Here is a 59,419-nt window from a genome sequence, read left to right as displayed (position 1 = left end):
TGAAATTCAACCTGAGATGTGTTGGATGAAGCTCAAGTTGGGCCTGAGCTAGTAAATTTGGGCTTAATCTCAGTTTGGCCAAGCCTAAGCCTACTGTTTAAGATTCGCCAAAACATGAACATGCACCCTAAAGATATACAAGGATACAAGGGTTACGACTCTTTTTTTATCAAAAGAAGAAGTTTTGACATTGAAGAGTCTCTAAGGCTATGTTTGGTTTGAAGAAAAAAATAGGGAGAAGAAGGGAAAGGCAAAGAAACATTTACAAACTTTGTATAGGTTTTCATACTTTTCCCTTCCTTTCCCTACCTTTTCCCTTAAACCAAATATAGTCTAATTAAATACACACACACATGAATGACCCATTTTACATGAACCCGTCTTGGCATAGCACAACATTATAGCTTGTGGGCATGGTCCTGCCCATTTTGGAACTAGAACCACTTTGGCAACTAATTTTTTAGTCAACAGGTCGACTGTTCAGTCAGAACAGATTACTCATTGCAATCTAAAAAATAAAATAATAATTATAATAATAAACGAAAAAGGCCAAAAATCATTATCTAGGTCAAATGGGTCAATAGTTTGACCATCTAGGTCAACAAGTCGTTGACCAAGTCAATGACTTTTGGCAAATGACTGGTTTAGGAGTGAAATGGAACACGTTGCTTAGGTGGATTTCAAGCTGAATGGTCCAACTATTTCAAGGAAGTTGGGAATTGTCCAAAATAGGCCATTGTGTACGGCAATGTCTTAAAAATTAACCCAGAAATGGAATCATTTTTGCCTCAAGTTTCTGGGTTAATTGTTCAACTGTCCTATCCAAATGGATCAGCTTGTGACATATTAAATATTCAAAATTAAAATCTAATTAAAAATAAAATTGATTTGTAAATTGTTGCCTTGGTTGAACAAGTTAGGATATTAGTCTGAGTTACGATAGGTCTATATCCAGGGAGAGATATAGAACTTATCAAGATAAGAGAGAGGAAAATAGTTAGAGATTAAGTAGAGTGAAGTTTGGTTTCACATATGGATCATGCGATCTCATAACTGGAGTTTGGTTTCATCATTTGCTGTGTGCAAGATCATCAAACAGACCTGTACTCATAGGACCACAATGTTAGCTTGTTGAGTCCAAAACACCTATACTTGGGGACTGTTTGGCAAGTCTTTTTTGAAAGATATTTTTTTAGTTTTGACAATTAAAATACGGTGTGAACTTTTGCATTAAGATCTTAACAATTCGAATACCATTTGGTTAAGGTGCACCTTTCCACATAAAAATGAATTGAAAAAAAGTGAAACTCCATCTGGAACTTCTCGAAAATAATCTAAAATGGGCTTCCCATGTCTTTTTGAGGCTACGGCTTTCAACAACTATATCTTTTCCGAACCAAACAGGAAAAAGACCAAAAATGCAAACTACCAGGCTCCTAAAAAGCCAAAAGACATGAGACGTGCCAAATGGGGCCTGGTCATTAGATCCATTTTTTATTCATGACTTAGACTGCAAAAGTCCTCAGTTAATTAATGAATAGATGCTTTAATTTCTGAAAACAGAGTAAAGGTGTTAATGGACCAGGTTTGGGTTGGACTGTCTGAATCAAGACCAATAAAACATTGACCGGTCCAAACTTAAGGCCCATAGTATTAATTTATTGGATTGGATTAGACCTGGTCCATTAATTTGTAATGAATTTATATTGGCAGTCAAGTATCTGATTAATTGACATAAGATGAGAGTATTATTGAGTGTGCCAATGAAACAAGGTTTGGGTTCGACCCAATCTAAATTAACACCAATTTGAAGTCCAGACATTCAATTAGACCAGCCCAATATGGTAGAACCATTTATAAAGGACTCATACCGGATCGGATTGGATTGGACCAATATCCGGTGCATTGGCAGCCCTATTGGAGAGGGAGAAAATGAGATTGATTACTTTGTGAAAATGTCAAGCAAATTCATCAAAATATTAGCAGAGAAAAACCATACATAAGGAAATATACAAAAATAAACAGCTTCCGATTGATAATAAAAAATGAAAACTATTGTCAAAAAAAAAAACAAAATCATCAAATATCAACAGGCCTTCCTTTACATAAAGGAATTTGAGACCAACCAAGACAACATCATCCCTCTTCTCTGACGAGGCAAATCAAGATGAAACAAAAGAGATTCTGATTATTCCGTTCACCTGCATTTGGGTCATCTTCTCAATATTCTCAACTCAATGGCCAAGGCGAGAAGAACTAAAAACAGAAGTACTCTTTTCCACCCCGGAAGATGTGAACATGAATTTCAATTTTAGCCACAAGCTCAAAGACACAGACATCACCTTCCTTTATCGTGCTATCACGTACAAACTTTCGCCACCCTGAACCAAAAAAATGCCTTTTCGAATGTTGAACCAATTCCACAATCCAAGCTCCATTTGAAGTCCGAAGAATGATTCCATTTTCGTCGTGAGGTAAATGCTCCCTAGCAAAGCAACCAGCAATTGGCTGCATGCATAACTGGTATCCAGTTAGTACATACAAATTCATTGGGAGAAGATAAGCAAGAAAAGAGTTAATAATGAAGCAAAAAAGATTAACAAATGTATTATATATCTCACTCAATTATAAACTGAGGCTGCATTATATATATCCCCCAACACCTCCGTATATAACAAATGTATTATCTCACTTTATGGATAAACAAAAATAAATCAGTAAATTGCATTATTACAAACTATTGTATATAGCATCATGGTTTTGAAAACCGAATCGGACCAGATGGTTGGACCAATTGATCTAGAAATCGGTCAAACAACCAGTTCCATTCCACCTTAAAACCATTTTTGGGCCAAAAACCAATGATTTAGCTAGTGACCCGTTGACCTGATTAGTCGAACCATCAACCCATGGACTCGGACAATGGTTTTAACCGTTTTTTAATTTTAATTAATTTTTAAGTTAGAACAGACCATCTGTTCAAACCGGACAGTCGGACCATTCCACATGAGAACCTGTCACCAAAACAGCTGTGCTTGGTCTGGTTTTTAAAACCTTGCATAGCACTCCAAGGAGGTGCTCTAGTTACCAAAGTTTTGTGAAAGGGAAAGGAAGAAAATTAGGGTCCAAAACGCCCACTGAGATGTGACCCCAACTTTTTTGAATGGAAGCAATGATTTGAGATTGTTAATTTTTTGTCATTGGGATGGTTGTGTATTTTTCAAATGCTACTTAACAGCTGATTAAGTGGTAGATATTGAATTGACAAGTTTTGAAAGTTATACTCAGTGAGGCCCGAAGTACAAGTTACTAACCGCGAATTTTCCCTGTAATTAATTAAATTTCAACGGTATGGGTGGACCTATCCTTATCCAAGCTTCAAGAACTGTTCAACCTAATCCTTTGGAATTTGAGATGCCACTGATAGTACTGGTATTGCCCCATCAAGACTCCTTTGTGAATTGATGATTACTTGGTGAAGGTAGATGGATAAACCAGGTATTTACTATGAACCCTTCATCAAGATAATACATAACTAACCAAATAGAAGTATATATAGATGATTAAACAAGTTAAAAGAAGCTACAAAGATTACACAGCAAACTCACCAGACTATCTTTCTTGCATACATAGGTTGATTTCATAAATTTCGCAAAATAAGGAAATCCAGAGGTAAAAGACTTGAGTGCCTTGAAAAGTTCTTTTCGTTCTTTTTCAGTGGTGAACCTCCTTGAAAAACAGCATTGACGATGTAAAGTCCCCATCTCCTTCCATTTTTTGCCCTTCATCATCTCCCTTCCAAGTTTTGAAGGTTTGCTTTGTTTCTCAGATTCGTCTGTGCATGTCACCGCAAACCATGGTTTAAACACTCAATAGAATGACCCATACTCTTATGATAAACACATGAAAACACCTCTAAGATTGTAATTAATTAAGATAAATTGATCACCGTAGAACTATCAGCTATTAGTATGCAGAAATCCATGAAAACAAGCATTAATACCTGGTTCATCTTCACAAGCATTTGTCTGAGATAAATACATAATACGAGTAGAATTTCTCGGTGCTCTACCACCTTCCTTTCTCTTGCCGGACAAGGGAGCGGATTCCTTTCTTTCACTTGTTGGATTTGCATCTTTTCTTCCACAGAACCTCTTATCAAAAGCGTTTTCATCGTCGCTTTTACTCTCGAAATTTACTTGAGCGACTTGAGGAGGGTCATCGTCCACTCTCTTTCTCTTCAGCGCAGCAGCTTCAAAGGGACTCGGTGAAGAGGCACCCAGGACAACTGTTTTCTTCTCTTCACCTGTCTTCTTCTTCTCCTCGTGTTCTGCAAAGGAGTTGTTGTCTTTGCCGAGGTTGGATTTGACATCAAATGCAACTTCTTTCTCGCATGCACTTCGATCAAATACTTGCACAGAGAAATGGAGATTACCATCGTATCTGAAAACAAGGAAGTCTCCAACTTGGATCAAGTGGTCTTTCAGAAAAGCTTTCCAACCATCTTCGAGAAACAGACCATCTGGATTGCTGATCAAGTTTGCGTGCCACGAATTTCCACTAGGACCTTTTAACCAAACAGCTCCTGATGCTTGACCCTTCATGTGTTTCAGAAAGGCCAATGGGATTTTCTGCAGTGGAAAGAACTGGTTCATCAGGCTATCATCAATAAAGCAGCAACAAAAACATTGATGCCATTTCCATTTCAAGAGATTCTTAGCAAACAAAATAGAAGATGAAACAAAACCCAAAAAATTACCAGACGTTCAGAGTTGAGCTCGGGTAAGAAAACCTTAAAAAAGCAAGGTCGTCTCCCTCTCTCTGAACATACCCTGACACTTTCCGCCATTCCTGAGCTTCTATCTGTTTTTCTTAAGTTGGGTTAATGTTGTAGAAACCCATTTATATCTTGTTTGTTATTGAAACTTGAAAGAGATGTCGGTCAAGTACAAAATCCAAGTGAGAGATTTGGGATGAAAAAACCCATCAACTTATTGCTCCTTTGGTGAATACTTGAGATCTTCCTTTTCCGTTTTTTCTGTTGTTTTTGGCGGGAATCCGAATCTACTCCTCTTAAAGCGCGCCTCACACCAACCTTACAGAATGTCGTTGTCGCACATCGAGAACATCTCCTGTATCTTACTTATTATTCATGGGAGATGTTCCCGATACACGTAGGGATGTGGCTATGACGTCGGTGTGAGACCCGAGAGCTGTGATAGAAGGTAAAGGTAAGGAGCAGATCCAGACAGAGAGAGTCGAGCGCTGAAATAGAAGGTAAACAATTTCGGAAGTTTGTTAATATCGATTGCTATTAAAGACTTGAAACTTGCGATCAGTTCAGTGTACTCGCCTTATTATAAGGAAAACAATCATACCACTGATCTTATCTCAGATTTTAGTGCCCTAGGTTTTTGTGCAGAGCAGCGTGCGATGGGACCTAAAACCTGTGTTTTACTAACCCTTCTGGTTCTGCCAAAATACAAATTGTTGGATTGGAATCTGGAGTTAAGGAGACTAAACAGGAATAGGCTTTTCTTATGATCTATCGTTTGTTCATTGATATTTATTCGTAGAGGCCTGCAACCTTTTCATTTATCAAAAAAAGACAAAAAAGGTTATGGGGATAAGCTTAAAATTTATGTAACTAATTGTGCGTGCAGGTAATTTGTTGGGAATTGTGAATAAGCATTTGGAGAATTAGAAAAGGTTGAAGGACTTGTTTTGTATCTTCTGATGATGATGTGGAAAGTGGGAAGTGGAAATGCCTTTCAGACAATCTCATGGGCGAAGGAGTTCCACTGGAAGTTTAATGCCCTTATGGAGCAAAGTTCATTGTTTTTGAAAATCATTTGAACCTTAAATGTGAAAGAGTATGAATGGGTGAATTGACCTAACCAAAATTAGGGTAGGCTCTCATTTTTATATTGAATGAATAATATTTACAATTATGGAAATCTACTATTTAATTAACAGGAAACGAGGAAAGATATCTCATAAAATATATATGAAAATTGATCCTATCATGTCAATAGCCCTCTCCTTTCTTCAAACCCCCCTTTCTAATTTTCTGTTTTTTTTTTTTTTTAATTTTTTTTAGTTTTACATAATTATCCATTAAACCAATAAGGAAATTACATATGCTTAACTATTTCTAACAACCATAAAGCTTTTTTAATGTTTAGCTAAGAGGCACCACTTTCCCCCCACATCCTCCTAAATTGTCTCTAATTCCTATTTATCTCCTAAATTATCTCTAACTCCTATTTATCTCTTTAATTATCTTTAATTTAGTAGAGAGATTCTCTCCTAAACTATCTCTGATTCCTATTTATCCTCTCCCCACTTTTTATCTATATGTATCTAAAGAAAGTTTCAATTAAAAAAATTCAGAACTATTTAAATGTTATAACGAAATTATATACTAAATTTAAAATATTTATTCAAAACACAAAAAAAAATTAACAGATTTAATAATATTCATATTATTAATAATTCAATATTTTTACAAAATTCATCATGAAATTATATAGTAACAATATAAATTATAATTTTATGAATTACTCAATTTAAATGTTATTCAAATAATAAAAATTTAACATTAAAAAATAAAATATTATTTAAATATTTCAATAACTAAAAATCTTAAAAAACAATAAAAATAGCTAAATAATATAAAAAATATTTAATACTACGTAATAACATTAAAATAAATAAAATTTAAATAATCAATATTTTTAAATATTTTACATATTATTTAAATATTTAATTAACAAAATATTTAACATGAAAAAATTTTAACTAGTTAAAATAACGAAATTATGTAATAAATTTAAAAAACAATTCTTAAAAGTAGAAAAATAATTATAAAAGAATTCATAATATTCATATTAATAATAATTTAATATTTTACAAAATTAATAACAAATTATGTAATAATAGTACGATTATAATTTTATGGATTATTAAATTCAATAAATAATTAATATTTTAATAATTTAAATAAAAATATTATTTCAATAACAAAATAATATTGTAAATAACTAATTTCACTTATATCAAATAATAATTATAGAAAATAACTATCAACAAAATTATATTTATTAGTAAAAATTTTACAATAATAGTGTATATTTATATATACTATAATTAATATTTATTTTATTTTCAGTAATTATTTATTGTTTTTTATAAATATGCTTTCAATAATTATTTATAAATGTATTTTTATTTTTGTTATTTAATAGAAAATTATTAATAATTATTGGAGATTAAACAACTATTATTTAACTTTTGAAGTTTAATTTATTGTATTTTTGTTATAAATTTATTTATAGTAATCATATATTTTTTTATAATTTATAAATTAATACTTATTAGAGATTAAACTATTATTTAAGATTACACTATTTATTGACTAATTTAGTATACTTTCAGTATTTATTATATTTTTGTAATATTGTATTTTTATTATATATCTATTATATTTTCATTATAAACTTATTTTCAATGATTGTGTACGTTTCCTATAAATTTTCAATATAATTATTGGAGATTAAACTATTGTTATTTATTAGAGATTAGACTATAAATTTAGTTAAAATTAGGAGTGTTCAATGATTTGTTCAATTTAGTTGCAGGCTGTTTTGCCAACCAAATCGATGTGGTCAAGTCTGCAGTTTGTCACTCGAAATCGATTGACCATTAGCGAAAACCCACCAACTTGGGTTGTATCGATTTAGGTTATATTCGGTTTAGTTTGTTTGTTCAAAAGATTTAAACTTAAAATTTAACTCTAAATTTCATAAATTACAATGATATTATTAAAAAATAAATTACAAAAATTAAATCTACGATATAAAATATTTTAGACTAAAAAATATAAGATTTTTTCTACTTTTCCGTATTAAAAAAATTAAATTTAAAATATAAAATATTAATATATATTTATTAAACCAAAGTCGATATGAAATACTAGAAAACTGACCAACTTGGGTTGAGTTTGATCGAATTTTTTATTAAAAAGTTAAAATATAAAACAATTATATACTCTCTTATGTATTTCTATTGTTTAACTTTCGCTTAACAAAGCACGTGTCCTCATCACCATGCCTCTCCTTGCTCCATTATCCCCACTTGCATTCTCTTTGACTTTCTCTCCTCTCCCCTTTCCACCACTCCCACTAAGCCATGTCACCCAACTACCCAAAACTATTCTTATAATCTCTCTCCTAAGGTATCTCATTTAAACCAATAGAAAAGTATCATGTTGCCCCACTCCCTAATCAATTCATAAGATGCATCCTCCCAATCTATATCAACTCTCTCTCATTTAAAATATTCATATTAGTCTGGTTAGTAAATTTCCAAAAATATAAAACAATTATATACCCACCCATATTCAATGAGTATTAAATAGTGTTATTACCAAAAGTTAATAAATATGGTTAGTAAATTACCAAAAATTAAATATTCTTATTAGTCTGGTTAGTAAATTTCCAAAAATTAATAAATTTTGTTATTAGTTTAACTCACTAACAACATTTTATAGAAATAGAAAACTCTTTAACTAATCTATAAATTTGAGAATTATATTTAACAATTATAAAAAAGTATAAAATTTTAGTTATTGTTATTATTATAATTAATAACCAAATACAAATGGGGGAACAAAATATTATAATGTTAGAAAATGAAATTATTAATTATTTTATATTGAAAAATAAAAATTTTCAATAAATCCCCATAGTTATACAAATGTAATAAATTTTTCAATAATTTTCATAAAACTACATTTTCATAATATAACATTTTTTTTAAATTAAAAGATATAAAATATTTGCAAGTTTATTTAAAACACATTAAATAATTATTGAAAATTATTAGAATATTTTAGAAATTTTAGGAAATTTTATTACTTTTGATAGATTTTGGAAAACCATTGAAAAATTATGTAATTTTCATTGCAAATTATTGAAAATTATTAAAGTTAAATGACTATGGGAAATGGAAAACTATAATTTGAACAAATAATTACACAAATTATTAAGATAAATTAATATAATATTGGAAAAATGAAATTATTGGTTAGTTTATATTAGAAATTATGAGATAAATTAGTATAATTCTGTAAGTAAACCATTTAAAAAGAAAACAATTTTTTTAATAAAACTTTAAATAAATTTGAATAAATTTTCTAAATTACGCAAGTATAATAAAATTTCCAAATTTTTCATAAAATTACATTTTTTAATATTAAAGATAATTTAGTGTACTTTTAGAAATTTACCACGTGGTTAATACTCAATATATCCTTTTGATCATTTCTATCATCAAATTGAATATTGGGTTGACAGGGATAGTGTTTTCAAAACTTGATCAAACCAGATGGTTAGACCAAAAAAATTGGGAACCGGACACCGTTTCACCTCAAAATTGCTTTTTGTCCAAAAACCGTTTATTTGGTTAGTAAACCGCTGACCTGGGTGGTCGAACTGTTAACTAGACAACAGTTTTTGTCCTTTCTTTGGTTTTCTAATTTTTTATTTTTTTTGTCAAAGTGGGTCATCCGTTCAGACTAAACAGTATGACCGTTTGACCTCAAAACAGTTCTCTATCCAGTCCAATTTTAAAAACCTTGGACGGGGAGTGAGTGCCTTGCCTTGAGATTGGCTTGGTGTGCGGCATGGCCTGACCCATGGATCAGTCCGACCCACGACACAACACAGGCCCGTGCAGGCTTGAGCCGTGGGCCATGCTGAACCAACCCACGACACGACACAGGCTCTAGAGTAACAACTGATGAAGAAGATGAGAGGTGGCTGAAAATGTGAGTAGTGGGTAGTAGGCATAGCAAAAAACCTTCACCAAACTATATTATGGCTTTGTCTTGTAAAAAATTTCCCATGGAAACTTCATATCAAGAGAGGTAGAAGGCAATCTGTTAGCAAGAAGCATGTACAGTAGTATGAAAAGCCTCCCACCAAGTATAGGAATCAAGCATTGAAGAAGTAACTAATAAAGTGAGACCGGTTTCTATAATTTGTCTATGAGGATGTTCTATATAACCATTTTTCTCATGATTATGAAGACAATAGAACCTATGATGAATACTATTACTTTCAAGAAAGGATGTGAATGTGTGATACTCTCCTTCACCATCAGATCGGAATGATTTAATTTTGCAGTTAAAGGCATTTTCAACCAAGGTTCAAAGTATCAATACATATTGAGCTGTATAAACTGATACGTATCATATCAGGAGCTTCCTAATACACCCCTACAAAGAATGTATATACTCAGTTGATAAGATATATATATCAAGTCAAACTGTTTAACCTCTAGCATTAAACAAGAAGGTAAGGCTTCTTACTGCATGATGTCTTCTTGATAGTTTTATCATCTTTTATATGAAGAATTTGGAGTTTCATCAATGAATGAGTCTTAATAATTTGGAGGGAGATCATTTTATACGAAAGCGCGTGCTAGAGAGAAAGAGATGGAGCATTTACTAGATTGTTGGTGTGGTGTTAAAATAAGAGGAAAAGTACAAAAAATAAAAAATAAAAATAAAAAACAGTCAAAACTGTTCGAACAGTTAACTGCCCTGGGCAGCGGTTTGTTAAAAACAAAAAACGGTCAAAACTGTTCGAACAGTAAACCACTTGGGTCAACGGTTTGTTGATCAAAATCAACGATTTTGGACAAATTTCCAGTTTTAGGGAAAACCAAAAGTAGTCACTTAACCAGTTCCCGATTTTTCTAGTCCAACTGTCCGATCCGGTCTAATTTTGAAATATATATATTTCCCCTTGGAAAGAAATCACAGATAGCAACAGATAGTCAAATGGAGAAAATGCCATTCCCATTATCAAACTCAATTAAACATCCTTGATCTCAAATGCATTTAACTTTTTCTCCCAATTTTCAAATCTTCCCATCCCAAATCCGTCATGATCCATCTCATCACCCAATTATATGATGTCCCTCTTAAGCAAAAATGCTGTGGTAGGCCAATGGTGAAAATGCCTATAACGGAACATATGAGTTGTGTCATTGGTGCCATGAATTTCAATTTCAATTTGCTTTGAAGAGAAAATTACAAAGGCCCTGTTTGCTTTTTGGTAAGCTACTTTCCTAGGTATTTGCATTTATCCGGGTAAGTGTTTTTCAGAAAAGACTTACCCGGATAAGTGCATTTATCCATGTCCTTTTATTTCCCATTCAAATAAGGCAATGACCATTTTAGCTATAAAAATTTATTATTAAAAGGGACATTTTTGGCTCATTCAAGTGTTGACAACTTCGCCCCTAGGTGGGAAAGTTATTTATCCACCTAGAAGATGGGCATCACTTACACGAAAATAAATTTTTCCTAATCCTCACATAATTTTAAAAAAACCAAATTTCCCCCTCTCAAAATCCAAAAAACCCCCATAGAGGGAATTATAGGTATATTGTAAGAAAAGGTTTGTGAATTGTAACATGTACCACTGTTATATGGTAGATTTCTTCTCCTCTAACACTTGTGGATGTAAGATACAAAGCCAAACCACGTAAATCTCTTTGTGTTCTTTAAATTCTTCGTTTCTTCTTATTTTCTTCCAGTTTTTTTCCATTTTCCATATGTTTCTTTTGAATTTGGATTGCACTTTATGAATTTATTCATATGTTTCTAGTTATTTTGCTTGAATCCTCTTACTTTTGGGCATTGCATTCCTATGAATGTATCTCCGTAATATAGGGTTGTGATCTAGAGTCACATGTGCATGCAATTCCACTATTACATCTCGGTATCACAATTGGAACTCGCACTTAAAGTGGGATTCATAGCTGGGAATCGTGCCCATAGTCAGTTTTGTACAATAGGGAAGGGTTTAAATCTTCTCTCAACTCTTTTAATCATGTTTATTATTTCTTACAAAAAAATATTATAAAATTGTTGATGCTCAGAATGGGCCGAGGACAACATAGTAAATTCGCTTTGCCTCCTGGATGAGCTAGCTAGAAGGATCTGAGAGCTTTTGAGGGCGAGGACTGGCTAAGTCCGAGGTGCGCTATGGCCGAGGACCAGTGAGGTCCAAGGGGTGCCGAGGTTGATGACTAGTGGGGTCCGAGGTGTGTCGTGGCCAAGGACCAATGGAATGTCAAGGCCGAGGTCTAGTGGAATCCGAGGGGTGCCGAGGCCAAGGCCGAGGGGTGCCGAGGCCAAGGCCGAGGGCCTACGAAGAAAGGGGACATTAGAGGCCTTGGGTGGGGACCCGAGGCGGGGACTCCGACGATTGAGTTAGTAGGGTGGAACAAAAAGGGCAGACGAGATCCAAAGAGTTCAGACGAGGTCGCCCAAAAGCTAGAGAACTAGAACTGGGAATGCAAGTTTTGGATCCTTTACCTTGGGGGGAATGTCGCCCTATTTATACTTGAGGTCGCCTGATGGTGGATGCTGCAGATGGTCAGGATGCGATCTTAGCCTTAGGCGAGCGACCATCCGAGCATCGCCGCATGTGCTCGTGCCATTAGTCCTGCGTTGGACACTGACCTATGCCATGTACGATGCGTTGACCGGCTTCGAGCTCGGCCACATGTCAATGCACCAAAGCCTTGCCTAAAGTGCCTACATCATTTGCCCCCCACTCTCGAGGCCGTGGCGGAGGTCTTAGTTGAGGACCTCGGCTTCGGCTGAAGAGAGTGACATTCTTGCTAGGAGGTGATGAGTGGCCTTCCATGGTGAGGACCTTGGCTGAAGCCGAGCTGGAGAGAGCAATCTTTGGACGAGGAAGTGTTGGTCCCAATTTCACAGTTGTTGAGGATAGCCCAGCTTCAGAGCGTGGAGTCGTCTACTACGGCCAAGACCTCATTAGAGGCGGTCGAGCCTCCGTAGATGTCGTCCTCAACTTCGATGGGCTTCTACTAGCTATTGTGTTGCTTCTGCTCCTTCAAGAGTTTATGGAGGGCCGAGAAGCACGGAGGCGTTGGCCTCGGCTTCTAAGAGCTCGGTACCAAGTTTTCCGCGGATACGAGATGCGTGTGCCCCCCAGTTGTGAGCTTTAGATGAATTGAGGAGGCCATTAGCGGGCCAGGCGTTGGACACCACTATGTGAGATGTAGGCGACGAGCGGGTGTGTCGTGGATGCACACGAGATAGGTCTTGACATTGAAGATTTGGACCATGCCGAAGTGGGCATCGGGTCACAGCTATACGCGAGACGGTGGTGGTGTTCTGAGCTAAAGGACCACCAAGGTGTGGCTGTTGAGGGGCCGAGGTGTAACCACTGAGGTGTGACCGTCAAGATGTAACCACTGAGGTGTGACCGTCAAGGTGTAACTGCCAAGGTGTGACTGTCGAGGTGCAACCGCCAAGGTGTAACCGTCGAGGTACAACCGCTGAGGTACGATTGTCAGGGTGTGACCGTCGAGGTGCAACCATCGAGGTTGTCGAGGTGTGACTGTCGGGGTGTAACCGCCGAGATAACCGCCGGGGTGAGACCGTCGCCGTGTGACCGTCAAGGTAACCACCGAGGTGTGACAATCAAGGTGTGACCGTTGGGGTAACCACCGAGGTGTGACCGTCGGGATAACCGCCAATATGTGACCGTTAGGGTGTAACGCCGAGGTGTGACCGTTAGGGTGTAACCACCAAAGTGTGACTATCAGGGTGAGGATGCTATGAGTCGGGGCAAGGTCACTGACGACGAGGGGCTACCGATGTGAATTTACCCCGAGCCGAGGAGGTGAGGTGTGGTCGACGTCCAATGTGACGAAGCGAGGTGAGCCTAGAGGGTCACCAATGGGTGGCCGAGAAAGATAAGCCCGAAGTCTTAGTTGCTTTCGTCAACAGTTGAAGTGTGTGCTTCTTCTGTGTGGACATCGATACCCCCTTCCGAGAGGTCACAATTTCTAACGATTCCATCGCTCAATAACCCATATGCTCATGCCCCCAGGTGGGTAAGGCTGAGGCTGGGCTTCACGGTTGTAAATATGGGGCCCTCTCCCTTGGCAAGAAGTTCAAGGAGAAGCAGACCATAGCTCTCCTCGCTACTCTTCCTATGGGGGTAGGGCGTTTAAACCCGTGCACGGCCAAAGCTACAGCGAGCTCGGTCGGCACCGCGGACTACCCTGGTCTCAGTGAGGTGGATTTGTTCCCTTCAACATCTTTGTTCTGCCATGAAATATGCCAAGCAAAGTGCCGATACCAGCGCTCGAGCTTGGAGGAGAACTTGCTTGCTTGGAGGGTCTCACCAAAGCAGAGGCCAAAATCAAGGGCTGCCTTGTCAGTTGCGGTCAAGGTTCACTAGATCCTCTGTCTCAAGGGGCAAGCTAGAGTGTGGCCTCCAACGTGCCATATGCCTCGGGGCCGACATCCGGTCCAGGCGTGTAAACTTGGTGAATGTTGTATGCCAAGGCCAATAGATCATCCAAGGGCGTGTGGGCGCCAGAGGGTTGTATGCTTTGGGCTTGAAAGAATGGTAGGATCCATCATATGGATGCCAAAAAGGTTGCGAAATGGGTGGGTGAATTTCAAAAATTTCCTACCCTTCTTCCAACTGGGAATCATATTCCCTAATTTTAGAATCAAAATTCAAGGATCCTACTCAAACCAAACCAAACCAAATATGAACCAAAAGAGAAGGGAGTGATTATACTTAATCTAGAGAAGTAATATCTCCCAAAGTTGGTGTTCACGCCCAAAGAAAACACCAAGATCAGCTCCCACTGAATATGACACAGTGATGATGGAGCCGAACCAGCAGTGTTCATCCCACGAACCATGTTTTTCAGAAGAACTCGATGGAAGACTGTAAGCACCACTCGTACAATCAAGAACGTTTCTTGATCTTCTCAAACTGGCAGAAAAAGGATGGCGGCTGCTAATGGAGGAGAGTGCTAGAGAAGAAGATGGTTAATTGTTGTCTTTTCTCTAGAGTTTATGAGATCTTATCTCAAGAAGCAGAGAGAGCTCTCTTGAAAAGCTCCTAGGGTTCGAATTAGGGTCTTTCTCCTCTTTCTTAATAATTAAGAAAACCTCCTAATCATATCAGGAGTTGCCCTTATCCTAATATGTATTTGGGTTAGGGCTCTTCTTAATCTTATCTACAGATTAGGTCAGTTTTAGGGCTCATCCTAATCTCAAATTCGCCCCCTTAACTGATTGATCAAATTAGCGCAGATTGAAATGGACTTTAGGCCAATTAAGTAATAACTGCTCAATAGTCTTCCAAACTACTACCCATTTGGGCTTCTTTGTATGGAGTGGGATCCAAGCATTGATCTACACACCAGTCACATGGGTTTGGCCTAGCCTCTACTACAAGGCCTAGCCGAATTCACTAGAAAGCCCAGTGAACCCCTTGAGCCCATCACATGAGCTCTATGGGCCCAACACTTACACTAAGTGGTCCCTGGGCCAAGCCATCTTATAAAAACCCAGGGACTGTGGGCAGATGCAAGATTAGCCCATCAGGTATTATCCTAAATGGCCTTACACTTAACCTCTCAACCCATAATGATCAAGCACTGCCCGACAAGAGAGAACCTCTCCCTCGGCTGCAAGGAATAGTGCTGCACTCTCTACTTACATGGATCTTGGGAATTAAAACCATTTGAAAACATTTTGAAACAGTATATATCTATATATCTTATATATATATAAATTTTGCAAAATAAAATTTCAACGAGTGAAATCAACTGCCGGCAGTTTGGTTTCCATCAGAGAGAGTGCATCCCCGGTCATTACCTTTGTCCGACAAAGGGGCTAATCCCGTCACTATGATCACCCACTCAAATGAATTCTCAGACTGTCCTAACATACTCAGGTTTTGACCCCCGCTAAGGATTTCACTAATTGGCATATCAAAGACAGCCTAATCCAACACCTAGTGCAGTACCATAATTAGGTATAGGGGTCAGGTGTAACTTTCCAGTTTTGTCCATCAATCTCTAAGGTCCAGGGCAATACTGGAAATCTGGTCCGGTTCAAGGGTTCAAACAATCCCACACTATGTGTGCTTTGGGTCTCACCCTGGCGGCCGAGACAAGCCACCCCAACACTTAGCAGCACACCAGTGTCAGCCTTGGCAGGATAAATCTCCCCAGACTTATCCAATGGCTATGAACATTTAAAACTAACACAAGCCTCATTAAGTGTCCAGTTTTAGGGTCTTACACAAAAGCACACCACATAACATGAATCAAACATGTACTTTGTTTATTTACATTAAATATCAAAAGTACATCATAATAAATTGAAGCTAAGGGCATACAAAAACTGTCCAACAGGGCTAACATCCAGTCTGGGTGTGTAACCTCGGTGAAGGTTGTATGCCACGGCCAGCTGACCAGCCGAGGTATGGGACCTGGCGACTAGGCGTATGACCTCCAAGGGTCGTGTGCCTCGGACCGAGGTCCAGTCTGAGCATGTAACCTTGGCAAAGGTCGTATGCTACGGAAGGGCACTCGATCGAGACGAGAACATATACGCTGAGGATTTGAGGCAAGGTAAGAGGGACTTGCTTTATTACAAAAAGGGGTTTACATGATCAGTCAGAGCCAAGCTCTTGTTTTTACATGGTTCGGCCTATGGGTAAAGCCGAGGCCGAGGTGCTAACGATGGCTGACTACGACAACTGCTGTTGGGACGGGGTGATGAGATCAGTGTCAACATATTGCTTCCCGTCATTGTAGTCATCGCCGTAGCTGTCTCCGTACTAGTGGTCTCCATGGTCAAGGTCGGCCTCTCCTCCTTGGTGCTCGCTGGCCGAGGCTTCTTCGACAGCAATATACTTTTGTGCCTTCTTCAAAACTTCCACCCTGATTTTGAGCGGCGTTTCGACGACATAGCATTTGAGGGCGGACCCGAGAAGGAGGCCATGGATTGCTGCATACGTGGAGACCATGGGATCGAGGTCGCGGACCTCCAATTCTTATTTCTTGAAACGATCGATGTAGGACCATAGGCTCTCACTACGTCGTTGCTAGACGACCATGAGTGAGACAATGCTTTTCTAATGTCGTCGGCTGTTGATGAAGTGGGTGAGGAAGAGATGGGCAAACTGGTCCTAGGAGCTGATGGAGTAAGGCGGGAGCCCAGAAAACCAACACCAAGTTGCCTCTTTGAAGGTCGCCTGGAAAGCTTGTCACATCAATGCGTCGGAATACCCGTATAGGAGCATGAGTGTGTGGAAGCCATCCAGTTGCTCGTTTGGGTCCGAGGTGCCATCGTAAGTTTCTAGTGTGGGAGCTTTGAAATAATGTGGAAGAGGTTCCGAGGTGATGGTGGCGGTGAAGGCATCCATCCTAGTGGAGGGGTGCTGGCTTGCCAAGGTGTCAGTTTGGCTCTCCTTGACTTGTCGAACTTCATCCTTCACCATGCCGAGCTATGCTCGTAGGTCGACGATCTGCTAGTTGAGGGATGGGCCGGTTGCATCTTGGTTCCTTTTGGCTCTTTGGTTGCGAGGTCGTACTGATTCATTCTCCCTTTGATCAGGAGGTTGGAGGGTCCTCGACGGCTGACCCACACTCCGGCCGCTTCCTCCGGATGTTGAGGGCCGGCCCTGGGAGGCCCAACTAGGCGTTTAGCCGATAGAGCCCTCGAAAGGCGTCCACGGCGATGCCCCCTGCTTTCAGCGAGGCAGCCACCCTACTAATTGCCACACCTCGTCCAACATCTGTGTGAGGTCGTCGAGCCAGTCAAGGATTGTTTGGAGTTGGTCCCTAGTCACCAAATTCTACTTAGTTTCCTTACTCCTAGCCATTTTGTTGGAAGCTGAGTCATAGTGTTGGGAGGAAGACTTAAACGTCATTCCCACAAACGGTGCCAATTGTTGATGCTCAGAATGGGCTGAGGACAACACAATAAATTCGTTTTGCTTCTTGGATGAGTTGGCAAGAAGGATCTGAGAGCTATTGAGGGCGAGGACTGGCTAAGTCCGAGGTGTGTTGTGGCCGAGGACCAATGGGGTCCAAGGGGTGTCAAGGCGGAGGACTAGTGGAGTTCGAGGTGTGACATGGCCAAGGACTAGTGGAATGTCGAGGCCAAGGTCTAGTGGAATCCGAGGAGTGCCGAGGCCGAGGCCGAGGACCTGCAAAGAAAGGGGACATTAGAGGCCTTGGGTGGGGAGCCGAGGCGGGGACTCCGACGATCAAGTTAATAGGGTGGAACAAAGAGAACGGACGAGGTTCGAGAAGTTCGAACAAGGTTGCCTAGAAGCTAGAGAACTAGATCTAGGAATGTAAGTTTTGGATCCTTTACCTTAGGGGAATGCCGCCCTATTTATACTTGAGGTCGCCTAATGGCAGACGCTGTGGACGGTTCATATGTGATCTTAGCCCTAAGCGGGTGGCCATCCGAGCATCGCCACGTATAGTTGCACCATTGGTCCCACATTGGACACTGACCTCTGCCTTGTACAACGCACCAACCGACTCTGAGCTCGGCCACGTGTCAATGCGCCAAATGCCTACCTAAAACGCCTACATCAAAAACATATAAGAAATCATTTGTCAATGGGTTTGAGGTATCGAGTACCGATAGGTTAAATCCTTATGATTTGATAAGCAAATATTATTAGGGTTAGGGATGTGTGGGTCCCAAAAATTACTTAAAACCAATCAACTAGTATCATAAAATGATAACCAATTAAGTGGTTTGTATCAAAATTCAAGAGGGTTTAAATTGGTTAATGCTCTTCTAGTATTATCTAGTATTATGCCTTTTTAGTGTCCTGGATTTTCCCTAGTAAAAATAACGGGTCTAGGGTCCCATCATGACAAATATCATATTGGCATTCATTTTTGTGAAAAAAAATATTCATACTGATAAGGTCGATCATTTAAAATCCAAAAGTATCCAATGACAACCCTTACCCTATTTGATGGGCATTTTCATTGTCAAAGGATTTCACATGCCCAAAAAATGAAGGTCCATCCTATCCAGTCCAGAGTCAGAATTGTATTGAAAGTGAAATAACGACAAACTCTGTGAGTCAATTTTATAGTTTACTCAAGATCTCCATGGGATCTAATTATTTTAATTTATACTTGTGTACTGCAAATCCACACGTTTTAGGCTAAAGAGAAATTTGAAAAATCTCCCTTGAATGTAACGATCCAATCAACCCAAATTATTCTCTAGCAGACTGCTCCCACAGGCCAAGTCTACAATTTTCATAGCTCTCTGGTTTGGATTTGTCGCATACCAAAAATAACAATTCGACCTCAAATTTTTAGGGTTCGATTTTTTTAGGGAGAATTCCCAATTAGTATCTTTTACTTTGTTTAGTGCCATTTTAGTCTCCTAATTTTAAAATGCGATAATTCAGTATCCGGATTTTCAAAATGTGTTATTTAATTTCAAAATGCTAAGTGGCATTTAAAAAAGGCATACATGCCTTTAAATGTTATTTAATTTTGCTTATCAACCAGTTAAACATTGACAAAAAATTAACAGTCCCAAATCCTTGATTTTTCCATTCAAAAAAGTTGGGGTCACATTTGAGTGGGCATTTTGGTGACTCCAACTTTCTTGAATAGAAGAGGCAACGATTTGGGATTGTTAATTTTTTGTCAATGTTTGGATGGTTAATAAAGAAAATTAGATGACATTCAAAGGACATTTGTGTCTTTTTCAAATACCATTTAACAGCTGGTTTGCAGTAAATTAATAGTAGGTATTGATTTGTCATGCTTTGAAAATTCGGGTACTAAATTGTCACATTTTAAAGTTTAGGGACCAAAGTGGCACTAGGCCCAAAGTACAGGATACTATTTGGGAATTTTTCCCTTTTTTACTCTAAAATTTGGAATTACTATTATTTTAGATATCTCTATATCTTATATATAGGGAGATAGGTGAATTGGGGAGTGTGAATTCTTTTTAGGGTTTCCATAACTTAAAGCCTCATTCTTTTTTAAGAAAACTATTTATCTAAGTTCAATTACTTGAGAAAGTTGTACTTGAGAAACACTTACCCGGGTAAGTACATGTATTATTCTGATTCTCAGGAAAATTATACAATTAATGGCTCTACTAATGAGCATTGAGAACATGTGGCTGCCATTCAAGTCAGGAACCACTATGCCTGCAGATTTAGATGTTAAAATTTGAATCAGATTAATAATCAGATTCGATGCAGATTCAATCCCATCCAATTTGATTAAAATTTAAATCCGATAAAAAATTGGATAAAAGAATTAAATATTCCCTGAGTTTTTTTAAATTGAGTTAAAGGTACCTTGAGTTTTTTTTTTTTTTTAAATATATTGTGACTCTTTTATCCTTATTTTCTTTTAAATTTTTAAAACCTACCCTGAAATTTTCAAATCGGTCTAGAACAACTCAATATCATCCCCAACTCTCCAATCAACTCACAATCGGATGTCTTTTCTACGAATGGTGGTTTCAGAACTGAAATGGGCACTACGCTGGAAGTAAACCTTGTTTATGACTCTTATTCATTGTTTCCATTGGATCATGAGAAGAAAAAATTGCTTCTTTCTCTGATATGATGCAGGTAAATGGTTTAGGCAGATGCTCGATCTGTCTCCTCAACAGTATCATAATTCATAAGGCATGGATGAACTCTAGTCTTAGAGGCAGCATTAATAGCCACTTTTTCAATGGCCATCCTTTTATCTATGATATTACCAACCAATGGTCCAGGATCGAGCTATAGGATTTTGGAATCGAATTACGGAAATAAAAAATCGCAAGAAAAGAGTAATTAAACGTCAACCTGTGAAATCAATGATGAGAATTTAGAAAACTTCTTATCTGAACCTTTTCTGCTTCACTCAACTTAACTTTCTTCTTCTTCTAAATATAGAATGTTAAAAATTTTTAAGTCCAGTGCCAGTGGAGTATTTAATTTTATTTGAAAATTTTAGGGTATGTGTAAATTAATTTATGAAAATTTAAGGTGTGTTTTAGTCTTTTACTTTAAAAAATTATTATTTTATGTGTATATATAGTACAATTTTATACTTGTAATTGATAAATTTAATATTTAATATTTATATACATTATAAATTAAAAATAAATAAGTTTTTTACTTTTAATTTTTTATCATTTTAAAACACAACACAGCCCTATATGGATAAATTTCAATTCGAATTCAAATATAAAGTTAGTATAGATATCCAAATCCGATCTACCAATATCCTAATCAATTTGATCCGCTGTAGCGGTGTTGACTTTTCACGGAGTGCCCAGTTCATTTTTGTTGGATAGCGTCGTGGCGCAGGGCTAAAACATTAAAAAAAAATGAAGGCCTTTGATTTATTGTCATGGCCCCACCAAAATGTTAAGGCTTTGATTTTATCATATCAGCGCAACGCTATAGCAAATGTGGGTTGCCTATAAAAAAAGTTGGTATTTCACGCACCCTATGTATGACCTATGTATGAGGGGTAGGGGTGCAAGTGGGGCGGGTTGGGTCGGGTTTATACTCAATTCAGGCCTGGCCTTAAAATTTAGACTTAAGGCCCGAGCCCGAGGTCAAGCTTAATTTTTTTAATTCGAGCTCAGCTTGCCTTGTAATTTGATGCATTTGGGTTGAACTTGGGCCTTGGTCGGGTTTGGATTGGTCAATGAACCTAGTCTAAAATTATACATATATAAATATATTTATGTATATATATATATGTAAATATGTATGCAACATTTACATATATACACATATATATGTATAATTGTATATAAATAGCCAGGTTTGGGCTACCAAAGGGCTAGGCATGAAAAATAAAAAAGCCTGACTTCTTGGGCCCGAGCCCAGCCCAAGGATCGAAAATCCAAGCCCAACCCATGTAAAATTTTGGGTTGGGCCAATTCAGGTTCAGGCCGGGCCCCCCAAGTTGCATCCCTAATTAGGGGTGAGCAAATTTGTAGGTTCTACCCAAAATTGAATGGAACCAATCTTGAGCCAGTCTTGAACCAACCCTACCCAATCTATTACAAGGTTGAGCCTGGTTCCAAAAATTTGGAACCAACCCCCACCCAAGCCAATTCCAAGGTCTAAGGGCTTATCCTATCTGAATTGACCAGATGAATCGGTCTTAGTAGAACAAACCTTGCTGAAACTTGCCTTGAAATAAACCCCTAAATACTTTTGGGGATGTGAAGATTTGAATCCAAGCGTTCATAGTTATAAAGGCCATGGTATCACTTGGCCATTGAATTACTTAAGTGATTTGGTCATTTGTTTTCACTAGCAAGCGTGCATGTGATAATTCTAAATGATAATAATGATTGTAATAATGTATATAAAAATTTATATATATATATATATATATATATTGTTTTTTGTTTTTTATTATTAACGCAAATTGTAAAATATAAATCTAATTACATAAATACCTCATTCAAATATGTGATAGTTGGATCGAGTTGTGAAGTTTCAAGTATCATTGACAGGCCTACCTGCTTGGTTAGATTCTTCTTTTTGTAATATTTTATCTTTTTGATGTATCTATTTTTTATTGACTTATTAAAGAAATGTAAGATTTAAATAAAAAGAAGTAAATGAGGTGAAAAGTAGCAACTCAATTTATAATTTAAATCTCGTAATTAAATAGGGACAAATTTCAAGAAAGGGTACTTAGCCAAAAGTTCCACAATCTTATTAATATTTTTAGTAGTAGTATAAATATAGAAGTATAGATGTGTTCATCAATTTTATTCTTGTGCATAAAAATAATTCTGATATGTCACACTTACATTTTGTTTAATGTGAAAATTATATAATATTATACATGTACCTGAATGTATTTTTGAAAAATTTATGTATTTTTTTATTTTGTTAATTTTATTATTTATACCTAAAAGTTGAACCATTGATCTTTGCCAAATAGTAAAATAATTTTATTTTAGTGAGTTTAAAGTATCTATTTCATTTTCATCATGAATAAAAGTAATTCTTATTTATTACACTTATTTTATTAATTTGATTAACAAAAATATCATATATGTGTTTATATTTTTTACATTTTTGTAATTTTTCATATTTATTTCTATTTTAAAAATTTTATTACCTAATTATGACTAAATAGGTTGATCAATTTGATTTGGATGGTTAAATTGCTTAGCCACCACTTTGATAAAGAATGGTTTTGTTTTTTAATCAATTTTAAAATATATGTGTTTATATTGTTAAAAATATTAACATAGATCTAGTTAGTAGCATTTATCGGTGAAAAAAATAAGTTAAATATAAGATTTTATAAGATAAAATGGGAGTTAATACTTTAAGTATAAGAGTTAATGAGAGGAGATTAAATGAAGTGGAAAGTAATAATTGAAGTTACATTTTTAACCTTTACAATTAGAGATTGACTAAATAGACAAATATGGACATTTTAATAGTGATTAAAAGTGTAATAAAATGACTTTTATACCATATTTCAAAAAAAAAATATTAGAAGGTAATTTTAATCCAAAAAAACTTTGACTTTGCATCTACACTTTTATATATAGTATAGATTTTAATATTTGAATGTGTTAGAAAGGTAATATTTATAAAATTTAAATTTAATTTATATGTTTTTAACCATGATAATCTACACATTAAGTTATCTAATTTAATCAATAAAGATAATATAAGTTTTAAACTATATATTATTATATTTATTAAAAATCAAGCTTTTAAAAAAAAAATATATATATATATATATATATATATATTTTTTTTTGTGAAGGGGGAGAATAAAAAAGGTATAGGTTTCATAGATAAATTTTATAACCAACCCCGAAACCATCAAGACTAAAACCGACCTTCACAGGATAGATTCTGATCCCAAAAACCTAAAACCAAACGTATAGAATAGGTTCCGGTTTGTGCAGGAACGAAACCGAACCGGCCCCTGCTCACCCTTAATGTGTACCATGGCACCGCTGGTAGGCTATTGTGTCTCTCGTGGTCATCTCCAGTGGAGACTGGAATCCAAATCTTGTGGACAGCATTTATACAACAGTAAGATAGTTTTGTTGGTTAACAAAATGCCACGTCATCACAGCTGCAAACCTACGTGTCACCTATCAAACAACACCTTTTCAAGTCGACTCTGTGTCTCGTCTTCTTTCTACAAAAATCCAACACTATGACCGTTTTCCTCTCACTTTCTCTCCCCTTGAGAAGTCTCACTTTCCCACCAAAACCCACCTCGAATCTCTTCTTTTCTACTCAATTTCGTCTCTCTTATCAGTCCCAAAGCATGAGTTCTGCTTCGCAATCTGAACCCAAATTGGGTTCCAAGGTAACCTTTCAGGTGCCGGGGTTAGACTCCAGTGAAATCGATCGTATTGCCGATGCAACATTTCAGAGGTACTCTTCTCCAAAGTTGCAGAGAAACGGTTCTGGGGTTTCCATTGTCTGGTTTAGGAATGATTTGAGGATACTGGACAATGAGGCCTTGTATCGAGCTTGGGCTTCCTCAGAGGCTGTCTTGCCGGTATATTGCGTCGACCCTCGGCTCTTCGGAACAACCCATTACTTTGGATTCCCTAAAACTGGAGGTATCTGGTTGTATTCCATATGTTGAAGTAGTGCAAGAAGCTAAGAATTTTCATGATTTCTATCTAGAAGATAATCCCACTGCCTCACTAGACTATGCTATAGTGATTTAGATGAAAAGGGTTGCTGATTGAATTTTACTTGGATAGTTCTGGTTTGGTTTATTGATTGTGTAAATGGATCCCTTAGTTTGCCAAGTGATTTTGAGCTTCTATGGAAGTTGTTACTTCTGCTCTCGAATTTGTTCGAAATGCTGCACAGTATTGAATTATTTGCAGTTTTTACGATTTGCAATTCGGAGAACTTGTAAGGTGAGATTATTGATTATTTTCGCTAATTAGTGCAATTTAAATTCTTGTTAAACTTTGAGGATCCAAATATGTGCTTTTGTTGTGTTTCATTGGAAAAACAATACTCTATCATCCTCATTTGGGATGCAATACAGGGCCATTGCTAGCAATTGACCAAATTGCAAATTTCAGCAAATCATTATAATGAGCGTTTGTAATCTTACCAATGAAATGTTCAATAGACAATAACTCCCCAACATTTGTACAGAAAACAGGGAAAGGAAAAATGAAAAATAAAATTAAGTGGTGTGGAAAATGAACCTTCAAATCTGTGAAGAAATTACATATAATATCTCCATGAGATTCATAGTAAGAAAAATTGACCCATAGTTCTATGTATAAACAGAAGTATAAACCCCTTACAGGATCTCCTTAAGATTGTTTAAACCTATATCAGGTTAACCAACTTAGTCCAATTTCCACCGAGTAGCTATGTTTGTAAAGAACTAAGTTCTAAAAATGGGTTGCAGGCAAAAACCATGTTCAGCTATCTGAGTCACTTTATCTTGCCAGAGGATATATGATGATATTTAGGACTTACACAACATTAGAACTACCTAGGTTTTAGGATTTTGACCTGGTCCACCACAATGACTGTACTTCTTTCAACTTTAGCATGAACCAATGTTGAAAATTTGAATAGATGGGTGTTGTTTCCCCTGCCTTACATTTGATTCTCTTTGCATTACAATGTCCTGTATGCCATACAACAATATTAACTAAAGCTATGGCAATTATGTGTTACATTTGAGTCAAACTTTTTGAAGTTTATAAAATTGTATCTGCTGCATGAATAATGGCTTTTGTACATATATTCCATATATTTATGTAAGGTAAGCCTTTCATTCATAGATGTTGCACTGTTTGATTTTCTTGGCAGCTTTCAGAGCACAGTTTTTGATAGAGTGCTTGGCTGACTTGAAAAAGAATCTGATGAATCACGGTTTGAACTTGCTCATACAGCATGGAAAACCAGAGGATATTCTTCCTTCAGTTGCAAAAGCTTTTGGAGCCCACACAGTTAAGGACTTTTTTTTTTCATTTTTCACTTCGATTTAAGCTAGACATGGACATTATTCTATATTCAACTCTCTTTTAGAACTTGTGCTATGATCAAATCAGTTGTTACGAAAGCAAATCTTGAGGCTTTCTGATCAAGTATTATGGTATATCAGGTTTATGCCCATAAAGAAACTTGCAGTGAAGAGTTAAATGTTGAGAGACTTGTGAGCAAAGGTCTACAACGTATGGAGTTACCAGGAGTATCTGGCAATCAAAATGCCAAAAACCCAAAGTTGCAACTCATATGGGGGAGTACTATGTACCATATTAGTGATCTCCCATTTAACCCAGACAGTTTACCAGATGTATATACCCAATTTCGTAAGGTAAAGCTCAGAATCATGTCTGCTTTGTTGAAAGTTGTCTTGAAAACATGCACAGTAATCCATGCTCTGATGAAAAGAGAGTTAAATGAAATCTCTGTTGATGCACCCAACTTACAGTCTGTCGAATCCAAGAGTACAATTCGAGGTTGCTACAAGCTTCCAACAATGCTTGGACCACTTCCAAGTGGCAGCTTGGATGAATTTGGTGGATGGGGATCTATCCCCTCAATTCATGAGCTTGGACTCCATCAGGGAAAGGCAAGTTAATGTGCTTTTTCTTTCTTTCCTATATCTTTATCTGGTTAATAGTTGCATGATGCATTATTTATTCAGTAGCTTGCTTCTAATTGTCTAATCAAATTGACTTAATTAACAATGAGAATTAGGAGACAAGAATTTGACTTCTTGTTATGCCTTTGATGCAGAGAGAAAAAGGAATGTATTTCATTGGTGGTGAAAGTGCAGCAATGGGAAGAGTGATTGAGTACTTCTGGAAAAAGGCAAGGAAACTTTTTTGTGTTGTTTTCTCATGCTTATTTGTATAAACTGCATATTTAGATATATATTTTTTGTGTGTAAATATTATGGGAATAATATATCTGCTTTTTATGATGCATGAACTTTTGAAAGATAAAAAAGATGATAAATATGACAAGGATATTATAAAATGCTAAATTAGCTATATTTGGTCTCCTCCAAAATAAACAAGGCTAGTAAAATTTAACAAGGCCATTAATGTGTTAAAGGGTGATGACAGTGCTTTCTGAAATTTTCAGCTTGGGTGTTCTTTTACAATATAACATCTAGTATCTTGGTTTTGCCTTATCAGTTATCACTTCAATAATATGGTATTAATATTCTGTATGGCATTAGGATTTGTTAAGGGTTTACAAAGAGATAAGAAATGGAATGTTAGGACCTGATTACTCAACAAAGTTCTCCCCATGGCTTGCTTTTGGATGTTTATCTCCACGTTTTGTACATGAAGAGGTTGGTAAGGTCTATCGATCCTTTGCACTAGTTTATCATGTAACCCTATCGTATATAAGCAGATGTAAGCTTAATTATTAGAGGGTTCCATTTCATTTATTTAGGTAAAGAGATTTGAAAAGGAGAGGGAAGCAAATGACTCAACATACTGGTATTGATTTCACCATCAATGTTATTGTCAAATTTTAGTTAAATGAATACTTTGAGGTGTCTGACGTACATTTGTGTAAAGATGTTGTCTTCTACTCTTCCATGTTTATGTTGAATTGACCTTTATTCAACTCTGCTGATTCAGTAGTCATTGTTTCAGGCTTCTATTTGAATTGATCTGGAGAGATTATTTCAGGTTTCTATCTATCAAATATGGAAATTCTATTTTTCATTTAGGTAACTGAAAGCAATATTCAAGTTTAAAATTTTACAACGGATAACCAACATATATAATGGAGAAAAGCACTTACAGTGTATGTTGATATGTTTTCAGGTGGCCCAAGAAATGTGGCATCTAAGTGGAGCCAAGATCAGAACTTGTTTGAAGCCTGGAAAGAAGGCCGCACAGGGTATGCCACTCTTTTACTAATAGTTCTCTTCATCTTAATTTTGTTTGTAAAGTTTGGAAGTCCTATATTTGATCCATCACACTAATGGATGGACTTTGTGAATTGTAGTTACCCTCTGATAGATGCAAATATGAAAGAACTAACGACCACTGGTTTCATGTCAAATCGAGGAAGACAGGTAATCTTAAATTGAATGTTGAAATATTTTTGTTTTCAAAGGAAAATTTTCTGCATTATGGAACAAATTGACAAAAACTTTACTTTAAAATTTTATCTGAAAATTATTCAAGATGCCCAACATTTTTCAAAGCTGAATTAATTCTAATTACTAGAAAATCAAAGGTTTTTACATGAAACTTGTAATTTTCATCTATCAACCTATGGGGAGAGGTTTTGTTTCATGGGCTGAGTTTGGAAGGAGTACAAATACAAATATGTAGAGTGCAAAACCTTGTATTTTGTATTATTTTTTATGTATTTGCACTGTACATATTTGCATTTGTACTCCTTCCAAACTCAGCCATACCAACAAGAATGGCTCAAAAATAATTTAACATAAACAAAACTCCTGAAAATTATACAGATTGTTTGTTCTTTCCTTGTCCGGGACATGGGCATTGACTGGCGTATGGGAGCTGAATGGTTTGAGACTTGCCTCTTAGATTATGATCCATGTTCAAATTATGGAAATTGGACCTATGGTGCAGGTGAGTCATTCATGCTTCATCTATATCTTGATGTCATTCACCATTTATATGTATACTTGATTGCTTATACATTGACAAATATTATTGTTACAGAAGCACTTATATATTGATAAATGCTTTTTATACCCACTAATGCATGAGCATAATTGCTCATGTATATACATATCATGTGATTAGAAATAACTATTAACTTGTATATTTATAAATGAGTTTTATACTTTTATTAATATCTATATACTACTTGTATTTGGATTTTAAATTTGATTTCTGAGTGATGGTAACTTAGTAGTTAATACTAAATGACTTCCTTCTGCCACCTTTTACACTGAAGGAATAAAGATTAATATCTATATGCTACTTGTATTTGGATTTTAAACTTGATTTCTGAGTGATGGTAACTTAATAGTTAATACTAAATGACTTCCTTCTGCCACCTTTTACACTGAAGGAATCTTTATCATTGTATGGAAGTTTTGCACTCACGTCTGCTTGCATATGCCACCATTTTATCATCAGTTCATGTGTATAACCCTATTTGCCTGGAGGTTATCCATCCGATTTATGGTTAGTTAATTTCCCGTTCGATGAGTACCTGGGATCCTCTTATTCTTGGATTTTGCTCACTTGATTTTCCAGTGATGGGAAACTGACTCTGAACCCCTTCTCTGCAATTCTCCTGGTCATTGTTTGAAATTTTTTGTGCTTTGTCCTTAATATAAAGGCCATAAAAGTTTCATCAATAACTTGCTTTTTGATTCTGTGCAATGGTGATTAAAAAGTAAGATATTTTGTGTATTTTCTCTTAATTATTGCATTTCAAATTCTCTGTGCCAAAATCATTCTTCTTCCTTCTTAATAGGTGTAGGAAATGACCCAAGAGAGGACCGCTACTTCAGTATTCCAAAGCAAGTAAGTAAACCAGATATTCATATTTTCTTTTAGATCAATAGAACGTTTTGGGAACTGAAGTGCATTAACATCTTTGTTGAAGAACATTGATATCTACTACTGAAGATATTTAGCGTAACTGGTAAACTCTGAAAATATTATTAATGAGTTACAAAATCAGGCCATGAACCAAAAAGTTACAAAATTTTCTGTTTCTCACACCGAAGTCTCAGCTTTTATAAAATTACAAACTTAGATTGTAAAATCTTGATATTAAAATCTCTAGTGTCTATTTGGTTTGTGGGAAAAGAGGTCTGCCCAGCTGTTTGGTTGGGTGGAATGGCGTTTTCTAAATATCGAAGCTTTTTTTTTATGTTTTACTTTTTTTTTTTGAAATCAGTTCAGAGGGGTCGGATTAAGGCCCAGCTACCCTCTGAACCAGTGGCTTACCTGATACAACCCCTGTAGGGGCATATCGGGAAGCCACCGGCACAAGACTTATCGGATGATATGGACCGGTACGTGTTGATAGTTTGGACCCTATCTGAACCAAATGAGGGCGGGGGGGAATGGGGAATAAGGCAATTCCAATTCCAAATTTTTATTCCAATTCTCACCGCAAACCAAGCAGACCAGTTTTTATAGGGGAGAGGTATACTTTCAAGTGGGAATATACTTTGAACATGATTTTTCAAATTCGTACAGGACACATGATTGCTTGATTGGGTGAAACTTAAATAAAAAATGGCCTTCAGTGTTTGAAAATCTAAATCCAATTCTTGTTGCCACCAATATTGTATAGACTCTCCAACATTGATGATTGCCCATGTCAGAGTCCTACACTCCATGGATTTTACATAACTGAACAGCCATTAATACAAGGATGAATGCCATTTTTCATTTCACAAGAAGCAACAGTTTTTGCAGGTATATAATGTCAGAATTCAAAAAAAAAAAAGCAAAAATTGAACTATCCTAATGGTATAATAAACTTTTCCACAGACGTGTCCACAAGTCCATGTTTTCTCGATTTGCTCAGCCTCTTAGACACATTTTGCTCAAATCATGTCTTGGATATTCAGTCACTCATCCTTTACAGGAAATCTCCGACCACCAGACTCTGATCTGACACTAGTTTTTCCTCTTTCAGGCACAAACTTATGACCCTGAAGGTGAATACGTTGCCTTATGGTTACCAGAGCTACAAGCACTCAGGAACGACAAGAGAAACTTTCCTGGCAAAGCATACCTGCAACAAATTGTACCTCTGAAATTTGGTAGCACCAATTTCAAACCCGGTCATCCTCGTTTTAAATCAGTAAGACAGAATAAAGAGTACAGGAGATGATGTATCCCATTGTAACTTCAAGTTGAATTTAAGTACCGTCCTTGTCTTTCCTTTTTTTTATTCTTCATGGGATAATATTGTATTAGTTTTCAATGATCTTTATAGGTTAATTTAATTTTTACCAAGTATTTTGTATCAATATTGCAAGCTTGTAACATAACAATTTCTTTCACCTAACCCCAGGCCAGAGGAACCAAACAGTTGATGAGACAAGAAGTTGGATTCCTGTGTATGTGTCAGTGTGTGTGTGTGTGAGAGAGAGAGAGAGAGAGAGAGAGAGAGAGAGATCAACATAGCAAGAGAAACGAAGAATGAATTCCACAGTAGGAAATAGGAAACAGAACGAAACCTAACAATAAGATACACCAATCTGAGCCCAAAATCCAAAAATTTTATTTGGCAAGCCTTTGCATCTCAACCAGATGCATTTCTTTGTTTTATGTATACGTCTGTATACGGAAAACCTACCAGCCAGAGACAGCCTTATGTACAAGACGCCCAAGACCGAAACCACCAACTCCATGGTGCAATAAAGGACACTTTAACTTAAAATGAACTCTGTACATGATCATAAAACCTGCACAACTTGGATTTGCAAAAGCCTGCCGTCTCTCATACATGGATTAGTAGGTAGATAGAAAAATTGTTTCAAGCCACTGTCAGGATGCTTTGCCTCCTTTGGGCCCTATCAACAGCTGTACAGAAGCCTTCAATTCGAATAGGGCTCGGAGAGATTCTCTGTTCGCGGAAGTGGGCATCTTGAATAAGAGGGTTGCTTGCACGGACAGGAGGGGATACCGAGTACACAGGTGGTGATGCCTAATAAGTAAAAGTCAGATGATATGAATTACCATTAGTTCCATAGGCAAGAATGTTAATATTCTGCTCAAGCAAATTGTGTGGCCGCTACAACAGGTAAGAGAAGCATGCTAAAGAAAGGAATTCTGTGTGTGTGTGTGTGTGGTGGGGTAGGGGGGGGGGAGTTGGAAGAGGATGTTAGCACTTAGCAGAAACTAGAACCATTTAAGGGCATTTTTTGTCAATATGCTTTGGTAGAGGACAGAACAGCAGGGTTATCTTGGTCAATAAAGTTCCTGCTATTTTTTCCTTACCCAGGTGTATTGATAAAAAGCCCTCAATTGGGGCCGGTTATCCTCCACTAGGTACTGCTTTACTGTTGATGCAACTTGCAAGAATGGACCAATTCTTCCAACATGGAACATGTACAATCACAGATATATGCCAGAATTGACACTTTATTCCCCCACTATTACCACAAAAGCAACTAGTCATAAATTAAAGAAGCATATTTGGAGTAGGTTGTATCAACAGACCTTGCTGAAGATGATATCTGAGAGCTCTGCACTTACTTTCATGTCAACCTCCTCTACACATAACCTGTATTTATAATATTAAAATCAATAACTAATCTTTAAGGAAATAAGAAATGGATGGATAATGCAAAGTTGCAAACTAAAGCTTGTAACAATAGAGAAAAATGTTATTATAGTAGAACTTTTCTTCTTTTGATGAGATGGTAGAATAAAAAAAGGCAATTTATAATGCAAGAGTTCTTTATTGGTAGCAATAAAAGGAGAACCTTTCTTTTTTCTGTTAATCAATGATGGATAAATTTGTACATCAATAAGAGAAAAAGAATAGCATTGCATATCATCAACCGATTAGAAAAGGTAGGGCTCTTGAAGTAGTTAGGCTAGGTATGTTGTTTATTTGTCTTATCTATTTATTTCATTTTCCATGGTTAGTAACAAGTCCCATTTAAGTGTTGAGTAATACTAAAATACCCCAAAATATAACTGATGAACCACACTGAGAATCTGCCTTAAATATGAACCTCTAATACCTTGAGAAAGGACAATTCTCATTTGTAAGAAAGAAAAAAAAAAATCCAACATAAATCAACACCCACAAATTCAGAAGATGATTAACCTTTAAAAAAAAAGAAAAGAAAAGAAACATCAAATTTCGACACTCCATGGATGATTACACCATAGACCTAAAACATAATATTGGGCCTTGGTACAGGACATATTTGTGAGGACCACAAAAGAGATAAATCTCAACTCTTACATTTCTTAATACAAAGATCAACATGAACAATGACTGGAATACTGTCCTTCTCACAAGTATAGTTAATCTCTTATTATCTTCTTTCTAATAGAACTTTTTCTATTCTTTTTAAAATGGCCATCTATGTTGTATAGTATTTATGAGCTTTTATGAGGATTTTCTTTTGTTTTGAGTACCATGTTCTAAACCAACTATCCCAAATAAGGTGTTCAATAAAGAGGCCAAAGATCTAGCTTCCCTAATCCCCTTACTCATCATCATCATCATCTAAGCCCTATCCCAACTATATGGAGTCAGCTACACGAATCCCGATTCACCATTCCATTCTGTTTAGTGTCATGTTCATTGTTAAACTATGAGCACGAAATTATTACTTACGACTTAAACCCACGTCTTTTTTGGTGCCTTAGCCCTTCTAGCCCCTTCTACTTGTAATCTTCTTCTTACAGGTTCTATAGGTGGCCTATGCATATGACCAAACCATCTTTTTTTTTTTTTTTTTTGATCAGCAACAGAAAAATTCTTTTATTAATTTAGGAAGAAAATTTACAATGAGTAGCCTCAGCTACCCCAAAACTCTTAAGACAATAGTATAACAATGTTCTTACAATTACAGCTGAGCCCAAAAACAATTCCCTCTATTGACCCCTTGCTTAGAAAAATAATCAGCCTGTTTGTTGATCTAGGTACCCACTGCACATTCACCTGCATGTCTTTTGAAAATCTTTTAAACTTCTTAATCTCATTTCTGAAATACCATGGAGTTTTATTGTTATCTTTCAGCCATCTGATAATCACCTTTGCATCTCCTTCGATCAACAACTTCCTGATCCCTATTTCTCATGCCTTTTGGACCCAAAAAACAGCAGTCTTTAATTCTGCACCCATCATTTTAATCTAGTTATACTCCTAGGTTCCTTCAAATGACTTCATTTATCACCTTACCCTTTCTAGTTTTTCCACTCATCCATCTTAACATATGCATTTCCGCCAACTCATTTTTTAGACATGTTGTTTCTCTTGACTGCACAACACTTTACTCCATACAGCATTTTTTTTTACAAGTTAAAAACTTTAGCAATAAATAAACTTGAGGCATTACAAACATCCCTCAGAGAGGCATGAGATGCGACCTCTCCCAACAACGGTAAAAGTTCACAACTTATAGCTGGGCCCAGTACAATGAATCCCTGTTCACCCCTTGTTCACCTAGACAATTGGTCATTGCATTTGCTGACCTCCTCCCCCAATGTGCCATCAAATTCATATTCCTTGTTAACGATTTGAACTTCTTGAATTCATTTCTGTAGCACCACATAACAGACTATTCTTCAGCCACCCCATTACCATCTTAGAATCTCCCTCAATCAACAAGTTTTCTAAGTTGAGCTCCTTAGCAACTTGAACTCTTTGCAAAACAGCAAACATTTCGGCTCTAACAGAATCCCCTACTCCACTGCTCCTGATAATAAAGCATTGGCATTTCTTCCTCTATCCCTCAAAACCCCTCCTACTCCAGATCATGGTTTAAAGTATGGCTACACCCAAATTTATCAGCAGGGGTGTATCAATACTTTTTTACCCCATGTTTTTTATTTTTTAGTTTTTTTTTCAAAACTCCATTCTTACACATGTTTTTATATTATTTAATCAATAAAAATATTGATTTCCTGAAAACACCTTTAAATAGGTGTATCGGAAACCCAAAGATATGATATGATACGCCCGATACATATCATATTGATACTTTGAACCTTGCTCCAGATGGACCTGGATTTCCTAGGCTGCTCTTATCTAGTGATTTTTTTTTATAAGTAAAAGGTCATTAAAATTTCATTGAAATCGATAAGGATAAGCAACTATTACAAGCTTCCTATAGGGAAGCATGAGGTGCAGCCTCACTCTTAAAGGAAAAAACAGCACAAGATTTACAATTGAGCCCAATACAACCGATCCCTAATTACCCCTTGCTTAGCTAAAGAATCAGCCAATGCATTACCCTCCCCCCCCCCCCCACCCATTGTATAACCAAATTCATCTGTTGTGTTACCATTTGAGCTTTCTTTATTTCATCTCTATAACACCATATCACTGAACCCAGATCTTTTATCCAGTCCATGACCACCTTGGAGTCCCCTTCCATCGCCAAGTTCTCCAAGCTCGTCTCTTTTGCAATCTGAACATCTTACAGGACTGTGTACAGTTCAGCCTTTAAAAAGTCTCCACTCCTCCAATTCCAGAAGGACTTGGGTTGCATTGACTACTCCCATCATAATTTAATTTCAGAAAACCTTCAATGGGAAGTGTCCAAACCAACCTTCTTGTTTTAGCCTTCTTCACTGAACTAGAAGCCACTGAAAATTAGTTCCTCCAAATATCATCTAAGGAGAACTGTTTAAACAAATCCAAAGTTAGTAGTCAATGTATTACCCTAGCCATTACACAGTCCATAATTTGTTGTTTGCTTCTCTCCTCTTGGAAGATCCTAGCATTTCTTTATTCCGATAAAGTCCAAATTAGTGCTGCTCCAGCTCTAGTGCACCTCCACATTATTCTTCCCCCTCTTTGGCCAAGAAAAAGTAGATGGATCACACAATATCTTAATCTCCATTGGCACATTCCTCCTTCACCCAAACAAAGAGAAAAACCAATCCCAAATATTTGCAACAAAGGAACAGGAAATTAGTAAGTGGTAACAAGATTCACCATCGGATTTACAAAGAGTGCACCAATTCGGGGAAATACACAAAAAAGACCTCTTGTTTTGCAAGTAACCCGAAGTGTTAATTTTCCCATAAACCACTTCTCAACAAAAAAGCCTCAATTTTAGGGGGAATTAGCTGACACCAGACTTCCTCAAAAGGAAAGGATTGAGGGATAGGGGGCTAGTAAAGAGAATAAAAAAAAAAGAGGTAAAGGAAAAGAAACCTTTAGAACTTGGGCACAAAACTCTTCCATCCAGTTTAGAAGGTTCTAAGTAGACTCTATCAAGAAGAAGTAAAAGCTCTAAGAAACCGGTGACTTCATCATCCCTCAATTCCCTTCGAAACCCAAAATCCCAATTCTTATCTAGTGAACTATTCTAATCATCGTGCACTTTCCTCTTGAAAAACTCTAGCATTCCTTACCTCCCAATTGTCCAAATTGATGTTGCCTTCATACACCTCCCAAACTGACCCCCGTGCCACACCCCTCGAGGCAAGCCCAAACAAGTCCACATTAGGTCTTCAATTTAGTTCTCACACAAAAAATGATGATTTTATATGTTTAACTGCTTTTTAACAAGATATTTTATTAGAATGAATGAATGAACAACATTACCAAATTGGGGGTAAAATCAGGAATGTAATAAGTTTTACATTACATTAGCTACTTGAAGTAATGCAATTGAGTGAAAAAGGAGATTAGAGGTTTTACATGCTTGAAAATGTTTTATATGCTTGATTTTATTTTTAAATTCTCATTTGGATATGCTTTACATCTTATGTTTATGTATTTTAATTTTAGATAATAGGTTTTTAAAACATTTATTTTAAAATTTAAGTTTATATTTTTTATTAATATCATGTTTAATATTTTTTGTTTTTTTTAATTTTTTTGGCTTTTTTTATTTTTAGCATTTTTTTTTGTATTTTTGTGCCTTGCATCAAAAAGGCGCGCGCCTCGCCTTGCGCCTCAGGCACAAATTGACCTCTACGCCTTGCGCTTTTAAAACACTAGTCCTTCCCCTTTTTAGGCCAAACAAAATCATAAGAGTTGAAAAGCATTAAACTCCATAAACAAATTCCCCTAACATCAAAGCAAAGAGAAATACCAATTCCAAATGTCTACAACAAAAGGACAAGAGATTAGTAATGGCAACGCTTCTCACTATTAGATTTGCATAGAAGGTACTAGTTTGGGGAGATGCACAAAGGTCTTTCTCTTTTGTAACTTATTCGTAGTGTTAATCTTCCTATAATAAATTTCCCAACAAAAAAGTGCTGATTTTACGAGGAATAGGCCTACACCATATTAAACACCTCTGAAATGGGAGATTGACAAAGGGACTTAAAGGAGGCACAAAAGAAAAGACCTTTAGCATGGGGGACCCAAATTCGTCTATCTTGTTTGTCAAGATCCAAGCAAACTTTATGAAGGAGAAGCAACGGACTATCTATTGACATGAGCTCTTCATCCCTTAACCCTCGGCAAAAATCGAAGTCCCAATTGGAGCCCAACTCTTTTTTGTATAAGGGTATGGAGAACAAGGCAGGGAACTACTCCTAAAGAGAAAGGTTACCAACCCAAACATCTTCCCAAAAGTAAACAAGGTCCCTTGAGCACATATTAAAGTACCCCCCTCTCAGTTCCCAGAAGAAATCCCTTTGTCACTTTCTCAATCTTCTTTGCCTCCCTTTCTGGAATTCTAAACACTAAGAGATAATAAATTGGCAAATTAACAAGTGTGGACTTTATACCACCCAACAAGATGTAACTCCTCCACACAACCAATCTCGTAGTGCACTTTTCCAAAATTGGGTTCCAAAAACTGATTTCCTTGGGATTCTCTCCTCCATACAGCATTGCTAGCCTTACTACTATTTCATAGAATTTCCGTTTTAATCTTAAGTGGTATTCACCTATCAATATCACACAAGACTATACATGCACCCTACCATTTTGCCCATAATCATATAAAAGTGCATATCATATTTCTAAATTAACCAACAATTAACCACTTTTATATAAACAAAACAATCTTAAAAGTGATTAGCAGGGGACAATTAATGACCTCTCTATCTTGGCTCATTCATGAATTTATTTGGACTTGCCAAGCTCATTCTATTAGTTAGATATCATAAATAGAAATAAGCATCTCAATTGGGTCAACAATGGTTCTTCCCTACACGGCCTGCATCCCTTAGGCAAAATGGATGATTTGAACCCTCTAAATTGGAGAAACTTTAGATTGGCTAATGTTTCAATTGAAGATCCCCCTAGGATACCTTAGCCCTATGGCCATCCTTAAATTACAAACTTCTCTAAGAAAGATCAACAACCTAAGTTTTCCAAATTTTCTTATTTTCATGCCCATGGTTTGAGCTTTTCCCATTAATATAGGGTGAAAAGTCTAATGCTCAAGACCCTTACTATATTACCATGTGAAAACTTTTTTATGAGTAAAATAAATTTTTCTCATATTAGAAAAAAGAATCAATATATACAAAGATGCCATGTACCCCCCAAATAATGGACCCAATTTCACCTTCTCCAATCGGAGTTCTACTAGCTGATTTGGCTTTTGAGTAGTTTAACATCTTATCCAAATGAAATTACTTGACAAAATGGCATCATAATAAATATATTGGACTTGAGAAGTTAAATATGGTAGGCAGAGCAGAGTTAAGAAATATCATTATTATATTGCATTTATTTCCATTTGAAATTTCAAATGTGTTTCAACATAGTAGGAAAGCTAGAGATGAGATATCAATATCCAAGGTCTTCCACAAAGAAAATGGAAAAAAGGAAACCACAAATGACAGTTCTTTCCCACATTCCATGCCTAGGACCCTTTATATATCAATATCCAAGGTTTTCGATAAATTCTAGAAAATTGAACTATTGCCATAAGGATCTCCTTCAAAACTTGGATTTCCATTTTCACATCATGAGGCACTGTTTCCACAACCATCAAATCCTTCATCTCTTTCAGCACCCAAATCAAATGAATGTTTCCTCCTGATTTCATCCAATAACATTGGCTGTGGAGGGGAAATGAGGAGCTTGATCTTATTTAATTCTATCCATGTTTAGGACACAACATGCATCAAAACTTAAAGGAAGTTTTGGCACCAAAAGGAAGAGAGCTAAGAAGATATGATGTGCACAAGTTTTTCTTTTTATTTGTTGGTTTAAAGATCTTACAGTTAACCATATGAACCACATCTGGTACAAATACTTCAGAATAATCTGAATTATATAATGATTTCTCAGCTATGATTTTTTTTTCTTTCTTCCTTTTGATAAGTGATAAAAAGTATTATTACTATGAGTGTGAGACACCCTCAAAATTATTTACAAAAAAAAGTTATACTATAGCCTGTACATTGAAAACAAAAACTATCAAAAATGGTAATATCTTTAAAAGATTCAATTTTTTTTCACTACATAAAAGATTCAACTTAACTCCATAAATCAAAATCGGTACAAGACTCTAGCCCACAAAATTAGTGCCCATTCAATTTTGTTAACAGTTCCTCCAGTGAAAGACTTCCACCCTGAAATACCCTACTATTCCTCTTCAAAAGAAAGCCCACCCACTCTCCAAGAGGATAACAGGTCAGCCACAGTCTGATGAACCACCCACTATCTATGAAAGAGCTTACATAAATGGCCCCAAATCATTTAAGTGAAAAGGAAATCAATTAGCAGATGACCTGCCAATCAGCTTACTCATCGCATAGGCAGCACAAGCTATTAATATTCATCCGTTTTTCAACAGAAAATCCAGTCTGAATCTGATATCCCCAAAACAAAGAAAATAATCCTAGAAGGAACCTTACTTGCCAAATCCAGCTCCAAGAAATCTTCTGAAGCTCTCCAATGAGTGTGTTTAAACCATTATCATACAGATGAATCCTTATGCAGATTTTTCAGAAAAAAATGTTTTTTTTTACTTTTTATCATTTTTCTATAATTATTTGGAGCATGAATGATTGTACCATTTGTACAAAATTCTTACTCTTAGGAAATATTATTATTTTTTAAATATCATAACCAGTGCATGTCAAGCCAATCAAATCTAAATAAGTTGCTATTTATCATGGAACCTCAAATCTCAACACAAAGCTGAGCCTCATCCCCATGCACAATTTCAGAGATGAACTAGGAAAAGCTCCATTCCTTGATAACCCTACTTAAGCCACTAAAATTTTCTTTAACAACTAAATCACTAGAGCAACTAGAATATAAATTCCATGTTATTAACAAATGTCACCATTAAATAGGCAAAAGCAGTAATTTAAAAGGGTAAGGATAGGCTATCAAAACAAACTAATAGGGTAGAAGAGGCAAACCACATTTGTCGTCTCATTGGTTTGGGGCAGGTAATCACTTCATTCTTGCTCAAGCATTTTTCCACCATTATAGCTGTCCTTAGTTCCCTCAATTCAGATATCTCTTTCATCAATTTCTCCTCATGCAACTTTGAGCTCACTGAATAAGATTAGACAGAACAGATAACTATCAGAACAATAGATTGTAACAAGGAAATCATGATTTATATCAACACTTTCAGCAAGATTACAGCATAATGAACCCAATCCAAGTAACATAAACCTTGTGAATTCTCCATCAAGCTTCTTGAAGCCATATGCAGAAGTAATCTAGAATATTCAAGACTGCGATGCTGCCTCCTGATGCAGTCTTCTGCATAGAATGAAATAATTCAACCAGTAACCAAGTGGAAAGTCACAATACAACAAATAAACGAACAAAAATTTCTTCATTTGTATGGTTTCTAGATAGATTTCGAGAGGGAAATCAACAGCAACAATTATCCTATTTTTCTACAGATCAGAGAAAGTAAAACCGAAGAGTCAAGAAAACTATTGCATAAATGTATTCCCCGCTAGAATGTAAGTATGTAACAGGTGGAAGCTAAAGATGACTAAACAAAACTTCCAGGCGATCTATAGGAAAAAGGAATTAAACCAGAAGATAAGGGTAACTCCTATTTATAATTAAAAAAAATGTATTTCTACCAACTGTTTCAATTCAGAATTTCTATGCAATTCATTGAATTCAATATGAAGATTGAGAGTTACCACCCTCGAAACAAAATGTTTGTTTTATTATTTTTCTAGCATAAAAATGTTCCTTTGGCTCCAAACTGCAGAAGTTGGATTTAATTGACACCGGTTTCATACAAATTTTGCAAGTTCTTGAAGGCAAGTAGCAAAGAGGAAAATCTAAGATACCCTTGAGACATCCCTACGAAACTAATATAATACAGATTTATTATTGGGAAAAATCGATGATGTCGGAAAGACATGATAACAGAGAGGCTTTGACCAATCACCCCCCCCCAGGGTGAATTTTGATGAAAACCCACCTGATTTGAAGAAAAAAAAAAAAACTAAACTAAACTATTTAAAAATTGTTGTAATTTTTTGACACTTTCGCTAGACTTCAAATCTCTGGCACTTCTTTAGACATTAAAAAAAAAAAAACGACGGCCCTTAAAAAAAAAAAAAAAAAAAAAAAAAAAACAGAAAACAAATCATCTCCTTCCAGCATAATCAACGTACCTAACCCATAAAAATTAAAAATATATATATGGTTACCTGAATATGTCGATGTCCTTTAATATTCGACAACCAATTATTCAGAAAATGAAAACGGAAGACACCAGATAAAACCACAGAAACTTCTGCGAAGAGATAGATCTGAATCCTCTTTTCCTTCGTGTCCTAATCAGTAATCACAACCTCGGCATAGAAACCAGAACAATTTCTTTAATTTAAATCTAGATCTCCGGGAAGAAATTCCCGGATTTCTAACCCAACCAAGCACTAAGATCAGAGGATCGAAACGCTAGTTTCGATTCCTCTGAAATCCCTTAAAGCAGCAGAGAAAGAGAGAGAGAAGAGAAGAAGGAAACCTTTTTCTCTCCTACTTTACTCCCGCTGGCCTCCGCTGCTGCAAAAGAGAGGAGACGACAGGTATTGTCAGGTGTATTTATTCAACTAGTATTTTTTAAATGACGCAAATGCCCTTTGCCCACGGCAAACATGCCAAAAAAAGTTATAAATAAAGAAAGAAAGCCACGCTGGATAGATAAGATTGGGATCCCGGGGGGTTTTTGTAAGGTACTTTTCCGTTGGACTTAAACGGAAGGTACAACTTTCGTTATGTGTCAAGATCGAATTCTATATGCGAATCGGACGGCAACATGTCAACCTAAATGTGGGACGGATGTGTTCGAAAATGACGTGTTATTTCATTATTGGCACAACATAAGAAATTGGAAATGTTGAAAAACCCATCCCTTTTTTCAACTGTACACGTGGCCACGTGAGACGTGTATAAGTTTGTAAGTTTGTTGAGCGGTTGAGCCTTTGGTGGAGCGGGTGCGAGATCCAACCGGGCGGCCGGGCCATTTACATTCCGGACTGAATTAGAGAAGGCGCGGAATCAAACCAAAAAATTGGAAAACAAGTTAGTGAAATTATCAAAGCCAGGTTTCGATCCTGGGACCTGTGGGTTATGGGCCCACCACGCTTCCGCTGCGCCACTCTGATGGTTGTTGCGAAATGCGTAGTCACAAATATAATAAAATGACAAGAAGCGTTTAGGAGGGTACATAGGTAAATTAACATGAGCCAAAGATTAAACGCATGGCCAAGAATCCCCTAAATGATATGGCTCAAATTAACACCACGTCATCCTTAGATGTGGCATAAGTAGAATGAAATGTTTAGGAATCACTTATTAGCCAAAAAATAGGGAATAATTTGTTAAGAGAAAGTTAAATAATAGAAACACATAAGAATATATAATTGTTTTATATTTTTATTTTTTAAATAATTAATAATTATTTATATTTTATATACTAATTACTTTTTTAGCTAGGGTTGTTCATTATATTAATGAAATTGATCAACCCAACAAACTTGACCCAATATGGTCAATTTCTACTATTATCAATTGGCTTTGATTCAATAATTCCCAAGGTTGGACCAGTCGCTTAGGCCATTTCTAAACCAACTAAAATCAAAAGACATAACCATAAATATATATATATATATATATATATATATATATATATATATATATATATATATATATATATATATATATATATATATATATATTATATTTTAAATATAATTTTTTAATATGGAAAATTTGAAAAATCCTCACATTTCTTTAATATAATTTTTTATTTTTTTAATTTAAATTTATTTTTTAAGTTCAAATATTTTAAACCGACTAACTAAATTACGAAACCAAAAATCGACCCAAACCGATACAACCCGAGTGTGCCAATTTTCACAAATGGTTAGTTGGTTTTGGGTGACCAATTCCCCAACCTAACCAGATCAATTTGGTTGGCAAACAGCTTCGACCAAACCGAATCAACACATGAACACTCCTAACTTTAGCTAAATTAATAGTTTAATCTCTAATAAATATTAGTCAATAACCTATAACAAAAATACAATAAATACAAAAAGTACAATAAATTTATTTTTGTTTTATTAAATAACAAAACAAAAATAAATTTATACATAATTATTGAAAATATATTTATCACAATAAACAATAATTAATTAATAAAATACAATAAATATTAATTTTAAGATATAAAATTATATAATAAATATAGATTAAGATTTTAAAATTATTATTAATAAATATTAATTTTTTGAAAGTTATTCTCTCGAGTTATCAATTGATATATGTGAAATTAGTTATTTATAATATTATTTAGTTATTTAAATAATATCATTATTTATATTTTAAAATATTAATTATTTATTAAATTTAATAATCTATAAAATTATTATTTTACTATTATTACATAATTTAATTATTAATTTTGTAAAATATTAAATCATTATTAATTTATATTATTTTATAATTATTTATCTAGTTTTAATATTTTTTTTTAATTTATTACATAATTTCGTTATTTCAATTATTAAAAATCTAAAATATATATTTTTCTAGTTATGTTAAATATTTTGCTATTTAAAATATTTAGTTACTTAAATATTTAAGTAATATGTAAAATATTTAATACTTTGTTATTTAATATATTTAGTTATTAAATTATTTAAATAATATTTTATTTTTTTAATGTTAAATTTTTATTATTCGAATAACATTTAAATTGAATAGTCCATAAGATCATAATTTATATTGTTAGTACATAATTTCATAAAGAATTTTGTAAAAATATAAAATTATTAATAATATGAATATTATAAAATCAATCAGAATTATTTTTAATTCAAACTTTCTTTAGATAGGTATAAATAAAAAGTGGGGGAGAGGATAAATAGGAATTAGAGATAAGTTAGGACAAAAACTCTCTACTAAATTAGGAGATAAATATGAGTTAGAGATAATTTAGAAGATAAATAGAAATTAGAGATAATTTAGGAGAAAGTGGGGGATAGGGGGAGGTAGTTTACGATAGGGTTGTTCACGGGTCAGGTTGGGTCGGTTTATTGGCATTTTTCCAACCGACCCGACCTGGTCGGTTTACCTAGAAATGAAACCGAAACCGACCCAGTACTAAGTAAAACCGACTTGGTCGGTTTGAATAAGTTTGGACCAGTTTGGGTCAGTTTTGTGAATGATTTTCTCGGTGTGAACGGCAAAGGATTCAAGTCTAACAAAGCAAAGGCTGGATGCCTAAAAATTAAAAATAATTTGATGGATTAAAACTAATATTTTATATATCATAAATTTTATATATAATATGTATATTTCTGAAATAAAGCTGTTCCACAAATATATATCTGAAATATATATTAAACTAAAATATATATAGTAAAACTGAAATATATCAGATATACATATATAATATATCTAAGTCGGTTCGGTTTTGGTTTTCATGTATGAAAACCAAAACCGAACCAAATTATCGGTTTATGTTTTTTTGTAACCTGAAACCGACTGATATGAAGAAAAACCGACCAACTCGGGTTGGATCGAACCGGTTTGGTCGGTTTGGGTCTTGTTATGAACAGACCTAGTTTACGAGAAATTTTAGGAAAGGAAATTATTTAGGTTATTGGGAATGTGTGTGTGTGTGTGTGTGTGTGTGTGAGAGAGAGAGAGAGAGAGAGAGAGAGAGAGATTAGGTAGTCTCATTGGTTGTTTAAAAAATGACATGAAATTAAAAAATAAAAAAAAATCAAAAAATGTGAAAATTCCTAAACTTCATTCTTTTAATATATCTACTAGCGGGGACCCATGGGATGCACGAAATTTGTTAAGTTAAAGATGAACAATAGAAACATGTAAGAGTATACAATTGTTTTATATAATAATTAATAATCATTTATTTTTTATATACTACTTTTAATATTTTTATAATACAAAAATAACAATAATTAATTTTAGATAGGGTTGTTTATCAAACTTAGGAATGGAAATTTTTTCCATTTCTCCAATCCCCGTGGGAATCTGCCCTGAATGGGGAGAGGATGGGAATGATTTTCCCCCCATAGAGATAGAGATGGGGAAATTTTCATCCCCATTGGTGGGGACAATGTAAGGACAGGGAGAACACTCTCTCCCCCGTATGGACCCTGATCCCTGCCCTATGGGATCCCCACTAATATATACACATACGCTTATATATGTCTATATGTTCATATTTTTAAAAATATGGTTGAATATGTTTGAAACTTTTCTAATAGGAATGTAAATTTTAATTATTTTATTTCTATTTTTTTAATAAAATAAAGAATAAAAGCATAATGGTTGGCATTATAAAGAATCACGGGGAGTGGGGATCACCATGGGGACTAGGATGGGGATAACTTTGTCACCATTAGCAAGGATGGGGAGAGGCTCCTTGTCCTTGCCCCACCCCATTGCCATTCCGAATCAAACTAATGAAACTGACCAACCCGATTTCTAGTATTTCTTGTAAGCTTTGGTTCAACAATTTCCCAACCCAACTAAGTTGGATCAATTTCACTTTGGCTATTTATAAACTGACTAAAATTGAATGGCCCAACCATATATATATATATATATATATATATATATATATATATATATATATATATATATATATATATATATATATATATATATATATATATTTAAATATATTTTTTAATACAAGAAAGTGGGCAAGTACCAATATTTCTTAGGCTAAAATAATTTATATCATAAATTTTATTTTAAATTTTATTTTTTAATAATGCCATTGTAATTTTTTTTAATTTAAACTTAACTTTTAAATTTTTAAGTTTAAATTTGTTGAACCAACCGACCAAACCGAAAATTGATCCAAACCGATATACTTGAGTGACTAACCCCCCAACCTAACCAGGTCGATTTGGTTGGCCAAACAATCTACAACTGAACCGAAACAGCACATGAACAATAAGTTTAATCTCCAATAATTATTAAAAATTTATAGCAAAAATACACAATAATTAAATTTAAAAAGCTAAATAATAGTAGTTTAAACTCCAATAATTAATGAAAATTTTCTATTAAAAAACAAAACAAAAATAGATTCATTCTTAATTTCAATATTATGTTATAAGTACTTTTCTATTTTGAAGAAATTTCTTAAATTTATTACATAATTTCATTACTTTAACTATTTAAAATCTAGTTATGATAAATATTTAAATAATCTATAAAATATTTAAAAATTTTTGTTATTTGAATTTTATTTATTTAAAGCTATTACATATGATTAAATATTTGAAAAACATTTAAACTGGTAATCCAGAAAAACATAATTTAAATTGTTAGTACATAGTTTCATGATATATTTTGTAAAAATATAAAATTATTTTTTTGTGTTTTTAATTAATATTTCTAAGTTATTATATAATTTTGTTAGAATATTTAAATAATTCTTAAATTTTCCAATCCATACTTTCTTTAGATAGATATAGATAAAAAAGTAGGGGAGAGGATAAATAGGAATTAGAGATAATTTAAAAGATAAATAGAAATTAGAGATAATTTTGGAGAAAGTGGGTGATAGTGGGGGAGGAAGTTTAGGAGAAATTTTAGGAGAAGGGATTATTTAGCTTATTGGGAAAGTGAATCTCATTGGTTGTTTCAAAAATGACATGGAATAAAAAAATACAAAATTCAAAAAAAAGAGAATTTCTTGACTGCTTTGTTTTAATATTTGTATATATAAAGATAAATGATATTTATCATGTTTTTACGAAAGTAAAAGGTGTTTAGCAAGTTACTTACAATTCAATATTATTGTGTAAGGCATAACAAAGTGAATCTCGATCTCCTACCAATAGGACACTACAAATGTATATCGAAAACATCTCCTCATGAATGGTAATATAAATCGGCTTTGGTCCTCACAAGATCGTGTTCACATTGTTTGCACAATCCCTTGTAGCCTTGCAATGGGAATCTCTCCCCATGAAAAAGCATAAAAGTATGGAGATATGCCCAATGTATGTTTGTAAAAGGTTGTGAGAGCAATGTTAGCACTGAACCCAATCACATGGTAACATGTAAATACAAAAGTTGTTCCCACTGTATAGTTGTAGTGTTCTGTGGTAGGAGATATGAGCTCCAATGAGCTTTTGCATTAAAATAGCCCATTTGATTAATCGAAGGAAAAAAAAAAAAAACTTTATTTAGCTTTTTTAGGCTTGAGGGAAATTGTTTTCAACAAAAATAGATAATGGCTAGCCAACTACTAAAAAAGAAAAAGAACTTCCAAGTATAGCCTAAAACTAAAATAATGGGATTGGCTTTAGTATTGTTAATACTTAAACCATATTTGTTGATAGTAGACTAATGTTGCCCATTCACAATCGTACATGGGTTCTTTATTAGCTTATTGTCATATTTTTTGCAAATTCCATGTATTTTTATCAAAAAAATAATGCCTCAAGTTTTCATTTGCACTAGTGTAAATGCATGGGAATGAAAATACAACCCTATTTTGTGCATCTTAACGCACAAGCTGTCGGCTGTTTAGAAACCCGACAGCCCACATTTTGGTCTTTTACTGTTTGATTGGGAAACTAGTCACCAAAAGATGCCACCTTGAAAAGATGCATGAAGCTGTTTTAGGCTATTTTTCGAAAAGCTCTAATTGAGCTTTTCAACATTTTTTATCGCATCTTTGCACGGAAATATATGAGGGAAGGCATGCCTTAACCAAATGATCTTTAGGCTGCTAAGATCTTAATGCAAAAGCTCACATCATCTTTTGGTTGTCAAGTTTGCTAGAAGATCTTTCAAAAAAGATTTGCCAAATGGCACCTACGTTAAGTGCATTTTCTTGTCTAATTTTAATTGTCTTGACCTTATTTGTTCATAAGAAGGGAAAATAAGAAGTAAAATGATGTGCTTTTCATCTTATATGAAATAAAATTGAGTTAGGAGAGTTAATGAGGTAGGGAGCAAGATGATGTAGTCCCCACTTTTATACGATAGATAATTGAGGTAGGAGGAACGTAATGCAAATTTTACCTCAGTTTTTGAGGTGCAAAATTTTCATTGCTAGAGAGTGCAAATAAGTAAAAAAAGTATGATTTCTGCATCGGGTGGGAGTACAAATAATATTAACAAACAAATGGATACAAAACAAAACTAGGTGCAAATATTGTATTTGGTTCAGATTTGCAATGCAAACAAACAGAGTCTAGACGTGTAAATCGGGTCGTACGGGGCTGGCATAGCACAACCGCATGCAGCTCATGTTGTGTCAGCCTGCGGGTCGTGCTTACCTCCCTTGGGATACTTTGGGGGTTGTCTCGACATGGCCCACGTCCCAAGCCTGTGCGAGGTTGTGCCATGTTATAGGTCGGGCTAATCCATGGGCTGAACCTTGGGATAGATAGGGCCATGAATCGGGCCAAGCCATGTTTTTTAAAAATTTTGAAAAAAAAATAATGAAAAAATTAACACAAATAAAAAAAAAACAAAAAAAAAGAAATCTTAAATTTATATTTTATATCAATTTTGATGTATACAATTGTATATACATGCAATGATATAATAAAATAATATAATAAGATTGAAAATAAAATTATATATTAATATATTATATAATTATCATATATAATATATACATATAATATAAATATATATGGGTCGTGCTAGGCCATATAGCGGGTTGGGCCGTGTCGACACGCAGGCCGTAGGCGACAGCCTGCTCGGTCGTGCCATGCTGTGCTAGTAGACCTATTCATGGGTTGGAAGCTCGACAGCCCAACCCGTTATAAGTCGGGTTGGGTCATAATTTTAGGCTCGTGGGCTCAGGCTTTGACCTAAAGCACCATGCCTGACTTTTGAGTTTTTAAGGTTTTTAATATAAATAAAACACTTTTCATTGAATAAAAAATAAGAAAAAATGTATGTTTTCAAATTTCTGGTCGGGCTCTGGCTCGGGCCCAAGCTTCAGGCTTTATATGAGGGTCGGGCTCGGGCTCAAGACCTAGGCCCAATGGTCGGGCCAGGCTCAGGACTAGAACTGAATGTATTCTATTGATACGTAGACAAAGTCCAGCACGAACTCGGCACGGTCCAACCCATGAACAGGTCTAAGTGCCAACCCATAGACCTGAAACCTTAGGCTCGGCAAGACCTGTAGTCCGTTGTATTGTACCGTGTCGGGCCACGAGCGACATGACCAGATTTGCACCTCTAACAAAGCCTAAGGGAGTGCTGGCTCATGCAATGGTTTACTTGGAATCCAATTTATTGTCACCCAGATAAAGAAAAAATATTTAAAAAAACTTACTTACTTTTCAACTTGTAAGTACATGTGGTTTCCCACATCTGAGATTGCGATGAAAACATCAAACCAAAACCATAGAAGCACCCATGGCGATATGGGAGCCACCAAGGGCCCGCGATGAACTCATAAGTCATCACAGACTTGCGATGAGCTCAAAGCCATCGCGTACCTACGATGGACTAAAGGACCACTGCGTGTTTGCAACGAGCCAAAGTTACTTGTGATGAGACATCCAACAGATGATGGAGCAATCAAGCGAACACGTCAAACTGGCTCTGATATCATTCATGCCAAGTCAACACGGGAGACCTGCAAGAGGAAGTAGCGCACGTATGCTATGAGAATCCTTGGACGAAAGGAAACTTTGTCCTAGGAAGATCTCACGCAATGCATGGCGAACCCCCAACAGTGTCCTCTTGACAGCCGACATCAAATATCCCTCAGCCTCGAGGTCTCCCTTATAAAAAGGGGAATAAACCGTGATTGACACACAACTATATCAACTCTGCTACTTCTATCTACCTTTGCTACCCAATATCCCTTGGCTTTTCTTTGTCCTTCGAGGAGACCACCACACTTAGCCTTTCCACCCCACTTACATTATAATCTCTAGTTCTTGACATTGATCATGGAGAATGGCTGTCCAAAGAATCAATCTTTCCCCCATCCCAGAGGAGCAACATGAGAATCCTGATAACTCCAACATAGAACTCAAAGATTAGGATGCTCAAGAAATAGTGGAGTAGACGGATATCACCATCCTATCCCACAAGGTCTACATCGTCGAGTCTCACTTCAACCCGATGGAGCAGTTGCAAGTTGAGATGAGAAGCACCCTGCAATTGTTGTTACAGGGGTTGGGAACCCCCGAACACCCTCCCTTTTCCCCTATAGACCCACCTGCACCAACTGCTCCTAGTTGTCCCATGGCTTCAACTGAGTGGCACTCACATGAAACCGACCGCCCATCTATACCTACTATAGCCCAAAGAACCCAGTGTTCTGTTGCCGAACAATCACAGACAGTAGTGCACAACCCAATAATGATCGATACACCTATCAGCTAGCTAGAGATCAGGGAATATGTCTAGGGCCTAAAAGAGGAAAGCCGGAACAAAACACAGGTGGCCCTTACCCTATAAAAGCCTTATTCCAACGACATCCTATATAAACCTTACCTGGCTAACTACATCCTCTCCGCAGCAATGGCCCCAATATGACGGACATAAAGGAAGCGTGTAGGAGCATGTCAATAAGTTTGAAGATGCGCTAGGTGCATTCACTTTGGATGGAGACTTAATGGTCTAGGAGTTCTCCAAATCTCTTATCAGACCGACTTACTCCTGGTTCGTCAACCTGACAGCAGGAGACATTAACTTGTGGGTGGAGCTCACAAAGAAATTTTGTCCAAATAGTTCACCTTGGAACAGAGGCTGACCATGGCTAACTTTCACAAAACAGAGCAACGCAGTGGGGAGGACCTCCTGGCTTATGTTATAGAATTCTAGAAATTGACCCATTCGATCTTTGAGGAACACACAACCGAGAAGGGTTTTGTAGATCAATGCATACAAGGGATGCACCCCGCCTACAGAATTGGCATTGAAAATGTGGATGTCGAGATCTTCAGTCAACTCTGGAAGTGCGCTGAGAGGACAAAGCGCACAGTGGCCGCCCCCGGAGTGACTACCACCATGCAAAGGCCACCCTATACTAGGCCAAAAGCGTACATGGTAGATTCCAATCCTCGCGGCACAAGAGGGCCTAATCAATTTGACCCTCGATGGTATATAATTGTTTTATATTATTAAGGAAAAGCTAAATAATAGAAACACATAAGAGTATATAATTGTTTTATATTTTTATTTTTTAAATAATTAATAATTATTTATATTTTATATACTACTTTTAAGATTTTTTTTTACAATACAAAAATAACAATAATTAATTTCAGCTAGGATTGTTCAAAAAACTAATGAAATTGACCAATCTCTCAAGTCAGCACATCAAGTTAGTTTTTGCAAACGGTTTGGACACATAGCTCCAAAGAAAATTGTTTCAATTGTCCTTGGAAATAAGAAAAACGCCACATATAGCTCAAGCTCATCTGGATCAAGTGCAATTTTAGCCTCCAACTACGAGAAGCCAACCATTCATCTCATGACGAGGTCCAAGAATTCAAAATTGGTTGCACCTCTTTCTCCTTGTACAACTCTAGGGGTCCCTTCAAAAAGCTGAAACACCAAAACAGAACCTTTAAGGTTACCAATGGTGAAGGAAGCTACTAAGGAAGGGGTAACTCCAAGAAAAAAATTGATCTCAACAACTCCACTTGAACATCCAAGTGGACAAGTACCCGTGTTGGGCACGAAATCAAGTATTGGATCAAGGTCCGGCACCCATCCCAACTCTCCCAAGACCAGAGGATATGATTACATATAGACTCGCTCCTACACTTCAGTAGCACCTGTCATGATGGCTGGAGCTACTACAGTTGAAGAACAATTTGTTGAGATGGTTGTGACCATTGCTAAGTTAACAACTTGTTCAGTAGCACCTGTCATGATGGCTAGAGCTACTTCATGCAAACAACAACATCTAACTAGGGATCTTCACACCCACCAGGGTTCACCCCGCAAGTAGACCCTCCCTGAGAGTTGTCGGAACATACTAATATATGGGATGCCCAACATGCTTCGATTGCCTCCCTCTTAGTACAACAACTCCCAAACATGATAGCTGACACAATACATGCTCAGTGTGGGGGTGTTCCACAGCCATCCTCGGTGACCGAACATGTATGTATACTTGTTCATGGGCCGAGTATCTCGATAGGCTGGCCTGGCCTGGCCCATCCTAAATTGGGCTTGGACAAAATTTTAACTCTATGGGCTCGAGCTTGGGCTCTAAAAACTGGGCCTGACTATTTTTCGAGTTGGGCTCAAGATTTCCCAAATAAGCCCAGCCCAATAATATTAAATATATAATGGAAATAATATATATATATATATATATATATATATATATATATATATATATATTAATAATATATAGGGCAATTTTCTTTTCTTAAACTACTCCTACTGTTTTTGACAATTGACTAGCTCTACCCCTATCGTTAGCATCCGCTAAATGTTCTATCAAAATCTGTACACACATGACGCCACGTGACATATAATTTTTTCTTAAAACCCAATATTACCCTTTGTCCTTCTCCCCCTCCCTTCTTCTTCTTCTTCTTCTTCTTCTTCATTGTCCCTCTCCCTAGTGACAACTACAACGAACCACTCCCCATTAGTGAAACTATTGCACTCCCTATCTTTCATTGTGGTCTAGGTGGAGCTCTGTTTCTCCGCAAACCTCTCCCTTCTTATTCTTCTTCTTCTTCTTCTTCATTGTCCCTCTCCACTCTTCTTCAACCTCTATTTCTTTGCAAAAACACCTCCCTCATCTTCCCTTCCAGCCTGGAAAAAAGCCCACTCTTCTTCATTTTCTACATTATCAATCTACCTGAAAACTCTAACAAGAGAGTGGCAGAAGAGGGTAGAGCTCAATATCTTCCTAAAACTCTGACAGGAGGGTGGTGAAAGTGGGTGGAGCTCATGATCTGCCTAAAACTCCAACTAGAGAGTGGCGGAAGCGAGTGGAGCTTGGCAGAGCTCGATTTCCTATACGAGAAGCTGCTACCACCACCACCAATATCGACACCTCTGCCAAGACTATGGGCATTAACATCTCCACTGATCCCTCAAGAGTTTATGAGAGTACCTAGGTAGAAACATTTAGAGATAGTGGTCGATGTTCCTCGAAGTTTGGGAGATCCATTTCTGAATCCGCTAAATGATGAGCAAACCAAGGTTTAGGAGGTCCATCGCCTAATACCAATCAGCATTTTCTTTAGATTCGAAGTGTTTTCTTCTTTAGGTAGGCATTTTCTTGACAAAATTAGTAGAGGAACATTGAAACCCATAGTTTTTCTCTTAAGGGCAAAGGTGACATTTCATCTTTTTCCGCTACGATTTAACAAAGATGGCAATTGTCATAAACAGTAAAGGTGGTGCAAGACAATAGTTAAACAGTAAGGGTATAATTAGTCAATTAGCTAAACAGTAGGGGTTGTTTAAGAAATTTGCCCTAATATATAATATATATTATATAATAGTAAAATTAATAGCAAAAAAAGTATTATTGTAGGTGGTCTGGTAAGGCAAAGAGTGGTAGTCTCCTTGAAGGACGAAAAAAAGCTAGGAGTCTTGGGTAATAGGGGTAGGCAAGAATTTTCTATTGATAGAATTGTGTGCTTGTTATGGTCTACACTCCCTTTTATAAGGGGAGATCCCAAAGCCCTAAAGGGAAGGAAACAAAAGGGATTTGACTCCTGTTTGGAAAGTGGATCCTCAATTCGATATAGGCCATCAAGAGGGCATTGCTAGGGGTTTGCCACGTGTCACACAAGATCTTTCTAGGACAGAATTTCCTTTTGTTTAAGGATTTTTCATGGGTCCCCTTTGTCGACTTGGCGTGGGTGACATCAGAGTTAGTTTGACGTGTTGGCCTAGTTGTTCTATCACTGGCTGGTTGTTCTATCGTGAATAGTCTTTGGCTTGTTGTAGATGCACCTAAGTTCTTAAGTGTATCATAGGTCCGCTACGTTCTTGATTTCATTGCAGGTTCGTGATTAGTTATGGACTCATCGCGGATCCGCGTCGGCTTGCATGTCGCCATGGGTGTTTTTATGGTTCCAATTTGGTACCTTCATTGCAATCACAGTCATGGTGAACAACAAGTACTTACACTTATATATTAAATATATAAAATATTATATAATATATAATATATTATTAATAATATATAATTAATATATTATAAAATACCTATCAAAATTGGGCTTCATATAAGGTCCAACTTGGGATCAGGCCTAGTAATTTTTTGTTTATAAAGACAAAAAGCGCAGCCCGATCCTAGCCTAGTTTGGCCCATGAACAAGTCTACTTGTATGTCTTGGAATCATTGTTTCAAAAGGCTTAAACCTTGAGGCATGAGGTGTATGTCTTAAGGTAAGGCACACAAATTTTGCCTCAACGTTTAAGCCTTACAACTTTGATGTGAGTCTTAAGCCTTTGTCTGAATGAAGCATAGGCCTCAAAACTCAAGCCATAGGCATAAAAAAGCGTAAGCCCCAAGTATCAATGATTACTTAGTAAATTAATGCAAAAAATATGCATTTTCATAATTTAAAACATATAAAAAAACACTTCAATAATTATAGGCCAAATAAAAAAGTAAAAAATAGGAAAAACAATGCAAAAAAGACTAATCAAGTTCATGGTTTCTTTTGGATAAACAAGTGAGATTTTTCTTATTATTTTAAATGTAATGTCCCGAGTTTGTTATTTTTCTCATTCTTCTACTAATGGATCTTTTTTCTTTTTAACAACAACAACAACAATATCAAATCAACTTAGTTGTTTCCTTTCTTCTCAATTGGTTTGTTTACATGAAATGTAAAATGTTTATGTACAATTGTTAGTTGATTAGTTATTATTTTATTTAATGCTTAAATTAATGCCAAAACTTATTACTTATAAACTTCTTGTTTTTGGATATGTGTACTTTTTATCATTTTAATTGGACCACCCAAGAAAAAAGACATACATTGCTGATTTATGAGCCCCCCACAATAATCTAACAGTTCTTGTAGTCATAGTTGATACTAAACAAAGCTCTAATGCCAAGGTGATTATTTTTTTGCCAATTTTAGCCAGCATAGCATGAAATGACCAAGAGCTCTAATACCAAGAGTCGTATGCAACTTGAGAAAGATTGGATAGAAGTAGGATTTGGAGAAAGCAAATACAGATACAAGTCATACAACCCTGAATTGTTCAATCTCATTTCTTTGCATGTAAATCTCTTGTATAGGTAGGGATTCAAATAAAACAAATTGAATTAGGATAGGGGTACATCTCAATTTGGTTGTATAAGATTAACCTTAAAATTTGATTTGATTTTTATTGGTAATAATTTGATTTGATTAATAGTATATTATATACTAGTAGGGACCCCTCCATTGTCAAGCAAAAATTAAGCAATAGAAATACATAAGAGTAAACAATTGTTTTATATTTTAACTTTTTAAATAATTAATAGGTATTTATATATATTTTATATAATATTTATAATTTTTTTGCAATACAATAATAATAATAATAATAATAATAATAATTAATAATAATAATAATAATAACATTATTATTATTATTATTATTATTTTCAGCTAGGGTTGTTCATCAAACCAATGAAACCAACCAAAGTTGAACCAACCCAATCATAGATATATATTATTATTTTATATTTTAAATATAATTATTTTAATATGGGAAAGTGGGGAAATTCCCATATTTCTTAGTTTAAAATATTTTATATTGTAAATTTAAACTTATTAATTTATTTTTTAACAATGTCACTATAATTTTTAAATTTAAACTTAACTTTTAAGTTTAAGTTTTTTAACCGAATTGCAAATTAGAGTTAATGGGATTTAAAGAGCCCTAAATACTTATAAACACCTTACCACAAAATTCCATCACAGATATCTCCCATTAAACCCTTCATCACACTAAGATTTTAATTTGGGCTACTCATTCGGCAAGATATTCATTTCTTAAATGTTGTTGATCATACCACTTATGGACCAATCAAACCCCACCAAATGATTCAAGAAACCAATACCTCTAGAAACCCCATTGTTAGCACTTGATTTTTGCTCAATTCATCGTTGAAACCCCAATTTACCCTAAGCACCCGATTAGACCGTTCCGATCCTTGCGAAGTACCTAAAAATCCCCAAACACCGTCATCAGACCTAGGACCTCCTAAAATATCTACCCCTAAAATTTTAACCCTAGATTCCCCTCCATTTATTCTTTTATCAAACCAAGATTCCCTTTTGAATCTTCTCATTAGCTTGAAGGACCAACAACCTAAATCTCCTTGATCCTAACACTTATGAAATAATTAGACCATACAATTGTACCATAGACACACCAAGAACATATATCCATAAATTCTCATTGACCCAAATTTTCATGATTTTGGCCCTCCAAAGTCAACCAGGTGTTTTCATAAGATTCTAGACACCCTAAAAACCCTACCCACAAAAATTCAGCCCAAAATATCTTTGTTTTCCCTTCTATTACACCAAGATTATGTTTCATAGCTTCACATTGACTAGATCAAGTCCTTTCCAAGTCTGCCCAATCTCGGCATAATTGGGCGAATCTGACCATACCAATCAACCCATAATGATCAAAACCACCACCCTACCAAATTTCAACAAAAAAATCCCTCATTTCCCCATCCACCACACCAAGATTCTGTTTCAAAGTTAGTAAATTAACCGAATCACTACTCCTCTAGATCTGTCTAATCCGATCCTATATAGGCCGATATGACCCCACCAATTGATTCAAAATGCCTAAAAACCCCACCCTATAAAATTTTAGTAAAAAATACCCTTATTTGCCCTCCATATAAAAATATTGCATTTTGGCCAATCCCATTGGCATGTACATGCACAACCATTGTATAAACTCAAATCCATCTCCACCCTTCATTTTTTTAACCCCAAATACCCACCATTAGATTAGAATTTTGTTTTAGCTTCCTTGAACCTGAATTGACTAAAATACCCCCAAGCTTACCAAAATTACCAAAATACATAAAATAAATAAATAAATACCATAGTTATTGTATTTTTGTTATTAATTACAGTATTTATTTATTTTTTTAATAATTCAACGATATTATATGTATTTTTTGTGACAATATTTTTATAATTATGGTACTTAATTAAATAATTATATAATTAATTAATAAATACTATTGAATAATGTATTACTAATATTATTAATTAATTAAATTAATTAAATAATTCATTATGAGAGAGAAATAAGGGAGTGATGAGGTGGCTTCACGAGGGAGCAAGAAAGGCTAAAATGAAGAGTGCCCGAGAGTTCTCAATTAGGGTAAGGGAGAAAGCTCAAGCCATGACGTGACATGTTTCTATTGTAGTATATATATATATATATATATATATATATATATATATACTAAAAACAAAAATAGATTTATACATAAATATTGAAAATATATTTATCACAAAAATACAATAAATAATTACTAAAAATAAAATAAATTTAAATTTTAGTATATATAAATATATCATAAATATATATTAAGATTTTGGAATTATTATTAATAAGTATCAATTTTCTGAAAGTTATTTTCTAGAACTATTTATTCATATAAGTTAAATAATGTTTTTATTATTAGTACATTAATAATTGCAATTACTATTCTATTTTTTAATATCTATTAAAAACTCTATTTAAAAGATATTACCTATTTTTGTTATTTCAAAGGTTAATACCTATAAATTATTTAATCTATTTTCATTATTTCAATAAAATTTAAAATTTTTTAAATTATTTATATTTTATATTCATATTATCAAATATTATTAAATCTATTATAATTATTTTTATGTTTTTGATAACATTTTTAAGGTTATTACATAATTTCTTTATTTAATCTATTTTATTTGTTTTTAAATAATATTTAAAATATGATTTAGTTATTAATTTTTTTAATATCTCAAGTATTTAAAGTTAGCAATTTACAATATTATTCGTCTATTTAAATAATATCACTATTTAGTTATTTCAACATTACTTATTTATTGAATTTCATAATCCATAAAATTATAATTTATACTATTATTACATAATTTTTTTATTAATTTGTAAAATAGAAAATTTTTATTCATTCAACTATTATGAAATCTATTATAACAATTTTCTTCTTTTAATAAAATTTTTTAAGTTTATTACCCAATTTTGTTTTTTTTTAATTTTGATTTATTTTAAAGTTATTACATAATATTAAATATTTTGCTATATAATATTTTTTATTTATACTATTTAGTTATTAAATTTTTTAAATTTTTTATTATCTGAATATTATTTCAATTGAATAATTTGTAAAATTATAATTTATATTGTTAGTACATAATTTCATTATAAATTTCATAAAACTATAAAATTATTAATAATATGAATATTGTTAAATCTATGATATTTTTTGTGTTTTTAATAAATATTTTAAAGATATTACATAATCTTTTATATTATTTAAATAATTCTTAAATTTTTTATTTCAAACTTTCTTTTGATAGATATAGATGAAAAGTGGGGGAGAGGATAAATAGTAATTAGAGATAATTTAGGAGAGAAACTCTACTAAATTAGAGATAATTTAGGAGATAAATATGAATTATAGATAATTTATTGTATTGTGAGGGATAGTGGTGCCACTTGGCTAGATTAGATTAGATTTTGGTAGAGAGAGATTTTAGGAATAGTTTTAGGAGTTCAAATCAGCCCCCCACAACATCCCACAGCACATCCCCGCTGTGTATTGGAAACATCTACCGATGATAACATCATCGTTTCTGGTATTATCATTGGAGATGTTCCCAATACACGGCAAGGATGCGCTGTGGGACGTTGTGGGGGGCTGGTTTAGTATCTAGTTTTAGGAAGGGATAAACATAGAGGAAAGAGGGGTGGGCGAGACATGATGAAGTGTATATATGTATTATAATTATAATTATAATTGGATCAATCAGATCATAAGGATCAAATTAGGGGTATATTTGAATTTGATCCATTAACAAAACATACTCATTTTCCAGATTCAAATTCGGTTTTTTAAGATTTAAAGGATATCCGAATAAATTGATTGGATTCAACCAAATCAGTTCAATATCTGATCCATTTGCATCCCTATGCATAGGATCCTATTAATAGTTTACCCAAATTCGTTTGAAAATGAGAATTGATCAGTTAACACTTAACAGAGCCCAACTTTTCCCCGCAAACCCAGAGCGTTAAATTCTAAGTTGGGTAATACTGCCCTTCCTTCGGTATCCCATAATGCCATTCCAGTGAAGACCAATGTTGGTCCTCTTGATTTAGGCAATTGGACTTTCAAATATGTATTTGTAACGGTATCAATCCTTGATAAACTTCTAGTAAATTTTAGGACTAGTCTGACCAAT

General features: G+C 35.1%; 3 protein-coding genes and 1 non-coding gene across 9 annotated transcripts; 1 reads left to right on the top strand and 3 right to left on the bottom strand.

Moving 5' to 3' along the window:
• Positions 1-2,067: 2,067 nt before the first annotated feature.
• On the bottom strand, positions 2,068-5,085 carry LOC148844070 (B3 domain-containing protein Os11g0197600-like). The gene is made up of 4 exons (XM_088960036.1): positions 4,760-5,085; positions 4,004-4,631; positions 3,609-3,835; positions 2,068-2,508 (listed from the first exon to the last, which is right to left on the bottom strand). Exons 1-4 carry the CDS (start codon positions 4,847-4,849, stop codon positions 2,257-2,259), a joined length of 1,197 nt encoding a protein of 398 aa, XP_088816162.1. The 5' UTR covers positions 4,850-5,085; the 3' UTR covers positions 2,068-2,256.
• An 18,974-nt stretch (positions 5,086-24,059) lies between these two features.
• On the top strand, positions 24,060-30,870 carry CRY3 (cryptochrome 3). Its single transcript, XM_088958057.1, has 13 exons — positions 24,060-24,502; positions 25,731-25,870; positions 26,026-26,238; positions 26,356-26,496; positions 26,664-26,738; positions 27,112-27,228; positions 27,333-27,379; positions 27,539-27,615; positions 27,713-27,788; positions 27,897-27,966; positions 28,372-28,495; positions 29,355-29,404; positions 30,534-30,870. Exons 1-13 carry the CDS (start codon positions 24,088-24,090, stop codon positions 30,729-30,731), a joined length of 1,743 nt encoding a protein of 580 aa, XP_088814183.1. The 5' UTR covers positions 24,060-24,087; the 3' UTR covers positions 30,732-30,870.
• A 232-nt stretch (positions 30,871-31,102) lies between these two features.
• On the bottom strand, positions 31,103-41,591 carry LOC148844068 (uncharacterized). 6 transcript variants are annotated; one of them, XM_088958060.1, is made up of 5 exons: positions 41,470-41,591; positions 40,146-40,235; positions 39,884-40,022; positions 32,066-32,129; positions 31,103-31,550 (listed from the first exon to the last, which is right to left on the bottom strand). In XM_088958060.1, the coding sequence occupies exons 2-5, from the start codon at positions 40,177-40,179 to the stop codon at positions 31,380-31,382; spliced, it is 408 nt and encodes a 135-aa protein (XP_088814186.1). In that variant the 5' UTR covers positions 40,180-40,235; positions 41,470-41,591; the 3' UTR covers positions 31,103-31,379. The 6 variants fall into 6 exon arrangements, with proteins under 6 accessions (XP_088814186.1, XP_088814184.1, XP_088814187.1 ...); XM_088958058.1 differs by having other exon boundaries at positions 41,153-41,538; XM_088958061.1 differs by having other exon boundaries at positions 39,887-40,022; positions 41,153-41,530.
• Positions 41,592-42,037: 446 nt separating this feature from the next.
• Positions 42,038-42,109, bottom strand: TRNAM-CAU (transfer RNA methionine (anticodon CAU)). Its single transcript has one exon. It is a non-coding gene; the product is annotated as a tRNA-Met (tRNA).
• Positions 42,110-59,419: the final 17,310 nt, after the last annotated feature.

Source organism: Nelumbo lutea, chromosome 8, assembly GCF_056320005.1.
Source record: "Nelumbo lutea isolate HS-2025 chromosome 8, American lotus-T2T, whole genome shotgun sequence".
Lineage (NCBI taxonomy): Eukaryota > Viridiplantae > Streptophyta > Magnoliopsida > Proteales > Nelumbonaceae > Nelumbo > Nelumbo lutea.
This window is presented reverse-complemented; position numbering and strand designations above follow the sequence as displayed.

Coding starts and splice junctions, on each gene's coding strand:
- LOC148844070 (XM_088960036.1), bottom strand. CDS start 4,849: ATGGCGGAAAGTGTCAGGGTATGTTCAGAGAGAGGGAGACGACCTTGC. Junction 4,632..4,759: donor AGCTCAACTCTGAACGTCTG/GTAATTTTTTGG, acceptor TTTCCACTGCAG/AAAATCCCATTGGCCTTTCT. Junction 2,509..3,608: donor TATGCAAGAAAGATAGTCTG/GTGAGTTTGCTG, acceptor TTATGCATGCAG/CCAATTGCTGGTTGCTTTGC.
- CRY3 (XM_088958057.1), top strand. CDS start 24,088: ATGACCGTTTTCCTCTCACTTTCTCTCCCCTTGAGAAGTCTCACTTTC. Junction 26,739..27,111: donor TTGAGTACTTCTGGAAAAAG/GCAAGGAAACTT, acceptor GTATGGCATTAG/GATTTGTTAAGGGTTTACAA. Junction 27,616..27,712: donor AAATTCTATTTTTCATTTAG/GTAACTGAAAGC, acceptor ATATGTTTTCAG/GTGGCCCAAGAAATGTGGCA.
- LOC148844068 (XM_088958060.1), bottom strand. CDS start 40,179: ATGGCTTCAAGAAGCTTGATGGAGAATTCACAAG. Junction 40,023..40,145: donor CTTGATGGAGAATTCACAAG/GTTTATGTTACT, acceptor AATCTTATTCAG/TGAGCTCAAAGTTGCATGAG. Junction 31,551..32,065: donor CAGATATCATCTTCAGCAAG/GTCTGTTGATAC, acceptor TTTACTTATTAG/GCATCACCACCTGTGTACTC.